The sequence below is a fragment of the Triticum aestivum genome, chromosome 7D (assembly GCF_018294505.1).
Source record: "Triticum aestivum cultivar Chinese Spring chromosome 7D, IWGSC CS RefSeq v2.1, whole genome shotgun sequence".
In the NCBI taxonomy this organism is placed as follows: Eukaryota; Viridiplantae; Streptophyta; class Magnoliopsida; order Poales; family Poaceae; genus Triticum; species Triticum aestivum.
In genome coordinates this window covers 119,787,244-119,857,943 of record NC_057814.1, presented here as the reverse complement: position 1 = coordinate 119,857,943, position 70,700 = coordinate 119,787,244, and the positions used below count along the sequence as shown (strand labels likewise).

Below are 70,700 nucleotides of genomic sequence, written 5' to 3'. Positions count from 1 at the left end.
CACCTGGGGCGCCTCCCTCCATCGCATAGGAAAGCGCGCTCGGCGCCCTTCTCGGGCAAGGCTCGGGGGCTCTCTTCTGGAAGGCCTCAGACCTTGCCAACATCATGACGGAGGCGCTCGAGCACCATCTGGAGGCGTGCTTCGCGGCACGTTTTCCTCAGGAGGACGCAGGGCGAGGAGTGCCCACCGCTTAGGAGTTCATCACCAAGACCACTCGGGAACTGCAGGACGCAAGGGCCATGCACGGCGGCCGCCGCTCACCAGGCGCAGCTCCCCATCCAGGCGAGGATGCCGGGCTGCGCGTTTGCATCGACATCCCAGGGCTCAGCAGGGCTGCGTCTCAGGATCCCTTCTGGTCTTCGCGCGTGGGACGCTGCGAGGGCCCACCGCACAGCTACGTTCGCATGCCTTTTGGCCTATCGAGCGTGGCGTCCGCCTATCAGCGCAACTTGCGGCGCGCCCTGGCAACTCAGGAGGCCAGGCACCACGTCGTCCTGATGGAGATGGAGACAGTCCTCAAGGAACCACCTGGACCCCCAGAGCCTCCCGAGGCTCAGGACCCCGGTGGCTCGTGAGGAGCGACCCCTTCGCCGCGTACCTTCAGCTGCCCCAACATCTCTTCCTCGACAGAACCAGGTGACATTTTCCAAGTTTATTTAGCTGGGAGCGCCCCCGGGCTGCATCATTCCCAGGCCACGTGGGTCCATCCCTGTGGCATGTATCCCTTTCATGTCTTTAGCTTACCTTGCTGGGGGCGCCCCTCGGGCTGCATCATCCCAAGCCGCTCGGGCCTGACCCAGTGGCATGTATCTTCCCTGCATTTACTTGAGCCAGTATGCTTTCCATGCTTAATCTACCTATGACTATCACCTGCTTGATTCTCACCCGCCACGAGGGCTACTCACGCTGGCACGACGCTTGTGCTCGGGTCCGTCCCTGCAACGTCGACAAACCTAGGCGGTCGAGCTCTGACTCGCGGCACGCCCTGCGCACGTCACCTCACCAGGCCCTCAATTCCTTCATCTCTTCGCGGAGCAACCAGCGGCGGACCGGCAACCATAATGGCAAACGGTGTCTCTCCTTATGCTAGCTCGCAGGAATCTCCTAAAGATGCTGGCAGGCGGAACCGCGAGCTCCCTCTTCTCCCATGCAATCCACTTGCGCGTTAAAAGGGGGGCTCCTGAGCATCGCGACTTAGGAGCTCCTACTGGCTCTCCAGCCCTCACCCCTGGCCTTGACCACGGCAAGCGACCTGGCATACCAGCGGCGGCTGAGCTTGCTCGAGGGCCGGGGCCTGAGGACGTAGAGCACGAAGGAGAGCGTGGAGAAGGGGGGGCTTGCATGGACCTGGCTTAGCTGTGCTTCGGATGCCTATGCATGAATCTGGCACATCATGAGGAATCGACCCCGGATCGTCAAGATAAGTCCCGAGCCCGGGTTGGCTAAACCGCTAAGGATTATGAACCATACTAACCGCAGCCCTGCTGCAGCAACATTACCCCCCTTTCTTACCTCTCGACGGCTGCTTGAGCGCTAAAGGGGACCTCCTGAGCATCGCGCCTCAGGAACTCCTACTGGACCTCGGGCCGCTCACCTCCTGGCCTTGACCACGGCACGCGACCTGGCATACCAGCGACGGCTGCAGCCTGCCTGGGGACCGGGACCTGTCAGCGTAGAGCACCATGTCGTCGCGAGGTCGGAAAGGAAGACCGAGCTGAAGCAGGACTCTCGCTCGCGCAAGTTAATAATAAGGACAATATTGACAAGAGACATTACAAACCCTTTACACACCCCCACGGGGCACTTCTTGATTCCTCGCAGGGAACAAAAGGCAAGAACTTAGGGAATCCTATCTACACGCGCCCCTGAGGATGACGCCATCGTCAACAGTGGGCCACCGGAGGCCGGTGCCAACCTCATCCAGATCGGCGGCGGCGGCCAGACGCTGCAGCCAGGGGTGGGCGTTCGGTTCCCCCGAACCGTTCGGTTCGGTTCTTCGGTACTTTTTGATTTTCGGTTCTCAGAAAATATGGACCGGTCGGTCTCTGCTAATTAACATAACCGAGACTTCGGTCCCTGGATCATTCGGGTCGGTCCTCGGTTCTGCACCGAACAGACCTACTACTGGAAAAGCAAAGATGGGGCGGTGGGCTGGTGGGCGAGAATATACAATATTATATATAGCTACTAATGCTAGCTGGGTTGGCCTGTATTGGCAAACTAACGTGAGAGAGACACGCATAGGTGAACAACTTCCTCTCACAACAAAATCTTCAGATAGCCACAAACTGCACCAACAAACAACATGCAGGCTTACAAGCGATCAAACTGCAAATTTTCACATCAGACGATCAGCTGGGTTGGCCTGTACTGCAAATTTTACATGGGCACAATTAGGTAGCATGAGAATCCTTTGTCCCGAAAGACATCTAGTACAACATAAAGCATCAGATTCCCTCTTTTCAAAAAAAAAGGAACAATACACATCAGGACTAGGATCAAATAATCAACTTGGATCTGGATGGAATCAAGAATATGGCCGAATAGAATCAAATCAACAACTTACGTTGCAGTCTTGCAGGCTGGATTCGATGCAGAATTCACACAGCCGCTTGATGTGGCTTGCAGCAGCCAAATTTCTCCTTTCTGTGCGGAAATTGACCTGATGTCGTGGCCCGAGGTCAGGGATTTGGGCGGGCGGCGCAGCGATTCATCCGGATGCAGTGATTCGCGACTCTTATAGGGTGCTCGGGCCTCGGGGAGACAAGAAATCAAGCCGCCATGGAAGGTACAGATACGCACACCAGACTTGCGTTCTTGGGGAGGGCAAGAATCAATTTGTGCCATGATTTTGGGAGGAGGCGATGCCACAGTTCTGCGGATGCGGCGTGCGGGACTGTGGTCTGCGGGAGTTGGGAAGAGAGGAATTAGGGGAGTTAGGCATCATCGGTGCTTCGGTTAGTTCAGTGGATCGAGGGTAGAGACCGAAATCACCGAACTTAATTCGGTTTCTTAAAAATGCTACCCGAGCTTAGTACCGAAGGTTTCGGTTTCTGTCACTTCGGCTTCGGTCCAGGTTAAATCGGTTCGGTAAATCGGTTTTCGGGTTATATGCCCACCCCTAGCTGCAGCCCTGCTCCGGACTCGGCGAGAGCTTGGGGGCACGTAGATGTCGTCGCTCGTCTCCGGGGTCTCGTAGAGCTCAGGAGAATCGCTGGACTCCCAAGTGTTGCTGCGGCTTCCAGAAGAGCCGCTGGCGACGTGGGCAGCAGACCCGGCCCCGGCTGCGGCACCAGCCTGATGACTCCACCTGGGGCAACACTCTAGACGGTGGCCTTTTGCGTCGAAGACCTTGAAGAACAGCGTGGAGGCGTCGTCGTACGCGAAATGGATCGCAAGGGCGCCCTCCGCGCGACACACTCTGGGGACCTCACTCTAGCCTCGGGTCATGAAGATCTTCCCCGAGGAGACGGCCTCAACCTCCGCTCCAGTCGTCGGCGTGTCGCAGTTGGCGTGCTACAGCCAAAGCTCAAGGGGCCCCCTCGGTGGCATCTCAGCTGAGAAGAAGGAAGGGAAGCGGATCCAGGTGCTCGGGGGCATTGCCGCCCACAGCACGAGCTCGCGCGAGGAGTCCGTGGCGTGGACCCCAGGGGCGGCGACGCATGCCACCGCGGCACGGCGACCATGGCCACGGCGCGCGCGCTGACGCTCGTCGCCTTTCCCTCCTGAGCCCTCGGCTTGGGCGTACAGGGCTAACGGATACCCAGGAGGAGGCCGCTCGCACCAAGGCCTCGTCACCACCTGCATCATCGTCGCGTTGCGGCGGTGGACCGGCCTGTTCTTCGGTGGGGGCGGCACCGGCCCGTCGAGGGGAGTCTTTCCTTTCTCCGCAGCGGAAAACCTTCGGATGGGCGCCATTGGTGTCACTGTCGGTGATGGAGCAGAGGAGGAGAAGCAAGCGGATGGGAAGAGATGGGCGACGGGGCCTCTGCCCCTCCCCATTTATAGCGGGAGAAGGCCAACCAGCGCCCCCAGGATCACAGGTAATGATGGTTTTTCCCTGTATGTCGCAGAGACTTGTCAAGTCGGGCAGTTGCCGAGGAAGCATGGGGAAGCGGAGACGCCCACGTCCAATCAACCGCCACGCGTCGACCAAGGCCGCAGGCTATTGGGGCCCGCGGCGCTCCGCACTTGACCTTTGGCTTCGCCTCAAAGCCAAGCCCGAGCGCGCCTTGGGGCCGGGGGCTACTGTCGGCGTTTTGGGAACGGGGGTCCCCAGACTTGCCTGCCTGCAGCCCACGGCGTGGTGATACATCTCCAACGTATCTATAATTTATGAAGTATTCATGCTATTATATTATCTGTTTTGGATGTTTATGGGCTTTATTAAACACTTTTATATTATTTTTGGGACTAACCTATTAACTGGAGGCCCAGCCCAAACTGTTGTTTTCTTGCCTATTTCAGTGTTTCGAAGAAAAGGAATATCAAACGAAGTCCAAACGGAATGAAACCTTCGGGAGAGTTATTTTTGGAACGGAAGCAATCCAGGAGACTTGGAGTAGACGTCAGGGAAGCTTCGAGGAAGCCACGAGGCAGGGAGGCGCGCCCTACCCCCTGGGCGCGCCCCCCACCCTCGTGGGCCCCTCGTGGCTCCCCTGACCGACTTATTTTGCCTATATATATCCATATACCCTAAAAACATCGGGGAGCAAAATAGATCGGGAGTTCTGCCGCCGCAAGCCTCTGTAGCCACCAAAAACCAATCGGGACCCTGTTCCGACACCCTACCGGAGGGGGATCCCTCACCGGTGGCCATCTTCATCATCCCGGCGCTCTCCATGACGAGGAGGGAGTAGTTCACCCTCGGGGCAGAGGGTATGTACCAGTAGCTATGTGTTTGATCTCAATCTCTCTCTCTCTCTCTCTCTCGTGTTCTTGATTTGGCACGATCTTGATGTATCGCGAGCTTTGCTATTATAGTTGGATCTTCTGATGTTTCTCCCCCTCTACTCTCTTGTAATGGATTGAGTTTTCCCTTTGAAGTTATCTTATCGGATTGAGTCTTTAAGTATTTGAGAACACTTGATGTATGTCTTGCATGTGCTTATCTGTGGTGACAATGGGATATTCACGTGATCCACTTGATGTATGTTTTGGTGATCAACTTGCGGGTTCCGGTTGTGAACTTATGCATAGGGGTTGGCACACGTTTTCGTTTTGACTCTCCGGTAGAAACTTTGGGGCACTCTTTGAAGTTCTTTGTGTTGGTTGAATAGATGAATCTAAGATTGTGTGATGCCTATCGTATAATCATGCCCATGGATACTTGAGGTGACATTAGGGTTTTTGTTGATTTGTGTCTTAAGGTGTTATTCTAGTACGAACTCTAGGAAAGATTGAACGGAAAGAATAGCTTCGTGTTATTTTACTACGAACTCTTGAATAGATCGATCCGAAAGAATAACTTTGAGGTGGTTTCGTACCCTACCGTAATCTCTTCATTTGTTCACCGCTATTAGTGACTTTGGAGTGACTCTTTGTTGCATGTTGAGGGATAGTTATATGATCCAATTATGTTATTATTGTTGAGAGAACTTGCACTAGTGAAAGTATGAACCCTAGGCCTTATTTCCTAGCATTGCAATACCGTTTGTGCTCACTTTTATCATTAGTTACCTTGCTGTTTTTATATTTTCAGATTACAAAAACCTATATCTACCATCCATATTGCACTTGTATCACCATCTCTTCACCGAACTAGTGCACCTATACAATTTACCATTGTATTGGGTGTGTTGGGGACACAAGAGACTCTTTGTTATTTGGTTGCAGGGTTGCTTGAGAGACCATCTTCATCCTATGCCTCCCACGGATTGATAAACCTTAGATCATCCACTTGAGGGAAATTTGCTACTGTCCTACAAACCTCTGCACTTGGAGGCCCAACAACGTCTATAAGAAGAAGGTTGTGTAGTAGACATAACGTGGCTCTGCGAGCGGGCCCGTACGGCCCATCTTCACCAACAAGCACTCAAGACCCTCGCGAGGGGCCAAGCCTCGCGAGGCGGACGACACAAGACCTCCTCGGGAGCATCCTCACTAGGTTGGCTCGCGAGGGGCGGAGAGGTCAAGGCAAGGCAAACCTCGCGAGGTCCTCGTGACGTGAGCCGTGACGATCAAGATCAGGCGGGCGCCAGCGCGCACAATGTCCTTGTTTCCTCTTTGTTGCTAAGGAGGCAAGCGCAGGCGCGGAGTACCGAGACGTCAAGCAAAGGTTTCCATATCAGTGCAACGAGACCAAGACCAGCAGGACGGCAAGACGGAGGTCACCATGAAGCCCGAGGCGGCGTCATCACCAGAGCCTTTTGCAGGCGAAGGCTGCTTTTGCCAGGATAAGCTGTACTAGTTGTCCCCTTTCAAATTGGCCGTTGTTGGCTCCCTTCCCGCTCAATATTTGGGGAGAGGACCAGGGCCTATATAAATAGGACTAGCCACCACCGTAGGAGGTGACTGATTGAGAGGCAACTCGTCTCGAACTCATTCGGTTCATCCTCACACCCATCAAGCACAAGAACACCTCAAGAGGCTGTTCTTCCCCTTGTACTGTTCATCCTCAGCCCAAGAGGCAATCCACCACCACCACACTGGAGTAGGGTATTACACCACATCGGTGGCCCGAACCAGTATAAATTTTGTGTCCCTTGTGTTGCGAGTTCGTCGAGTTAGCCCTTGAGATCTTAGCGAAGCTAGGACGTGGATCTGTAGGGAGAGATCTTCGCGCGCACCCCAGTGTTCGAACCTTGAGGGTTTTGCCGGAACCCGTGATCCGACAGACGAGCATGCAGCCGCTGGGTGCTGACACAGAGCACGTAGCAAGCTGCCTGGCGATGGCGAGCATGCAGAGCTACATGCGTGACGTCCCGCGCTGCGTACCGCTCCTCCTATGCCTCTGTGGAAAGCTGGCTCGGTTGGCATGGCCTCTTTGACTTTCCGTCCACGCACGCAAGGCCGCAGCACGCCAGCACGGCCGTGGCGGCTCCAGCCGGTGTGGTTGCGCCGCCGTCTCCAGTCCCGACCAGCGCCGGAGAGGTGCTTCGCCGGGGCCTCGCCATGGAGAAGAGCGCGGAGTGCACATGAGATGTTCGAGGAAATGCCAGAGAAAGAGAGAAGAAGGAGGAAGAAGATTGATGCTGACAGGTGGGCCCAGCCTGTCAGAAAGGCGTTTAGAAGAGGCGAATCGGGCATTTTTCGGACATGATAGTTTTTAGTCAAAGATTAGTGAAAAAATGATAGTTTTCGGCACATATTTGTAAAGTGGTAGTTTGTAGGCACGGCTCCACGAAATGTGGTAGTTTTTTGTTAAATACTCCAACCAAACACACTCTACATACTTTCTCAACTATAGCCAAGATACTTATTTTGGAGCGAAGGGAATACAATTTACTTTTGCACTTGTACAGACCCGAATTTTATGTTTTGAAGTCATAAAACGAGCTTCCCGCAAAAAACAAAAGGCATACAACGAGAGCCGCGTGCGTTGCGGCTCATGCCTCGTGATTTTCGTCGAGGTTCAGTTCCTTCGCCCCCGTGTACCGGCGTACGCGGAGATGTTCGGCGAGCTGCCGTCACCCGCCGAACAGGGAGTACTACGCCCGATCACCAGTGCACCCGCGCGCCCACCCACGCGCTTCCCGAGGCGTTGCGGCCCGGCATGCATGCACCATGCTCCGGCCGCCGGTGCTTCCCACATGGCCGGACACACCCGAGGACACGTACGCCTGCACATGGTCGACCGGAGCGCTCGAGGATTTCACGAGTTCACGGCACGCCCCACTCATCGTTCAGGCTCGCCGGTCGGTCACTGCACGAACACCGGTTAATCCTGCGATGCGACGCATGCCCATTGTCCAAAGTAATTATAGTAGTACGTACGATCGATGCAGATGCACCCGCACCTGCATGCCGTCCTGAACACACGTAGGAGTACTCACGTACGTCCTGGCTAGCAGCAGCGCACGCGCCGGTACACCGACCGATCGCTGCACCCATTGGTCTCTGGCCTGCACGCATGCTCCTATGCATGTACCACATATAGGTAACTCGTACGCACAGTACCAGCAAGTTCACGTTGTCAGTGTCGGCGTCGCCCGCTGGCAGTAGTGAGTACTCACTCCATCCGAAATTACTTGTCCATAAATGAATGAAAATGCATGTATCTAGAATTAAAATACATTTAGATATATTCATTTTAACACAAGTATTTCCAGACGAAGGAAATATTTACTTGCTACTGCTGGGGGGTCTGGCTGGGGCATGCGGCAGCGGCACCTTTTTTCAGGCAAGCCCGCGTCACCACGGCTAGTACAGTACGTACGTCCCTACTCCGGTGGTGCATGCGGCGGCAGTAGCTGTACACATGTTTTCGTTTAGTGCCAAAGCCACGCCGGTAAAGTCTACAGGGTCGACGGAATCAAGTGCTAAGAGCAACTCCAACGGGTCGATCAAAACGGACGGCGTTTTTGTCCGTTTTTTGTTTGTTTGGATCGGTCCGGTGGACACAAACGTCCGGCGCTGTGTTTGGGTCGGCGCGAGCGCCCAACGCTGGTCCGATTCATTTTGTCGGCGCGCCAAAAAAAAGTTTAAAATCATTTTAAAAATAAACACATGCATTTAATTAAACATAAAAGCCGGCCACGAAGGTTGGCGAAAGTCCACATTACATTAACTAACATAAAAGAACTAAAAACTACACGACGCGCTGCCCTAGGCGTCCTCGTTGTCGTCAGCGTCAGCGTCGGGGTCGGTGAGGTCGATCAACGTCGGCGCAGGGCCGGCCCAGGGGAACGCCATGTTCCAGAGGGCGGCGATGTCGGGCTGCGCTGCCGCTGCCTGGGCCTGGCGCGCTCGAGCATCTGCAGGCGCTCGCCCTCCCGGCGCTCCTCGGCCAGCCAAACGCGGCGCCAGTGGTCAAGGTAGGCCGCCTCCTGCTTCTTCGTCGCCCCGAGCCAGATCGGCGGAGCGCTGACCCACTCGCGCACTACTTCGGTCAAGGAGTAGCGCTCGAAGGGAGCCGGCTCCTCCGGCTCGGCTTTGGGCGGGGATGGCGGGGTCACGGCGGCACGACGCAGTCACCCGCCGCGGAGAGGGCCATGGCAGCCTGGAAAGCCGCCTCCCTCCACCGCGCCTCCTCCTCCCTCTCCTTAATGGCCGCCTGGTAGGCGGCCTCGCACTAGTAGAAATAGGACCTAATGTGAGACACATTAGTCCCGGTTTGATTTTGGCCCAGTACTAATGGTACCATTAGTGCCGGTTCGAACGGCTATGCATTAATGCCGGTTCGTGTTGAACTTTTAGTGCCGGTTCCTGCCACGAACCGGTACTAAAGGGGTGGTGGCAGGCAGGCGTCAGGCCGGGGCCCCACGATCACCTTTAATACCGGTTCGTGGCACAAACCGGTACTAAAGGGCTAACCTTTAGTACCGGTTCGTGCCATGAACCGGGACTAAAGGGGTCTGACCTATAGTCCCGGTTGGAGACACAAACCGGGACCATAAGGCAATTTTCAAACTCTCCCGGGCGCGCGTATCGCCATTTCAGTTTTGAAAAAATCAAAAGAAAATGATAAAAACTTCAAAAAATAAAATCCTTCGAGAGGTAGTTATATTACTACATCTATAGTTAGGAAAATTTGAAAACTTCAATTTGGACATGTTTTGCAAAAAGTGTAGGGAAAATGTAAAACGGCTATAACTTTTGCATACGATGTCAGAAAAAAAACATATAATATATCAAAAAATTCAGCACAAAAATCCGCATATGATTTTGACAGCCTACGACCTGTTTGCAATTTTTTAGAATCCTCAAATTCCAAAAGAAAAAAAGATATGCTCAAATTTCAGTTTTTTTGGTTAAATCTGGTCAAACTATGGTCAAACTACTTATTCAATAAGTATTAATTTTACTACATAATTATTCAAGAATATTAGTGTTACTAAATAATTATTTCAATTTTTTGAATTTTGGTCAAATCTGGTCAACCTATGGTCAAACTTATTCAAAAAATATTAGTGTTACTAAATAATTACTGTTTTTTAGAATAATAGTTTCAAACTCAAACGGTGAAACGTGTGACCTAATGCTCAAGCTAAACTGCTGAGGGTTAATAGGATTGTCAGCTTACATTTGTCAGGAAAACAACAAGTGCAGACTTGGAAAGTAGAGGGAATAAAACTCCGAAGTTAAGCGTGCTCAGGCTGGGGGAGTGAGAGGATGGGTGACAGGCCGGGAAGTTAGACGATTTGGAATGAGTGATCCACACTTGAGTAGTTAAGAGGGGGTGATTAGAGACTAAATCATCAAATAATTTAGAAAATTGAAAATAAAAAAAAATCAATTTTTTTCCAAAATTTTCAGAAAAAAATTTCAAAAAAAAAATTCTTTAGTACCGGTTGGTAACACCAACCGGTACTAAAGGTCCTCCATACCACAGCGCGAGCTCACGCCACGTGGTGGGCCTTTAGTGGCGGTTCATGCCGAACTGGTACTAAAGGGGGGGGCTTTAGTCTCCACTCTTTAGTGCCGGTTGCAGAACCGGCACTAAAGGCCCTTACGAACTGGTGATAAAGCTTCGTTTTCTACTAGTGTCGGCCTACTAGTCCTTGTCGCGGACGACGAGCGGGGGCGGCGGCAGGCTGCGGTCGTCGCCGCGGACGCCGCGTCGCCTCGCCTCGCCTCCTCGTGCTCAAAGGCGAACCATCGAGCCCAGTTGGGCGAGTCGACGGCGTAGTACGGTTCGGCGCGCTGCTCCGGCGTCAGCAACGCCCGCCGGCGCCGCACCTCCTCCGCATGGGCCCTCGCCGTCCGCGGGGCCGCCGGCACTGGGATTCTCTCCGGATCCAAATGCCAGTCTTGCGGCAGCGTCGCGTCGGGGTACGGCAGAGGCATGCGGTGCTGCCAGTGCCACTCGGCCTGGTGCACCGGCACATTGATGCGCTGCCTATGCCGGGGAGCGCGCGGCGGCGCGGGGAGGGCGGGGAGGGAGGGGGAATGGCGGGCGGGGGCCTTGCCCTTGCCGCTGCTGCCGATGCCGGATAAGAAGCCCATGCTGGCGGTGGCTAGGGTTGTCGCCGGCGTGGGGGGCAGGGGTGGCCAGATGGGGACGGGGGCGAGTGGCAGTGGATGAGGACGGCCCCGCCGCACGCCCGGCTTAAAAAAGGACGACCGCCCGCTGACGCGTGGGCCCAAGGTGGGTGGTCGTCATAAATAATATTGACCATCGTAGTTGGACGGCCGCCAGGTGAGGACGCGGCGGACGGCAAGAAGACGCGCGGCGCGTCCGCGCCGACGCAATGCAGGCGCAAATTTGGGCCGGAAATGGATCGGCGCGGACGCGAGGCGGACGCGATTTGGTTTTGGGTCGGCGTGTTGGGCCTCCATTTTTGTCCGCGCCAACCAAAACGGACGCGGGCGGAATGGGTCGCCCCATTGGAGTTAGCTCTAAGTTTTCTCGTCGGTCGTTAATTTCATGATACAGATGATACACATGATACGACTTCACGCTTCACAACGACGGGAACGCAGCCAGGCAGCTCCTCTGTTACTTGATCAGTGCTATGACAATCGACTAGACCGTCCTTAAACTTTTTGCGACAGGTGAGAACTCTGAATAAGGTCTTTAATGGGAGGATATTAGCAGTGATGGAAGAGCTATCATTGGTTGACCGAAAAATTCCAAGTCGACTGATAGCCACTGTCTTGACTAATACAGTTTTCAATTGCATAATCATGATTGTACTATCATTTTGGGCTTTTTCTTCTGATAAAAATGCCCGCTCAAGAAAAAAAAAAGCAGTCATGCCAAACTTTTGTGAAGCTTGAAACTAACAAATCATCTGGAACTGAACTTGCCAACGGAGACTCAGGCACTGAATCGCGACCAAACTAAAGAAAATGGAGAGAAGTACACATTATTCAAAATGCATGCCAACTTAATTTGCATTCTAATTTTAAAAACAAATGAACGCCCTCGATTACAGATAATGACAGTAATTATATAAGACTAAACAGGGTGATTGACCTGAACAATTAAGGTAAAGATACCACCTAGATCGACAATTGCAACCGACTACAGGCAGAGGTCCAAGCTTACAACGCCCTCCTTCTGCCCCATCATTTCGGACCTACCGATCTCCGCTGGCGAGCCGCCGGTGAGGCATGACGGCAGCGTCGTCACCACGCTCATCACCGCATTGTTCCCATCCTTACCGGCCACGTCTCCGGTCCCAGCAGCCGCCCCCGCCGTCGCTTCATCGTGCCGGCCGCCGGCACCAAAAGCACCGGTCCCGACTGGCGTCGGCCTCCACACCATCCCCGGCACGGGCATGCCGCCGTACGCCGCGGACCGCGCCACGCCGCCGTACATCCCCGGCCACACCGGGTACTGCGGCGGCGGCGGCATCGGAGCGGCCTGGTGGTGGCCGTAGCCGCCGAACAGGGCGCCGTAGACGTGCGCGCCGGCCGGGAGGTAGGCGGCGGCGAGGGAGGCCTCGAGGTGCGCCCGGCGCGCGTGCTGCCGCTCCCGCTTGTGCGCGTTCTGGTGCCCCCCGAGCGCCTGCGACGTCGGGAAGTTGCGGCAGCAGTAGTGGCACTCGAACTTGCGGGTCTCCCCCTCCCCGGCCTCCGACTTGGGGGGCCGCTGGTCGCCGGCAGCGGCGGCGTCGTTGGAGAAGTCGCAGCCGAAGAGGCGGATGGTGGCGTCGGCCGGAGGCAGAGCGGCGGGGCGGACGACGAGCGGGAGCTGCGGGAACGAGTCGGCGCCCCCGAGCATGGTGCCATGCGGCGCGGCCATGGCGGATGCCTGGCTACCTAGCTAGCTTCCTCAATAGTGATCGACGTTGAGCTTGTGATGACTTTGTGTGCAGGAAGCCGGCAAGGGTGTGGCGTGGTTTTATGGTGAGACGACGAGCTAGACAGACGGCCGGGCGGAGGGGACAGGCCCCGCCGGGGGACCGAAGTACGTAGGAGCCGGGGCGCGATCTCGTCACCCTCCAAGTACACAAAACCGATCGGCAGTGTACCGCAGCTGCCCGCCTGGCCCTGTGCACGTACATGCATGCATCAATTAGGGGCCCTGTGCGAAACAAAAATGGGGCCCTATCTCGTTAAAAAAAATGAACTAACGAGCAAAAAAACTTGCCGGGAAAACTAACGAGCAATATAGTGTGTATATATATCTCACAGGAAAAATTTATAATGCAAATAATATAATGTCAATGTTTTACAATTAGATGAATCGTCTAATTCACCTAGTTTTGGGTCATGTCCGGTTGAACTACTATACTGTGATCTTTCGTAAAGGAGGTAAGAGCCAATCTTTAATAAAGTAACGATCCCTGCCGAAAGTTAATTAGGAAATTAAGAATTAGAATTTAGAGTAGGAACGGGAGGATTCGCTAAGCACCTGGAGGCTGGAGTTGGTCAGCCGGTCACAGCAGGGGCGAACGCACGTACAGCTCTCTGGGGCGAATGCCCCCACTTGATTTTTGGCCCACTTAATACTATGTCCAGAGTACAAAGGATTGCCCCACTGAGCCCATGACATTTGCCCCCACTTCTTCCATTTTTCTTGTTATTTTCAAAGCCTAAGCAGCCCGTCAGCCAGTGCTACAGAGCCCACATAGAGGCCCGCACGACGGCCTATATGGTATGCGTACGAGCGAGGCCTTGAAACGCACGCAGGCACGAGCCACAAGCCACGAGCCTAGACGGAGGAGATGGGGTACCCCTAAAGAAAAAGACGGAGATGGGGTCCTAGACTGCTAGACGTGCCCTGCCACCGCCCTGACCACGCGAGATGTGAAGCTACCTCGCCAGACTGCCCCATCGCTCCGGCAACAATCTGCGCCTCGCACGTCGGCTGGTCCTTGCCGTTCTTTGGTTCTTGGATTCAGAAGATCGGTACAAGCACTACGTGTTTTTATCGATCGAGGTAAACCCTAGGGTCAATTCATCAATCATATTCTTTATTTGCTTTCTGTTCTTGTTTCTTTTCCAATTTCCACATACAAAGTTAAGGAGTTTCATAAAATTTCCACTATGTGATACCACACGAACTGTCAATTAGTTTGACTCAGGGACGAAGCTATAAAATAGATCCTATGGGGCAACTCCAAATTAGTCATGTCATCTTTCCAGATTAAAATGATTAGTGCAAACTTAGTGAGAATTTCCAAAAATCGCTGGTGTCCAGCGGCATTGCTTGAGCTCCGTGTTCGTGGGTTGATCGAGTCTAGCTTGACGTAGTAATTTATTAAAAATGGGTTAGTATGTGAGAGTAGAAAGAAATGGACGATCGTATTTTTCAGCAGTAGCCTTATTTGCTTGTACAAAATGAATTATTTGACAAAATCATTAATGAGGTGATAGCTCAAAACTTTCATGGAATGATTGAGCATATATGTCTGATTGTGGGGTAAGTGTTTGCAAATGATAGCCATAAGTTCCTACACATCTCCATGCAAAAAAAATAAAAATTTTTGCCCCCTCTCAACTTTCATCCTGGATCCGTCCCTGGGTCACAGATTGATCCGACGAGACGACAGAGTCTGAAAATTAGGAGAGGAAGCTACGAAGGCAACGACAGCGGCCACAATCCGATCGCTCTGATGAGGCAAAGGCGACGACCGACGAGACGATCTCGTCTCCTTTTTTTCATCTCCTGACTCCTGTAGCGGCGCCGACGGGACAATTGTTGGCCTGTTGGTTTCCCGATTGAGGCGATCCCGATTGACTGGTATAGCGATCTTTTTTTAGACCCACGATCCCATTTGCATCGCTAGAGAGCAGTTTCCTTTTTTCTTTGGGAAAGATCGATCGAGTCAAGCGACGAGCGGACGAGGTCCAGCGCTCGATGGCCTCGACTCAGGCCCAGCTCCGGCGCCTAGCGGGCTAGTGCCGCAGCTGCTACGCATTTTTTTTCCAGAATTACCAGGCCTATATAAAAAAAATTGGGGCCCCCCAAAATTATGGGCCCTGTGCGGGCTGCACATTTGGCACCACTATGAGCCCGGCCCTGCATGCATGGCCAATAAGACTATTATTATATGCTCCATCACCAGTGCTACCACTACGTTGCTAGTAGGTTGTAGTATAGTGGTAGTACGTGCATGCATACGTGATGAGCGCGCATTAGGTGTATGTTCGTGCGATCCGCTGCCAAAAGTCACACTCAACCTGTGTTGAAATTTCAAGCTCGGCGTAAAATAAGAGAGATTTCTGAGTGACAGTTAAGACCGTGCTACGTGCTCCATGACCTTGCCAACTTGCATGCATGCACTGTGGTCATGGATGGGCTCAGGATGAGCACCAAGGGCGGGCAGGCGCGGGTGGTCCTTCCTTCCGGCCGTGGACGGCGGTAGCCGGTAGGGGGGAGACGAGACGCGGCGGTGCTTTGCCTGCTGCTACGCTAGCACTTTGCAGCCGCATATGATTACCGGGCCGGCCCCTGGACCCTGCATGCATGCTAAAGTCTCCACCTTTTAACTCTGCATGGGCCGATCGCTCACTGAATTCCGAACGACCATCAATCTAGGTTTTCCATTCCGCCCGTCCTTTGGGTGTGGGATCTGCGCGTTCTCAATGCACTGCTTTGCAGAATTGCGGTGGTTGCATGCTATGGATAGCTTGTCTTTCTCGAACGCTTTTGCTGCATGCTGCCATTCCATTCCATGACTTTTCTCGGACTTGGGACGCCACCGCTTGATTACCCGGGGAACCGGCCGGGTCCTCCTCTCAGTGATATACTCCATGCCTATCCTCCGGCGAGAGGCTTTATTTTGTGCTGTGCCACTGCCCACTGAGGTCCCATCCCATCCCGTTTCTGCTCTGCAGCAGGGCCAAGCGCTAATCAAGCAGCCCCAGACACAGGCACACACAGTGTAGCGTGGCAAACAGATGATAATTGATGGATAAATCGATCGCGCACCATGCCATGCTGGCATGTGCTGCCGTCTCCCAGCCGGCTCGCATTCAGCTTCCGGTTTGGCTTAGTTGGAGGGACTAACTGCATCGATCAGGATGCATGCCTCTGGACTCTGGAGCCTTAAACTTTGTCAGGTCGTTCTGAAAATAAGCTGCTATATTCGTACGTTGTCCAGCTATGATAGCGGCTCTGACATACATACGGCCGGCCGGCTCGTCGTCATTGCACACCACTCTGTCAGTGTCAGGCCGAGTACGTACTGACTGACTGACGCGGCAACGTTGAATTCGGACCAACAACCCAACCGATCTACTGCTCTCGGGAAAAGCTACGTACTCCCATCCGAGGACGGCCGGCCGGCCTGTGCGGGTCACGATCATCATCACTTGCCTGTGACTTCTGAGCAGTGAGCGCTACATACATACCACCGCGCTCTACCCTACACGTACCAGCCACACACGCACGCACGCACGCACACACAAGGTCCAACGTGTAGTTTGTTTTCGGGTCATCTGCGCCATATGGTTCAAGCCTTCAAGGTACTTGCTAGCTAAGTAGCTATGCATGCATGGTTCACTAAACCTAGGTTGTCAAGAGCTTCATTAGCTACTGAAGGGGCCGTACCCGATGTTTTTGGGTCATCCGACGACACTTAGGTCCACTAAACCTAAGGTGTCGTCGGATGTTACTGAAGGGGCTCGAGTTAGCTATTTGTTGGGTGTGTGTACCATCGATGATGGATTCATTTGCCAGACCAATCAATTAGTTTGCTTTAATTTGGGAGCGACTTCACATCTGTATACCGTACATCACACCCTAAGTAACACGTATGATCATAATCGATCTTCATATCTAATATAGCCCTATGAATTACTCCGTCTGTCTCATAATATAATAATGTTTTTGACACTATACTAGTGTCAAAAACATTCTTATATTATATTATTGAATGGAGGGAGTATCTCTTTAGTGCTCGTAGTTTTTTTTTTTTGCGGGTTTTAGTGCTCATAGTTAGCTGTCATTCCTTCATGACAGTCGTCCAACCTAATCCAACGTGGCCCTATTAATTGATCCGCCATTCGCTCATCTTCTCTTCTTCATGGCCATGAAGCTGTCGCGACCAGCTCCAACGTACGTGCCGTGCCGTCCAGAGACACTACACCCTTCGTGGATCGCGGTACCGTACCGTGGGCGCGCGCTTCTCGCTCAACTACCGCTGTCCGGTAACATGCATGCATGCGATTCTCGTCCACGAACAAAAGCAATTATCATGGTCCCGTGGTACATGGACACCAAAACATAATTAAGATGGCATGTCTTGGCAATGAGCAATTAAAAACACACTTTACGTCATTAGGGATCTCCAACGTGGACCCTTTCGGCCGTTCGGTCTGAACATGTTGTGTCATTCAACGCGGGTCAGTATCAGTCTGATTGGCGGTCCGGGCGCACTTTTTCCTGCAAACCGGAGACAAAATGAGGGGCGGCTTTGCGGGCGTTCGGATCGCTGCCATGCCCACGCCTGACCATCCTGGCCCACCCAAATCCCCTCCCTTGCCCGTCCGCGCTTCCTGTTCGAAACAGTCAGTGCCGCATTCATTTTCGGCCAGAGCGGACGTGACCTCTCACTGGCGCCGGCATTGAAGCGGTGTACCGGCCGAGAGAGCGTCGCCCGCGCCGCTTCCCTGTGCACACGACTGCTCAGCATTCAAACGCCGACACACAGCCGTTCGTCTGTCCGTCCGTCTGCCGCCCTACATTAATGACACGTGGTTGCTGAGTAATCTACTCCGGTGCCACCCCTCCGTCCGTCTGCCGCCCACCATTGTCACCCGCTATATAAACTCCAGCCCCGGTCACAGCCACAGTCATCCTCCTCGGATCTTTTTCTCCTCTCGCACCACTCCCACCATGGTCTCCCTGTGTTCCAAAGCTCTCTGGGACAGACTATCACCGGGGCGGAAGAAGGAGATGACCGACATTGCTGCCGACAGGCAGATGAAGGCCGATGATGTCCCAATAGAGGAAGTGGCCGAGGATGAGCCGGCGCCACCCTCCTCGGTGCATTGCAGCATGATCATCGACGAGGCCCGTGCCCACTATATGGACATGGTGCGGGTGGAGCGATTCCGGGAGGTGCAGGCCAACGCGGCCTACAACCTCCAGCTCCTCCAGGAGCACCAGCAGACAGAGGAGGTCGTCGCCGGCAGGGCAATCGCGTGGGACATGGACGTGGCGGAGTAGGCGGTGCTGCTTGAGTCCTACCACTCCGCCCGCAAGATCTGCCTCGATCGCTGGCCAGCATCATGCGGAACTGGAAGTCGCCTACAAGGAGTTCGACGAGGCGGCGAACGAGGTGTGGGACAAGAGCGACGAGGAGGACCGTGACCCGACCGTGCCCCGCCGCCACGAACACGAAGCCAGCACGTCCGCGGGCGCTGCGGTGATTAGTTGAAGCATGTCCGAAACTATACCTTCGGAGTCGAACGAGCTCCGCTTTTAGTTGAAGTATATCCGAAATGTAATGAATTCCGTCCGGTTTATATGAAATCCGCCATGTTTGCCTAAATTTCTTTTCGTTTATATGAAGATCCGCCGTGTTTGCATGAATTTCGTCCGTTTAGTTTGAACAGTGGTTGAAATGTATGCGGGCAAGGTTAGATGGCGACCACCGGTATCAGTGTCCGTGAACTGGTCCTGTCCGCACCCTTATGTGTGGAGGAGACCAGAGTTTTACACAGATGTGCAGCCAGAGTTTTCCCCATGGTCGGGCGCGGCCAGTGGAGTTAGTTGTCGAGGCGGTGTGCATCCTAGGCGGCAACGATGGCCTCCTTCTATGATGGGTGTGCCTGTGCTTCGATGAGGCGTGTTGGCGTGAAGTTGAAGCTGCATTTTGTGGGGCATGGCAAGTGACCACGATGATACACCATGGCCGCGCCTTGGCTTGGTGTATCTCTGAGACTTGCGGTGGATGAAGTCGGAGATGAAGTTGGAACTGTCGACACACTGCCTTGTGGCACTTCCGCCTCACGATGGGTGGCGGTGCATTGGGTTCGATGGTTTGGAGTCAGCGAGGCAGGGGGCTCTTCAGTTGACGACGACGACACTGAGCATCGAGAGCTAAAGCTCGCTTTTTTTGGAAATATAAAGCTCGCGCTTTGTGTCAAGTTTTGCTTGTTTGGGCCTTTGTTGAGTTCGGCTTTGTTTGGGCCTTTGTGTCAAGGCTTTTTGGTTGTTGTTGTTGAGTCTGGCGTTGTTTTTTAGAATAAGTTTGGCATTGTTATGGCTAAGTTTGTAACGGCTTTCGTTCGATCTTTTTTAGTTAACTAGTTAACTCTCCTCTGCTTAATCGAGCAATGCTAAATCTACCAAGGGAACCACTAGGCATCAGACTACTGATGCCTAGCATTTTAGCAGACCAGTGGAGAGGCGTTGGATTGGATCCCATGCACCCGTTGGATAAGCAAGGCACCTTCCCCCGTTTAATGATCCCAAAACTGAAACTAGTTAATGCTGATTAGCTGTGATTCCGCGGCTGGATTTCAGCAGGTTGATTGCTAGTCCTTTTAACATAGGTCTCTAGTATAATATGTAGGTTGCTTCCATATAAGTTGATGCTTCCTATGCATAAATCGGTGCTTTTTTGAGGATTGCTTCAAAATCTGCAGTATGTGAAACGGTGCAATGTGGCAAACCGGGTGCATCTGATGCATTCATGTTCTATTAATAGTGGAAGCATATCAATTCATTTTTCTTCTACCGGCTAGCAAATTTGCTTCCATAACAATTGTATATTATTTCAGTTTGTCCAACATGACAATTTATTTTGCATCGTCTAAGCTCAATGCAGACACATTGCTTCCAAAATTACAAATACATGCTTCCATCAAACATCTTTTTTACCATTGTTACAGACTCTTTCAAACAAATTTAATTGGAACTTGTTCTCAGAATCTGGTATCTACATCGGAATAAATAGGAATTTGCTTCCACAGAATTTGGAATTTGCATTCAAAGAAATGAGTATTTGCATCCATAGAATTTGGAATTTGAAACATATTTTCTACCATTGTTACAGACTCTTACAAACAAATTAAATTGGAACTTGTTCTCCAAATAATCTGGTATCTGCATCCGAATAAATAGAAATTTGCTTCCAAAGAAATGAGTATTTGCATCCATAGGATTTGGAATCTTAACCGAAAGAACTCAGAATTTGCCTTCTTGCAACAAAATTGATGCCTTGCTTGGAGAGATATATACTTTTCTTCCAGATCATCATGATATTATTTTCATAGACTAGAAGAATTGCTTCCATACAACCATTACAAAGAAAAAGAAAAACTATAACATATAAAATAACAAGGGGAGTGCTTCCATGGTGATGATCATCTGTCTCCGCTAAATATAAAATTTGCTTCTATGATGGTCAGTAAGCTCCACACCATCTACCGCGGCCAGTGACATGCACTGCAATCAAAAGTGCGAGGACCTAGTCCCCTGCACTGTTGCCATGCAGACATATGTGATGCTTCTTCCAAACTTCTTATGTGCTTCCTGCAACTGGAGTACATAAACATGCGACGGAGTTAGCAAACTCTGATTAACAAATCCAAGAGACGGAGAAGAAAGAACTCAAGAACTACAATGCTTCAAATAATGGATATATTCCTTGCATGGGCGAGCGACACACTAACCTTCAACTCCGGTCAGGGGCTCTTCAAAGATTGGAACACCAATCCACTGCTTGTTGTTCGGCCTTCTGGTGCTACTCCAACATGGGACGTAACCCGTCGAAGTAGCAATCACAGAGGGGAAGTTGGGCTTGGCCATCTAATGCCATGAAGGCGCACCTGCGCACCTGCAATGTTGCTCGGGGGCGCATCGACTGAGACGGAGAGGAAGAAGGGAGGAGCAGTTGAATGGATCTGGGCAGTGAGGTGGAGAGGAGTGGAGGAACATACCTGACCAGGATGGGCGGCGCAATCGTAGAGAAGGCCATTAGTGTGGTCGATGGCAAGCTAGGGAGGTTCATGCGAGGGGGTCTTGGGATGGATGGATGGGTGAGTGATTAGCGGGAGGGATTATGCGGTAGATGCGGGGTGGTTAGTAACTAGGCGTCTTTTTTTTTTGAAAATGACCAAAGAGATAAGAAGTATTGGCCATGGGATTCAGCTAGAATAGACGGTGGTCAATCGGTCTGACGCGGTGCTTCTGATCAGACTATAGATTAGAAGTGTTTCCCATCTACCAAGGGGCTCTTATCGTACCTTACGTATCGGTGATTTGGCAGTCTTTGATTGGGCTTTAGTGAGGGCTCGGGCCCACCCTGAAAATCAGTGGAGAGATGTTTAGTTACCTTTAAGGCTTAAGTAAGTCTAGCATTTTTGCTGCTTAATCTCTCCACGGACCTTTCTCGCAAAAAAAAAAGGAAAAATCTCTCCACGGACCTTTTCAACACAGCAAACACATACGTACTCTCCCTCAAAAAAAAAAACACATACGTACTCTCCGCATGCACGCACGTACCGGTACCGCGCCGGTCGGCCGTGAGCAATGGACGTACGCGTGCGCGGGACAGGCCGGAGCGCTGGCTGGCCCAGCACAGAGATCCGATCAAAGCAAAGTACGTGTGTACGTGTACGTGCGCACGCACGTTGGGGGTCACGTACCTGCCTACATATGCACGCACTGAAAGCCGGGTTACAACTCACGATGTAGTAGCAGAAATTAATCATCGTGCATTTGCGATTTTGCGTGTGCTGCCGGTCCTAGCAAAATAACCGTAGCGTGCGTGTAATGATGCGCTGCATCGACACGTTCGTACGCGCCTGATGTCTTTTTTGCGTACGCGCGCGACGTGCACCTCGCTGCATGTCGTATTTTTTGCCGATCGATCTCGATACCTCTGACTCTATGCACTGCTATGTACGTACTGGTACTGCATATATATATATGGGCGATCGGTCGAGTTTATGGCTCATGAAACACCAACACTGCACGCACTTCGTACGCCGTATATACAGTGTTTTACCTGTAAAGTACGCACGCTGGTCGTTTCCTCTCTCGGTAAAACGATGAAGTTAACTGTGCCAAAAGTGTGGGAGAAGCGATCGATCAAACGGCGGCTCTGAAGTTTACGGTATGGCATGTACACCTTCTATAGTGATGTTTTTCTAGTACTCCAACGAAGCTCTGATGAACAGATCTGACACAAACGGACAACTACTTTGCGACATGATAGTTGGTTGACAATATGTGCATGTATATGCATTAGTTGGACATGTACGCAGTCTTGTCTTGTGGCCCGGCACGACTGAGTTGGTGTGTGTCCTGATAATTACGTGTGATTCTGATCACGGCCGATAATGCATGTTACTACCTTGACTCTGGCCTCGACCACACCATCGCCGTCCGAGCGCGTACTTGAAGGTCCAAATGAAGGGGTGGCTACACACACATCGGTTCCACTGTTAATTAATCTCATCCGGACACGTGCAGCCTTTTAAGCTTAACGCGTGCCACTAAGGCAGAGGTGGGTGGCATCAATCCATCGTAATCACAAAGTCTAGGAGTGACAGTGAAGGTGCTTGCTCTATGGTATGCGCATGTACCTCGAAAATTCATATCTGCACCCGAGCTCATCTGCACCCACCCTGACAACAGAAATCAAAACAAATACTAGAAAATTTTAAAAAAATTCTAATTTTTTTGTGTGGTAGACAATTTGATGCATGTGGTCCGATCCAATTTTAACATCGTTTGAACGTCTGAGGAGCTCTCAGCAAAAAAGATAAATTAGGGGTCTGTAAAAATGTTTACTGTTCATGTACTGTTTTGGCCTGATTTGTCTTTTTTGCCGAGAGCTTCTCAGGTGTCCAAATGACTTCAAATTTGGAGCGGACCTCACGCAACAAATTTTCTACCGCGCAAAAAAATGGATTTTTTTGATTTTTTTTTTTCAATTTTTTATGATTTTTTTTCTAATCGGGTGTAGATGAGCCTGGGCACAAAAATCCTTCTTCGTGTTTGCTATTCATAAGTTGTCTGAAAATAGCCGGGCCGTCAGTCGATTTTGCTGGGAGAAGAAGGCCACACGACATGGACACGGAGCTTGTGGCGTCCCAGGCGAAGCCGAGCCAAGAGCGAGCAGTAGACAAGGACGCTGTCGTGACGATACTTGCCCATATTCATACGAAGAACAAATGAATAATACAAAAAGATAACTGGCAAATTGTGGATAAACCAGGTAGTCGCTCCTCCTCCTCCAAAAAAGAAAGCTAGGGTTCCTGCCTTTCGCCGGCGCCGCCGCAGGTCCGCCTCGTCTCCGGTGGCCCTAGGGCCATGGAGGCGCGGTGGATCCTATCAAGGGATGGCGGGAGGGCTCCGTTTTTAGTGTTTTTTTTCTGTCTTGTTAAGGTTTGTGTCCTGCTCAGGAAGACGGGACGGCGGCGACTCCCTGAAGATGGAATAAAAATCTCGCCGCCTAGCCCCCGTCGTTGGTGGGCGTGTGAAGGTGTGTCTCCGGCGGATCTATCTTTGATGGATTTGCTCGGATCTCGTCGTTCTTCGTCTACGTTCGTGTGTCTTTGGGTTGAATCCTTCCAACCTAAGTTATTCTTCATCGGCGGCGGTTGCTGTTCTGGTGCGCTGGTCCTATGGGACCTTAGCACGACGACTTCCCGACTGTCTACTACAACAAGTTATGTCCGACTCCGGCGATGGAGGGGTGATGACGGCGGCGTGCCTTCGGCTCGCTTCAGTGCTTGTAGTCGTCGCTAGGTGGTCTACGGATATGGATGTAATTTTTATTTGTGGTGTTCGTTGTACTGCCATGATTGAAGATAAATAGATTGAAAGTTTTTCCGAAAAAAAGACAAATTATGAGTGATTTGTGTCTCAGATCATCCTTAAATATGAATCGCCGATGTTCATCGAAGAACAAATGAACAACACAGCGAGGTAGGTGACACCTCTCTCTTTTTTTTTGAAAAATGGTCAACCACTATGACAGTTGGGAGGAAAGGGGAGGAAATGTGATCACGCCACAAGCCAGCGTAAGAGCATCTCCAGCCGCGTCCCCAACAGGCCCCCCCAGGCCACTTTTTCGGCGCCGGCGCCAAAAAAATGCCCCAGTCGCGCTCCCAGGACAACGAAAAGCACCGGTTCGGCCCTTTTTTCCGCCCGGCGGCCGCAGGCCGAACCCGTCGCACTGGGGGGCGATCGGGAGCTCCGACGCAAGGGAAAAGCGTGGCTGGCCCACACCGTCAGGTGAAAATTCAAGATTTTCTTCCCCGACACGCCTTCACCCCCCGCGCCCTCGGCCGCCAGTAGCTGCGGGTGCACGCCCACCGGGCGCAAGGTGTTCGGCGATTTGCCTGCCTTGGCGATGGACTCGGATGACGAGGAAGCGCTCGCCGCGCTGCTGGAGGAGGAAGCCGAGGCCGACGTCCAGGAAGAAGAGCATCTGATGGTGCTCGCCGCCCTCGCCCAGCTGCTGGCGAGCAATGAAAAGCCGCGGCGAGGTGGCTCGGCGCCGGGGCGGGTGAAAGCAAAAAACCGCCATCGTCTCGAAGGCTACTGCATGCTCTACTCCGACTACTTCGCCGATGCTCCACTTCACGGCGACAAAACATTTCGGCGCCGTTATCGAATGAGCCGAAAGCTCTTCCTCAGAATTGTGAATTCCATCTGGGAGTTCGACAACTACTTCAAGTGCAAGATGGATTGCACCGGCAAACTTGGATTCACCTCGATCCAGAAGTGCACGACAGCGATGAGGATGCTTGCATACGGAGCTCCCGGTGATTCACTCGACGACTATGGGCGCATGGCCGAGTCCACCAGCATAGAGTGTTTCTACAAGTTCTGTCGGACAGTGGTGGCAGTGTTTGGACCGCAATACTTGAGAACACCCAATGCGGAAGACACTGCTCGGATTCTAGCACAGAATGCAGCAAGAGGATTTCCTGGGATGCTTGGAAGCATCGACTGCATGCATTGGAAATGGAAAAATTGCCCATTTGCTTGGCAGGGGATGTACAAAGGCGCCAAAGGCGGTTGCAGTGTGGTACTTGAGGCGGTGGCCACACAGAACCTCTGGATTTGGCACTCCTTCTTTGGTACTCCAGGAACTCACAATGACATCAACGTGCTGCAGTGCTCTCCTGTCTTTGCCAAGCTTGTTGAAGGTCATTCTCCTCCGGTGAACTTCGAGATCAATGGGCGGCACTACAACAAGGGGTACTATCTAGCTGATGGCATCTATCCGAGATGGTCGACATTTGTGAAGACGATCTCAAACCCCGTGCCAGGAGGCAAGAATGCCTGGTTTGCGAAGATTCAGGAGGCTTGCAGGAAGGATGTCGAGCGGGCATTTGGTGTGCTCCAATCTTGATTTGATGTTGTCCGGTACCCCGCTCAGACCTGGTCGAAAGATCAAATGTGGTATTATGACTTGCTGTGTCATCTTGCACAACATGATCATCGAGAGCGAGCAAGAAGACCCAGTGTTTGACACTGAACCATACTACAGGCAGGGTCCTCTAGCCAAAGTTGATCATCAGCTACCGGCAACCTGGACTGCCTATCTCAGTATGCGTCAGGAGATCCGAGACCCATAGGTGCATCATCAACTGCAGCAAGATCTGATAGAGCATCTATGGAGGCTCAAGGACGACGCCGGGCGCGACGTGTGATGAAATATGAGTTTTTATTTGTTGAACTATATAATTTGTATTGAACTATTTGTTGTTGTACTATTTTGTTGAAGTATTTAATTTTTCTGTGATGAAATATGTGATAAAAAAATTATGTTGATAATTGAACGCCGAGCCACGGCGAATCACGCCGAATATGGGCCTATTCTCGCCCATATGGGCCCTTTATTCGCCGAAATGGGGCTGAAAAGTGGGCCAATATCGGCGCCTGGGGGCGACGACTGGGCGCAAAACCGCCTCCAGCGCTGATTGTATCGCTGGCTCGCCCCCAGAGGGCGATTTTTATGCATCCTTGGAGGGCCAACGGCTGGAGATGCTCTAACCCCGATGAGAAGAAGTTTTTGCCGGTGAGACCGTACCAAATTGTGAGCTCCTCAATAATTGAGTGGATTGTATCCACATGTGAGAGGCACACATCATTAAAGACCATTTGATTTCTCGCCTCCCACATTTTCCAGAGCACAGTCTAGAAGGATGAAATGATTGATGGTTGAAGGCCAAAAAAATGAGACAATGAGAAGGCCCGCAATTTACTGATTTGGGTAGCTCAGATCCTCCTTAAATTTTGGTAGAACGATGGTACTGCTACTCCATTGTGCGAAGAGATTTTGTAGGTGTGCGGCCCGAGCGGCCAAAGACTAAACCCAACCAACCGACCGAGCGGCCAAATCGAATCGGGTCCGATGACACGCGGAAGCGTGGTCGGTCGGTGTTCCGTCGCGGGGTCGCGCACGTGACGGAAACGAAGAGACGGTCGGACACGACGCGCCAAGGGGCACGAACGCACACGCCACCGACGTCGTACGTGGCCCCATAATAAGCGCGCGGGCAACCCCCCGCCGCCAATCCCCAGCCCTAACCGGCGGGAGCAACCGACCATGGCCAGCGACGGCGCGTTCCGCCGCTTCTACCCCGACGACGACGACTACGACTCCGACGGCGGCATGTACGCGTATCGCCACCACTCTGACGACGGCCGGGATGACGCCGGGAGGGGCGAGGAGGAGCCGGAGGCGCCGCAGCGGCCGGCGGCCAGGAGGACGAAGGCCGCCGACCGCAGGGCGCCGCGCGGGCCGCTGCGGTCGGTCAGGCGGCGCTCGGGGCTGCCGCCGGGATGCGGCGACGGCGCCGGGCCGTGGGGCGGAAAGCAGCGGAGGAAGCTCCTGGCGTGGCGGCTGCGGTGGAAGGTTCAGCGGCGGCAGGTGAGGGAGAAGGCGCGGTGGTCCGGCGTCAAGGCGCCGCCGGGGCTGCTCGATCCCATCTTCCTGGACCTCGAGATTCATCTCGGTGATGATTAACCAGTGGCCTAGCATACGAGTAGTATTTCGTGGTTAGTTCTTCTGTCTGGGGAACGTCTCCGCTGGCACTAAATAAAATGGCAAGTACATTCAGTCTAACTTGATTCGCAAATGGTGGAAACGCTGTTAAACCGAGCCATTTGCTTACGGTCGTTGCTTTGGTTAATTTAATTATTATCCATGCGAGAAGTTATGTTCCAAAGTTCATTTAGTATAGTGGGTTATGAACTTGACTCGATTTTTCATTAACCTACAAAGATGTTTCTGATCTGTCATTCAGAAGTTAAACAATCAGGCATCATCTCCTATTAGCATAAGCGCGGCGATAAAAATCACTTGATTGAAATTTGGTGAGCATCCCAGTGACCAAACTGACCCATCGTTCAGCAAAGACCATCTTCCTCGTTATTCAAGCTTATTGAAGCAAAATAGGAGCCTTGCTCACATTGAGTGCAAGGTTCCCTAAAAAAGAACAATGACAGAGTTGCCTTTGTTGTACTTAAAAGGAACCAAGAGTGTTGGCTGAATTTGGCGGAGTCCTTGCTCGGCCCTTTTCCACCAATGGTTGTACACATGATACATGCATTCTAATACGAAATTACATTCTGAACTCGTGACCAATAATTTCAGATAGCATTTTATCCAAACGGCAAAAAGAGCCAAGGAATCCAACACAATTTGGTCTTAAAAGTGACATGAGTAGCAATTAGCAAAGCTACACATTATACTTTATGGTAGAACAGGTTTGAGCCTGAAACTCAGCAAAACTATCAGACCACTGCAACATGGAGAAGGAGGGAGTCCGTATATGCCGTGTACATGGCATGTGCACCAAACAAACTGACTGATTGCAAGCAGCAGCTAATCAAGATTTCTCCTCGGCGCCTGACAAATGGGCCTTCTCGATCTGGCGGGTGATCTGTGAAATTGCGTAGTGAGAGGCACTTGATGCAGCATAATAGGATGTCACAGTGAGCTGAGCAAACGTTGGGAGCGCGTAAGCTGTGAAAACAAAGTAGCAGATCATCTGGCGTTAGCTAATAATAATAAAGTTATTCCAAGCCCATAGAGCCAACCACTTGCATAAACAGATGCCGATTCTAGGCACACCGTAAATGTTTAATACGACAATTCAATACAGAAAGGAATAAAATGAAGCCATGTTTTACTGTGGCAAGACAGGATGTCGCACAAATTAACTTCACCCGACTACGGGCTATTGCGTATGGCCGGTGAGTCTTCAGGAGTACTTTCCATTATCAATTATTATATAACAGGCACAGGATATGAAAGGGAATTACCCTGGCAAAGAGCTTACTACCACCACCCACACACACCCCACCCCCACGCCTGGTGTCCAGAACACCTAACGTAACCATGCTGTGCTATCTAGCTAATGCTGGATAGATGCCTGGCAACATGCAGTTAAGCATACAAAAAAAGACGACATCCAATAATTCGCTGAGGCTAATATTACAAATAACTTCTACTAGATGACCTTCAGAGATTTCAAACAAACCAGGATTTATTATAGGCTCTAATCTACCGAAGTACAGATGACCCACTTTTCGTTTGAGATCAGGTCTACTTAACCGAGAAATATGCTGATAGAACTGGGAAGATAAGCTCGGCTGTCAATTCTTACATGCTTAGGATAACAGAAATTGGTAAGGTACATATGGTGCCTCAAGAACGCTAAAATGAACCATACCCTATGCCAAGTTCCCACCCTAATCAAATATTCTTTATATTGCACCTAAAATATATAGTTTTCTGCCGTTACATTCCTTCCCTAACAGTGGATAGTGGATACTGGATACACTGATACTTATGTATGAATAACAACTTCGCTACATTATTTGCATGTAAGGGGCTGTCTGGATTGCAACCGCGGTTGCCCCACCAAAAAATTGGCGTTGACTACCAAGGTGGGCTCCTGTTTGGTTGGAAGCAAAATCATCACAGCCACAACAAAATATTGGCTACCAGTGCAGATCTGGCGTCCGCTCTCGGGCGAAACTGCGGCGGCGGAATCCCTCGCCAAAATATTGGTGTGGCTCGTTTTGTTAAGGCTGGCGTTGGCGGAAACCAAACAGGCCCTAAATGCTAGACTGGAAACTAGAGCAATACATACACAAGGTTTGTAGAGTTGAATAAAATGAATACCAAATTGTATTCCAAAGACTTACCCCCAAATAAAGCACTGGCACCAGAGAATAAGACCAAAGGAGGGACCTGCACAAATAAAATACCACCTCCGTTAATTGAACCTGTAACAACAATGTGAATTTAACAGTTACAGTAACTGCTAAGAGTGCCAAATATCAAGCAGATCAATGCAAGTCTATTATCAGTGTCGTTGAAACACATGACAGAAAAGCTCCATCGCAAGTACTTATTAAATATCACAATCTCGGTAGTCTAATATATGGTAGCAAACCAGAACTTATGTAGGTTGAACTTCCTAATACCGAAAGTGCAGAGATCCCATGTTTATACTCCTTAATTCAACACCTTTTCATTTCGAACTTGTCCAGCAACTCAAACATTCAAACAGGTGCCTTGGGAGATGGCCTTTTTTTGCTTCTCGTTAATACCATTTGTCAAGGATCCTATTAAATAAAGTAAATACCCTGCTCTTGCTCTTAAATGCTACACACAGCAATTTTCAAAATTATATCATGCTAGAAAGAAAGGTTTAGTGACTTAATTTATTTTGTTTTCCCTATCTGTACAGGGCCTACCCCAACTTGCTTGGGACAATAGGCAACTTCTTGTTGTTGTTGTTTCCTATCTGTATAGTATGGCAAAAGCCCCCCCCCCCCCCCCCCCCCCCCCCCCCCGCCGCGGTTAAATTAGCATTCATCTAATAGACTCCAGATAGCATCCTTGAGTTTCCTGTGAATTTTTCTTTTTATAGGAACTGGTGTCAATTTGTGCCTTTCACTCATCCGCCTGATTAACTAAGTACGGATAACCTCCTTCACTGCACACATCTCCTAGCATTACAAAAACAAAATACATCTTCAGATATGTAAGAAAAGATAACTACGCCTATGTTGTCTCAAACATAGCCGGTCCCAAGCCGGGGTAAAGGAGGAGGGCTGTGATAGGCTTGGCGAGCCAACGTCAAAACTCAGCCACTCTTATGGAGATGAAACCCAGAAGAGCATCGCTGTAGATATGTAAGAAAAGACGCATTGATCTTGTAGTAACTGTAATTCTAACAATCAAAACGACTGAGCTGAATGAAAGGAACAATTGCATACTAGCATCACATGAACCCAAATCAAGACTTACCCCAACGAGTAAGTGCAGCCACTTGGGGCCCTTCACATGCTTCTGGACGAACGGGATCCCTGTTACAAAACCAAAACATTCAGTTTCTCATCGACGCTAACAAGTAAAACAATGGGCTGGGATCAAACACAACGAACCTGTATTGAACCCGTGCACCGCACTGAGCATCGCGCCGGCGCCGGAACCAGTCTGCAGCAACAGGACAGGCAGGAAGCAAGCACACAAGTTAGCGACGAATCTCCCCAATTGCGGATCTCGGGCAGGCGCCCGTAGAAATTAAGCAGCAAAAAGGGGGGGGGGGGGGGGGGGGGGGGGGGGGCGAAATCGCGTTACCACGGCGGTGGCGTCGTGCAGGACGGAGGTGATGGCCCAGTCGCGCCCTCCCTGCGTCCAAGAGAAAAGCATAAACATCCGGTGAGAACGAACCGGGGGGCAGACGGAGGAGGAGGAATCGGGGGAGGAAGGGAGGGGGGTTGGGGAGTACGTACGGAGCTGGTGGCGGGGTTGAGGAGGGAGAGGCAGCGGGGGCAGCGGGCGGAGCCGAGGCCGGGGTTGATGGTGGGGTCGCGGTGGAGGTGCGCGCCGCTGCGGAGCTTCTCCTCGTACACCTCCCGCGTCCCCATGTTCGCCGGCGGCTGAGCTAGGCCTGGCTTGGGGAAGGGGGAGACCAGGACGGTTTTGGGTTCCGGGGAAGAGCGTGCTGGACTGTGGAGGCTCTTCTCCTTCCGTGATGACACGGGCTGGAGGCGTCAGCTTTACTGAGCTAAGCACGAGCACGGCCCAAATAGATATCCCAGTTTTCTTTTTTAGACCGGAAATCACTAATTAATGAACGAGTACTCCTCCTAAAAATCACTCACACACTCCAAGATGCGACAAGTGGCGCACTAAAAAGTGAGCTGTCCCTTTTCGTAGATTCATTTTTTTTAATGTTTTATCTCTTAAACTGTGCATTCAAATCTCGGACCGTTTTTATTATTGGATTCCTCACGTCGAGATTTTCAAAACTAAATCTCATGTTGATAAGTTTAGACAAACTTTTTTTCACGAAAAAAACAGGATGAAAAATCCGAACCGGAAGCATTTTTCCCCTTTCCGAGCAAAAACAAAATCGTGCCTCTCACGGAATCAAAACCGTACCTCTCGTGGAAAGAAAAAAGAAAACTCATTTATTTTCCTTTCCAAGAGGCGGGGTCGTGCCTCTCGCAGAACAAAAAAAACATGATTTTTTTTCATTTTTGAGAGGCACGGCCATGCCTCTCGTGGATTCAAAACCATGTCTCTCGCAAAAAGAAAAAAAATGCATTTTTTCGTTTCCGAGAGCCAAGTTCGTGCCTCTCATGAAAGCAAAACTATGCCTCTCGTGAAAGGGGAAAAACATGTTTTTTTTTTCGTTTCAGAGAGGCACGGCCATGCCTCTCGTGAAAGCAAAACAGTGTCTCCCGTGAAAGCAAAATCATGCCCCTCACGGAAGAAAAAACAAAACAGCTTTTTTCTCACAATTTTTTTTGAAACTTTTTTCGTCCAAAAGCTAAGAAAGACCGGTGAAAAACCAAAAAATAAGGGAAAAGGAGGAAACGCCCGGAGCGCGACACGTGGCGGCGGCTTAGAACGCGCCAAGTGGCACGCTCTCGCCCCACCCCCCCCCCCTCCCAGTGATCGTTGAAGGCTCCCGAATGAGCGATCGTTAACTAGTTGCTCTCTTACGCGTACATATAGGAGGTCCCGCTCCATATAGGAGGTCCCAATGCTCACGAGCGTCCCACTACCAGCGCTTACACGTAACAGGCGATCCTAACAGATTGGCCCATTCAGTGGGCCGATAGCGACCTCTCCTGTGCGGACTGCTAAAATCCCCCAAAAATGCGTCAAAGACCTAGTGTACCTTAGCACTTGAGCTTTTGAGTGTAAGAAATCCGTAGGTTGTGCGAACATTTAAGAACAAACTGCAGCCGCCAATACAAAAAAAACAGCTTTTTATGACAATTTCTTGGAAAATGGTTAATAATTTTCTTTGAAAATTGCAAATATTATCTGTAATCATGAACAGGTATCAAATTCGAACAAAAATTTAAAACGTGAACATTTTTCAAAATGTGAACAAATGTCAAATTCCACACAATTTTTCTCAACTGCGAAAAAATTAAAAAAAGTGAATTTGAAATAGACACTGAAAATTTTCTAAGTACACAATGAACATTATGCAAATACACAGCGAACTTTTTTGAAAAATATAGTGAATTCCTTTTCAAATGCACACTGAACAATTGTTCTAAACATGATGAACATTTGTTCATACACAGTTAACATTGGTTTCAATGGTGACATTTATTTCAAAACACTGAATTTTTTTTAAACGTGAACAAAATCTGAAAACGTAACATTTTCTGAAAACATGAACAAAATTTGGATTTAGAACATTTTCCAAAAAAATAAGAGATGAAATTATGATTGGTCTGGAAAACAATTTGAATTTATGAAGGAAAAATTGAACAAATGAGATGAAAAACGAAAATAAAACGAAATATATGACAAAAATAGAAAAAAATACCAGTAAAAGATAACAAAACAGGAAAAAACTGGTTCAGGTGGTTCGCTAAACCGATTGCCCACTTTGAAGTGGGCCGGCCCGTGTCGCGTCTGTTGCTCGCGACGCTTCAGACAGATTGGTGCTCACGAGAAAGCGAGCAAACTCACATTACTCTTTTTTAAGTTGTAATTTAAAAAAAAACTGAACTTGGAAAGGCCTTCACAATTAAAAAATGTTCTTAGAATTCAAAAAATGGAATATTGAAATATTTTAAAGAATATGAAAATTGTTTCTGAATTTCTGAAAATGTACATGAATTTGGAAATCGTTACTTATTTACTATATATAAATTATCCTAATTTCAACAAAAATCCAAATTAAATAAATTGTTCCTGGATTTCACAAAATATTCATAAATTTGGAAATTGTTTCTGAATTCCATAAAATGTCCCTATATTTTAAAAAACACTCATGAATTTGAATGTTGTTCCCACATTTCAATGAATGTTCTGAATTTAAAAAAAATCATGAATTAGAAAAAATCTTCAAAAAATGCTCCCATGTTGCAAAAATCATGCATTTGAAAATTCGCCAAGTCCAATACTCGCGTGTTTGAAAAACAATTCATAAAATAAGAAAATAGAACACAAGAAAGAGGATAGAAAAGATAACTAAACTAAAAAGCTGAAGAAAAAAAATGGTCGATAGAATATTCTAGAACCTTCTCAATATCCATTGTATAAATGCTCAATATAAACAGAATATGGGTCTGTCATATACTGCGCGAGCGTTCTGGGGGTATGCGGTACCTGGCTATTCCGCGACCTGTTTGGAAAATAAGATTCTTTGTAAATGAGGGTACTCGTGCATCCCTGTCAAAATCTTTCCATTTGACCCCGGATTAAATCATGTCGTCATGAGGAGTTGGTTTTGGGAGGAAGGAAAGCGAGCACAATAAGGCGATGTTGTGGCGGCCCACCTCCTTTGTAGCGGCGTCGACGAGATAGTGGTCCCACTCTTAAACGTCATCACTACTCCACGTCTCACAAGTACATCTATATGCCCTTCTTCATCTCCTTTTCGGAGATGTTTTTTGCTTTTGATAGTCAGGGCTTCATTTTTTATGAGCAACTTGTGATGTAAGCAACAGTGACTAATGAACGAGTTGATTCATTGCAGGTGCATCGGCATCCAACGTTGTGCAAGGCTAATGATGACCGGTGAAACCGATCGTCTCTAGTGCTCGCTTTTATTTAGATTAAACTGTTTTACTTTTATGTAATTATAATTATAATTTATATTTTCAACATGCGAACTTAACCTATACACTTTTCTATTATACTTAGCAACTAAATAGATAAAAATGGATGTATGAAAAAATACATCTAGATTGGGAAGATATAACATTTTTATTATGTAATTTTAACATCGGTTGGGAAAAGCAATTTTGGTAAATTTTAAAGATATATCAGAACGACTGTGACGTACTCAGTTATTTTCGAGATACTAAGTGTCTCGTTTTAGTTGAATTATGCTAGATCTTAGAAAATACTCCCTCCGTCTCAAAATAAGTGTCTTAACTTTGTACAAACTTTAGTACGAAGTTGTATTAAGGTTGAGGCAATTATTTTGGGACGGAGGAAGTAGAACATACCAAATTGTAAATATTTACCGACTTAATTAGTATCTCTTAATAGATTGCAAATATACATTGTTGTTTGAGTTTATTTAGTTTTCTTAAATATCATGGTTGAGAGCTATAAAGTTGGTCGGGGTTTCTAGAATGCAAGCTTGTCACCTTCTGAGTGCAACTAAACAAAGAGATATTTATCTTCATACCAAATCGAAAACTCTAAATATCGACTAAGTGGGTTGTCTTGGAACTACCGCTTTTCATGTTTACTACTTTTTCCGCCACCAAATATGTCTTCCATATTATTGGTTCATCTATCTACTCCCATCCCAAAACTTTGCACTTTACTGTGAATTAGCATTATTTAGCTCAACCCGCATTAAACCCATCTAACTTTTTCCTTGCATTTCTCTTCTTCTATAAAGCTATGGTACGTAATTTGTGTATTCTCGAAAAAAACTTTTTCCTTGGTTTGATAAAAAAAAGTTTGCTTTGTACTTTAACATTCTTATATAATGGGACAGAGGGGGTAGTTGGTAAAACATTATCATTTGCAACAGTTATGCATTGATGCATCATTTCTCTTCTTCGTTTGGTCAGCACTCTGCATAAAAATGTGTAATTAAAAAAAACTTGCACACCAAACATTATATCACTCAAAATCAATCGTAGTCAAGATATATTCAGTAACATTCTGATTTGGAATATTGTATTTAGATGCACGTCCTTTATGCATTTGTTGGCTCGACTACAATAGATTCGACTATATACCTTCAAACATACAAGCTGAACCACGATTTTGTTTGTGACCGGTCAGCTCACGTCTTTTGGACACATGTGACGATGAATAAGCCTTTTATATGGGTCCACTTTGTCAACTCGAAGAATTTTATAGACATATAAGCCACTCCTCTTTGATCAAAGTTTTTGGGCTCACAAGCGGACAGTACTGCGAGCATATAAGCCACTCCTCTTTGTTCCATGCAAGTTGATACATATGTACACTTACATTTACCCAGTAAGATGGAAAAAAAAGATTGATGATCTTATACATCCTAAATACGTATATTTATACAGGACGAAATGAGGAGTGAAATTCAAAACGTAAATGAGGAGTGAAAACCATAATGCAAATAAATAAAACGCTATTTACAACATTAAATAATCACATTTTGTTTTTCTACACAACTGGCAGGTTGAGCTGTTTTACTTCATCACTTTTGTACATCAGTAATAGACATGGAAGTCTTTTTAGAAATTTTGCTAAGTGTATTTTCGAAATTATTTGAAATAAAGAGCAAGCTAACTAAATCACTCGTTGTGCAGAGTAGATCCATGGGGAGATCTGATATGGCCTCAACCTTTGGTCAGGCGAATACTTGGCGATGGTGGCTACGCCACCTCCCCCGTCCGGCGAGGCCTTGGCCTTTGCCGCCTTTGCCGTGTGTGAGGTTTTGCCCGCACTACGGCCCCGCGGCGGCCCCGTCCGCCAACAGTCCTGTCGATCTCGGAGTCCAGATCGATCTGGTATGCCTAGGGTTCGAGTCCGTCGGTGGTATGATTCCTATTTCCGCACGCAAGGCTTCCCCACCCGATCAGGCTCCATATCTTGCTGGAGCTACGTGGAAAGAACACCGTGCCATCAAACAAAGCTTCCCCCCTGATCGAAACAAGCCGCCAGATCCAATTCTCGGGAGTAGTCCACCTCCTACCGGGGTGTCGTTGAAGCCGCTGTCATTAGCGATCTTGGCGGGTGCAGTGGAGGTGAAACCAACGGACGGTGGGGGCGATGATGGGGCTCCCATAGCGGACGCTGCCCGCCCGAAGCCGGCCAATGGTGGATCCAAGACTGCCCTTGCAGAGAGCTCCGCAGCCGCGAATGCCATCACAGGAGGCGGACAGAGCATGGTCCGGCTGGTAATTGGTGGACCGAGGCCGGCGGCGGATCGGCCGGTGATCACAGGACCTGAAGACTTCGTGAAAGGAGAAGACCTTGATGAGGAAGTGGTGTTGACAGAGCTGTACCTAGAGGAAGTAGGTGTCACAGAGGAACCTGAACGACCATGCAAGATGATCATGCTTGTACATGCTGAACTGCAAGTCCGCAAGGGCACACCAAAGAAACAGAAGCTGGTCATGGAGGAGAGGTACACACAGGAGATGTTGCAGGGAGGTGCGGCTGGAGTGGATAGTATCATGGAGGCAACCAGCCCAGGGGCCGCTGGTCAACTGACGGAGCCAAGTGTGGTGCTCCGTCAGGAGCAATGAATTGCATGAGTTGGAACTGTCGGGGGGCGGCCAATAAACCGACAGTTCGCGACTTAGTTGGCATGGTGAAGGCAACACAGACAAAAATTTTGTTTTTATGTGAGACTAGACAGAGTTCAGAAAAAATAAAAAGATTACGTACTCGGGTAGGCCTTAGAGGTTTTTCTGGTGTCAGCAGTAATGGGTTGAGTGGTGGCCTTGCTCTTTTCTGGTGTGATAGTCTGCATGTTGAAGTTCAATCATCGAATGACAGATATATTGATGCATATGTGCGGCTGTCTGAGCATGATCCTTTGTGGCGGTTGACATGTGTGTATGGGGAACCATGCACCGAAAATCGACATCTGATGTGGACTCTCATGACAAGCCTTAAACAACAATCTGATCTCCCTTGGTGTGTTATGGGTGATTTTAATGAGGCCATGTGGTCCTTTGAGCATTTTTCGGTGACACCTCGCAGTGAGAGCCAGATGCTTGCATTCAGAGACACACTAGAGGTATGTGAACTGGTGGATCTTGGATTCTCTGGCTTACCGTTCACTTATGACAATAAGCAGAGAGGCAGAAAGAATGTGAGGGTACGTCTGGACCGGGTGGTTGCGGATAACCGGTGGCGGGATATATTTGGGGAGGCACGAGTGGTACATAAAGTGTCACCATGCTCAGATCATTGCCCGCTTATGCTACAGTGTGTTAAAGAGGAGACTAATCATGTACGTACTAATTTTAGAAGGTATGAAACCTTCTGGGAGAGGGATGAGAGCCTCCCTGAACGTGTGGCAGAAGCATGGAGGAGTGCAAGACAGAAATTTAGCCTTGGAGATATTCGTTCAGGCCTTGCTAAGCTCATGACTGAGCTACACGCGTGGAGTAAAAAGAAATTTGGTAATATTACAAATGAACTTGAAAAATCTAGAACCAGGCTGGAGGAGCTAATGAGCATGAATGCAGATCGGAATGAGATACGGAAAGAGTCCGACCATATGCAGGAATTGTTGTACCGAGAGGAGATGCTATGGATGCAACGAAGTCGTATTGACTGGCTTCGTGAGGGAGACCGTAACACAAACTTTTTTCATAGGCGAGCAGTATGGAGAGCAAGGAAAAATAAAGTGAAAAGGCTAGTTGATGATAGCGGTGGCAGCCACGGGGAGCATGAGGTAATGGCTAACATGGTTAGTTCATATTTTCAAAACCTCTTCACCCGTGATGACTCACTTGTACAACAGCATCTCCTGGACTTGTATGATGAGAGAGTTACTTCGGAGATGAATGACCGTTTGTGTGCTGAATTCAGTGAGAAAGAAATATCTGACAGTTTATTCCAGATGGGGCCCTTGAAGGCGCCAGGCAAGGACGGCTTCCCAGCGAGGTTTTTTCAGAAAAATTGGCTAGTTATGAAGGGCGAAATTATCAGGGTTGTTCAGGAATTTTTCCGGACAGGGGTTATGCCAGATGGTGTGAATGAAACGGTAATCCTCCTTATTCCTAAGGTTGATGAACCTGTTCGAATGACTGACTTTCGGCCAATAAGTCTATGTAATGTCATTTACAAAATTGTTGCTAAGTGCTTGGTGAACAGACTCAGGCCACTTCTTGATGAGATTATATCACCTTCCCAGAGTGCATTTGTGCCAGGTAGACTGATCACAGATAATGCACTACTTGCCTTCGAATGTCTGCATTTTATTCAGCATGAGAAAAATCCAGAAAATAGCTATTGTGCGTACAAGCTAGACCTGTCAAAGGCCTATGACAGGGTCGACTGGGGGTTCTTGAAGCAAGCGATGGAGAGGATGGGTTTCTCTCACCGGTGGGTGCAATGGATTATGACATGTGTCACCACGGTGAGCTATTCTGTTAAATTTAATGGAGCCCTTCTGGATTCGTTTGCACCGACGCGAGGGCTTCGGCAAGGTGACCCCTTATCCCCCTTTTTGTTCCTCTTTGTGGCTGATGGATTATCTGCTCTATTGAGACAGGGAGTGCAAGATCATGCCTTCCAACTCAGTGAAAATATGTAGTAGGGCGCCGGGAATATCACATCTCCTGTTTGCAGATGACACACTCTTATTCTTTAAAGCTAGCGTTGAGCAAGCTCAGTATGTAAAGGGTGTCCTTCAGAGTTACGCGGGAGCCACGGGCCAGCTCATAAATCCGCAAAAGTGCTCTATTCAGTTTGGTGACAACTGCCCTTTGGTGATACAAACAGCAGTTAGACAAGTACTGCAGGTACACAATGTTGAGTTTGAAGGGAAATACCTCGGTTTACCTACCCCCGGATGGGCGCATGCATAAAGGTAGATTCCAAATGCTGCAGGCAAGCTTAACTAAGCGAATTATGGCCTGGGGGGATACGCTCTCACAGGCAGGGAAGGAAACACTGATCAAATATGTCCTGCAAGCTATCCCCACTTACATAATGGGAGTGTTCAAACTACCTTATTCTGTGTGCGATGATCTCACCCGTTTGGTCAGAAACTTTTGGTGGGGGTCTAAAGAAGGCAAGAGGAAGACACACTGGCGAGCATGGGAGAAATTGATTGAACCAAAAGGAAAGGGGGGCCTTGGCTTCAGGGACTTCCGCATCTTCAACCAAGCATTGCTAGCTCGGCAAGCTTGGCGCCTTATAACAAGGCCGAACTCCTTGTGCTCCCAGGTTCTCAAAGCAAAATATTACCCTAGTGGGTCCCTTGAGGACACTGTTTTTTCAGGTAACGCGTCACCGACTTGGCATGCTATCCAGCATGGTCTCGAGCTGCTCAAACGCGGGCTCATATGGCGCGTGGGCAATGGAGAGCAAATTCGAATCCGGCGCGACCCGTGGATCCCACGCCCAACTTCCTACAGGCCCATCACGCAACGGCGAACATGCCGGCTCAGGCGGGTATCGGAGCTATTGGATGCTAACGGAAGGTGGCGGGTGGACCTCCTCCAACAACACTTCAGCGCCCCCGACATGGAATGCATCTTGGCGATCAAGGCTAGCCCACGAAGGATGGAGGATGTCCTATCATGGGCGCCGGACACGCGGGGCAAGTTCAGTGTCCGCAGCGCATACAAGACCGCTCTCGAGGAGCGGACCAGCACCACCGCGTGCGCCACGAGCAGGGCACCGGACGGCACTCGTGCCGTCTGGAAGGCTGTGTGGGGGTGCCCTGCTCCCCCTAAGGTACGAGTTTTCGCATGGAGAGTTGCGACGAACTCTCTGGCAACGCTTGAAAATAAACATAAACGTACACTGGAGGTGTCTAATATATGTGCTTTATGTGGTTTGGAATGCGAGGACACATACCACGCTCTATGCCGTTGTCCGTTGGCCCGACAGCTATGGACGGCGATGGCGCGTACATGGAGTATGCCCAAGCTGGAGACCGTCGTCGACACTGGGCCGGAGTGGATCATCCACCTGCTGGACCAATGCAAGAACGAGGAGAGACTACCTGTGGTGATGACACTTTGGCGGAGCTGGTATGTACGTAATGAAGTATACCACCACAAACCTGCACCACCACTTGAGGCTTCTACCAGATTCCTGTCCGGCTACATCAATACGCTGTTGTACATTCAGCAAAACCCATCTGATGATGTTGCCAAGGGGAAGGGAGTGATTACCTATGGTGGCCGCACGTCCGGCAAAGAACGACATAAAATACCAAGCACTTGCTCACGTCCTGTTGAGCACTGGAGCAAGCCTCCATTTGGCTGGGTAAAACTAAACGTGGATGGTGCATGGAAGGAACAGGAGGGGACAGGAGGTGCTGGGATGATACTTCGTGATCATACAGGTGCCGTCATTTTCGCTTCTTGCCGGTTCATCCCACGCTGTACGAACGCCCTCGAGGCAGAGATGGCGGCGCTCATGGAGGGAGTGACTCTGGCTATGGAACGGAGCCCGGACAGGTTGATAGTGGAGACGGACTGCTCGACGGCGGCTCACATGGTCAGGGACACCGAAACCAACAGGGCTCCAGTGGCGGCCATGGTTGAGGACATCAAGCAGATCCTAGCTGTCCGGCCACATGAAATAGCGGTGATTAAACGAGAGCGGAATAAAGCTAGCCACGCTCTCGCACAAATGGGCCGTTTACTGCCCAAAACTGCTGTTTGGCTTCGTTGTGCCCCCGATGAGGTTGACATCTTATGTCAACAGGATTGTAATGACTCTGGTTAAGTAATGAAAGTTTCGTTATGCGCAAAAAAAGAAAAGAAAAAAAAAGAGCAAGCTAACTATAGGACTTTAACTCGCATAGAATCCAGCTTTAACTCCAACGATTCTTACAAGATAAGAAAAACCTGTGTCCCGTAGCACAACTCTTCAAAACTGTACTCCCTCCGTTCCAAAATACAAATCTTTTTAGACATTTCAAATGAACTACAACATACGGATGTATATAGACATATTTTAGAGTGTAGATTCACTCATTTTGTTCCGTATGTAGCCACTTGTTGGAATCTCTAAAAAGACTTATATTTGAAAACGGAGGGAGTACGTAAAAATGTTTTGTCCAGGACACAAAAGGTATTTAGAAATTCATTGCTTCGCTCAAAGAAATTGAAGACAGATCACCTGATTATTCATGATTCAGAAGATCAGCTAATATAGTACTCCCTCCTTACTGATCTAAACGCTCTTATATTTCTTTGTAGAGGGAGTACCATGCAATAACAGACCATAACAATGCACAGGCTGCAGAATTCACAGCCCGCTACACATGCATAATTGATGATTGAGAAAAGAACAAACAGGAACAAGCTGAACCAACCAAGCACATGCGCTCTTGCAAGAACCTAGCTCAATGTTTAGCTCGCAATCTACATGATACCACCATACCAGTTCACACAGGCTACTGATTTCACATGGGAGCAAAGAAAAGCAGTTCATAAGGAAATACTGACATCACATGGGAGAAAAGAAAAGCTAACAAAAACTTGTTAAACCTTAAATAGATCAGACAGAGCTGCACTAGAAAACAGAGGTGGTTCCTGTTAAAAGGAGCCAATTGTTGTTACATTAAAGGCTCTTGTGACCCCCCTAATTACAGATAATTAAGAAACCATCTTTAAAAGTTGGGCTGTCTCCAGTTCATATGACCAAGCTGCTGTTGTTGATAGGCCCCCACTTGGGGACCTGGTGCAGCCACACCAACTCCAACATTGGGACCAATGGCAGATGGGACCTGTTGATGCACCATGGGATGTGGACTTACGATTGAGGGAGGCTGCTGCGGATGGTACATGCCAGGGAATTGTGCATGAGAGGATTGAGCTGTAGCACTGAAAGATGCATTCCCAGGGTTTGGCATATAGGCACCAGGTGTTGCTTGACCTGATAAGTTGTAATACGGGGGGCACTGCAAAGTTGGGATCTCTCTATTCTGAATCCAGATATCAGATGTCTCTACCTGTAAAAGATGCCCAAAATATTAAATCAAGTAGGCCATGTATTAAATTTTGTGAGTGAACTCCCTAAATACAAGTAGAATTATGTACTCCATATAAATTCAGACTAAATGTGAACTCCCTAAATACAAGTAGAATTATGTACTCCAGGAGTATGTAACAAGCAGAAAATAATTATGTACTCCAGGAGTATGTAACAAGTAGAAAATAATTTTAATCAATATAATTTTCAGACTCCACATCCATGATTTGTACCTGTGGGGTTGGCGCATAAATGTTGTTATCCTTGTACTTCATCCTATTGACGTCATCAACACCAACTCCAGCTCCAATAACACCAGGAGAACTAATTGTATAACCAGCTGGATGAGTGTAATTTCCATAACCAGAAGGGTTACCAGCTGGGACTGGTTTATATTGTGAAACTCCATACTTCACTTGGCCTGCAGTTAAATGTGAACCCCCACCGGCCATCTGAAGATAATTATTTCCATTTGCCGGATAAGGGACATTTGCTGAATAATTTGGCATAGCCATGGGTGGGACATATACTGGAGAATAGAGAGGATGTCGATATGGCATGAAATTCGGATAATGCTGCACGTGCATTGGAGGGTACATCTGCGCTGCTTGTTGTTGCTGGGACATATGTTGCTGTTGTGTAGACATTGCAATAGGGCTGCTGCTCGCAAGCTGTGAACTTAGGGCCTGCAAAAGCACAACAGATGAAAGATACCATGAGATAATAGTACTTGCAATCAAGACATAAGTTGCCACAGGTTAGTGAAGTTGAAGAAATTTCGTTTCAGGAAAAAGTAAAGGTGGCAAAATCTCAGGCTCGCAATCTTGTCTGTCCGCCCAAGACAAAATTAAGTACTCCCTCCGTCTGAAAATACTTGTCATCAAAATGGATAAAAAGAGATGTATCTAAAACTAAAATACGTCTAGATACATCCCCTTTTATCCATTTTGATGACAAGTATTTCCGGACGGAGGGAGTACAAAACCAAGCTAAGCTTCTCACTTCTATCTCAAGTCAGGTATACAGGAGTTTTGCTTGGATAGATCCGAATGAAGGCAGTAACTCTAAGGGTGCAAGAAAAACTCCACCACATGACAAACACTAGCAACAATATAGAATAGCAACACGCTCGTGTAAGAACCTTGGTTGCTTGGCTTGCTTGGCCCATGATAGGGGAGAAAATCAGTGGGTTAGTTATGTTTTCTTCCCTTCCCTGAAGCACAGCCACCAAACATATGCTCCATCCGTACACAAATATAAGATGGTCTAACATTTTTCTGAATCAGATGTATATATGTACGTTTTAGTGTGTTTATTCACTCATTTCAGTCCGTAGGTAGGGAATACCTAACAAGAACACGAGGGAGAGACAAGGGTGAGGCGGGTTGGCTATCCCGCCCCCAATGTTCCAGATCTGCTGGTGCTACTTCGCTCTTCCTGCAGCATGAGGCGCCTTTGCCTTGCTGGGCCTCATCTTTGCACCTAGGCCTTTTGAGCTTTTACGTCAGTGTTTTTGCAATTCGGCTCCTAAGTGAGAGCTTTTTGAGCCTTTGAATGTGCTGCTCCTAACACAGCACGCCAAAGTACAGGATGCTAGCTCAAGTAGTTAACTCAGTCTAGCTTATAACAGTCTAAAGAACTATACGAGATCATTAGATGAGAGAGCAGATCAGAGTGGAATAGTTAATGTGGATTTATTTAGCCAGCCCAGCCCTAATCAGCACGATGGCAAGTCAAAACTTCACGAGGAAGAAATAGGGGTTGAACTGCTAGGTGTTGGGCTTTTCTCTGACGGAGCCTGCATCCCGGCCTTGGGTAACAAGTAATTGTCCTTGAAAGCTAGTGCAGGAAAAGGTGCATTGGAAAATCTCGGTTAGTTAACCCCAATTGATAGCAAGGTGAGTCTCTACCTCAGATGCAGAAGGGAGAACTTGTGAATGAACATTGGATTCTGGCATTCTGAATACTTGCACAGCATTATCTGCTCCTGGATTCACCGAAGTGTACCCCTGCTTACAGAGAGGGAGGGGGTGTCAGTACATAGTAGGTATGGCATTTGTTTCAGATTTTATCCACACCCAAGATAAACTAAACACAATGGAACATCTACCTGAGAAGATGAAGCCAACACTTGTTGGTGCACATTAGGCTCAACCAGCCCGTATAACTGTGCCTCATTATTAGGATGCATATTAGGATCCTCATGACCATATGCCTGAAAAAAATTGACACAATTATCATTTTAATTCAACGACTTGTCTTAATAATGCAGCCAAATTTCCTGTCCCTCAGAAAAAAATGGCAGATGAAAAGTAAGTTCAATCATCTCAGCATCAGTGAAACAAAAAAAAAACATTCAAGGACACTTCCCAATGGACTTACAGAAAAGGCAGTCAAACCAGAGGTGCTTTGAATATTATGGTCATCTGCTGCACCAAGTGGAGTATCACTCTGAACTAAGCCCAGTCCGTCATCATCATCAACTTCTTGACCATTCATCTGTACACTATCCTCAGATGGTGGTAAAGAACTCTCTGCCGCCGATGTGGATATAGTAGTGAGTTGTGATCCAACTTGCTCATCCACCTCGTCATGTTCAGTATCAAACTCATCCTCTTGGACAACCAGTTGAACAGATTCTTGTACACTACACACACAAGAAGCATAATCGGAATCAGCCTACAATTATCAATTCCAAAAGAACTAGAGCATTACTATCATTACCGTGCAAAAAGTTGCAAAACCATCCTGAGGTGAGATCATTTAAGAATATTAAGCCCTAAAGTTATTAGGTCTATCAGAAGAAGCTGGTTCTATCAGCTATATAGGCTTCCTACCACTACGCTATAACTTTTTAATGAAAATTCAATGATCAAGTGCTTCTCAGGGGACACAGAGACGGTACTTATTTTTAAGTAAATTTCATTGATATTGTCAAGTATCATCAATTCTTATAATTGGCAAAGGTTCACCTAACTGTTCTGGTTGTTCCGGTTCTGGAGAAGTTGAAGTCGGTAATTGGTCTGAATCAAACCCAGGAGAGAAACTGCCGAATCTTATTCTTGTCTGCTCGTGCTCAGGCGAATCAAACCCAGGAGTGAAACTGCCGAATCTTAATCTTGTCTGCTCATACTCTGGCACACGGAGATGTTCTGGGATAATCACATGCTCCATCTCATGCACGTTAGCATGAGAACTTTTGTCACACAAACTGTTCACATCCAGCACATTAGCATTTTCAGCTTTGCTATCTAAAGGAGATGTTGCATTTGTCCCACTGTTATCAGCATCGTTGGTGCAAGACTTATTTGTCGATTTTGGCTTCCATTCCTTAGCTGGTTGTATGACTGCAGAAAGAAAGAAAACAAGTCATCGATTTTGTCACCTCTAGTAGGAGACAAAAGGAGTAAAGCATCCCTTAGCATTTCATTTTTAAGCTTGTAAACCTAAAGAACGTTTGTGACAAAAAGACAAATTAAGAAACATATCACATAGCTTCCTTAAAAAAATCCTACAAATAAATTTAATATTTATTCCAAAAGGTAAAACCTAGATATGAGGTACACCACAAACTTTTACTATTTATTCACGTAAATTTGCACAAATTTTAATTGTTACTCCCTCTGTCCCAAAATATAAGAACGTTTTTAACACTACACTAGTGTCAAAATGAGAAAAGTACTATTTATTCTTATATTATGGGACGGAGGGAGTACTTGTTACTGAGCTTATACACATAACTTGTTGGTGAAATGAGAAAAGTATACTCCATGCCTTACTAATGGTGTTTCTTACTTGCACACAGGTGCTAAGGAAGCAAACAAGATGATGGCGCAAACCATGTTAAGTTTATCTTTAGTTACTTTGTTAAGTGTGTCTTCTCTCCTAACCAGCCCATCTCAGTACTAGACTCATAGAACAAGAGAAAGAAGCTCATATGATGGAGCAAAGCATAAAAGAAGAAATGCTTTTATCTCTTAACATGTAAAACTCCATTCTTAAAAGAACAAAACTTGTTCTATATTACGTATTTCAGAAAACAACAGAGCACAAAATTTTGGACATGACACTGCCAAACAAATGTACAAAACATTATATCACCAAGAATATTACCTTTTTGGTTGCTAGCAGGACCCTGGTGATACCTGCTGTTGTTTTGGTTACCAAAAGGTCTACCAACAGATCTGCCACGAGTTACTGTGTCTACTACAGGTCTATGATTGGGTTGAGTGTTTCTAGGCATAAATGATGGGCGGCGAACAGAAGGCCCAGCTGAGGCAAAATTCCCCCTTTGAATATTTGCATGATAAGAATCATTTGGCCCATGGAACTGTGAACCTGGACGACCAGAATACTGTCTCGGAGCATTAGCCACTCCAGCTTCACGTCGATTGGCTCGGACAAATCCTCCTGCCGCTTTGTAATTGGATGAAGCATGATGTAGATCAGAATTAGGATACTGGTGTTCATTCTGAGAATTCTTCAGATATGGCCTTGCATGCCTCTGAGCAGTACCCTGAGCATCCCTCTTCATCTGATGCATGTCAGAGTTGTAGCTACTCTTTGCACTTTGATGCGTGATCTGACCTTCTGAGGTTGTAGGTGGTGGGCGATTTCGATCAGATTGAACTACAACTCCACTAGAGAGAGAAAATCCAGTAAGCAAAGTAGTAGTTTTACTTGTAAGAATCAAGAATGAAAAACAGGTAACGGGTAACGATTGTAAATTTATTGTGTGTGCACCAGCTAGTGTTGTTGGGGGCGGGGGGGAGGGGTATTGATTCAGCTAAGTATTGTGTTTCGGTTTTGTCTCTAAGTTAATGGTAGATTAATTGATGTGCACACGTATAACAAAAAAACAACTGCAGCATTCATGACTATAACCATGCAAGTGTCATGATATAAAGACTCCGCACCAACTGGTGAACAAACAAGTACAGTGCACTAATGAATATATGAGCTGTGATCTGAATGCTCAAAACTAGAATGTAAGCAGACACGCAGAAATGCCCACGGAGACTTGTCGGTGCTCATGTCTCTAAGCACCAATATATGCTACTGTAATACAGGAAATAAGAGTAATTTCAAAAGAAATATAAGACAATTATACCTCCTATCAGACGATTGCATATATGCTGAAACTTTGTGTTGCTCTGCTCCATTTTCCACCGCACCGTGTCTGTTATCCCTCACTACCCGAAATTCTCGACTTGGTCCTGCATCAAGCCATATGTGTCACCAATTAGGGAAAACTTAGTGTATAGAACAAATGCAATCATCATACCAACTAAAATACCAAAGTACAAATGAACCAAAATATACATATGAAATTTGGTGGCCATTCAATGATAACGGTATTTCTAATGTTGAAGGGAAGAAACAAATGCAATAGAAGCCTTCGTAGCAATCAGAAAAATACAATACTTCTCCTATGAACCAAATGGGGCCTCAAAAGAAGGGTTGCGGAAAAAAAAGAGTTCAATCAAAAGTTAAATAAACAATGAATTTTGTTATGACACCATTATCAAAGTAAACAAAGATTGTACAAGTACCAAATGACCAAAATGCAAGGTACACCCAGAAGAAAACTCAGATAAGTACTACAGCAGTCAATATAACTACATCGGTACACAAAGAGACAGTAGAGAGCAATCTTGAAAATGTAAATTTCACTTGCGGTGACAGAAAGATGCAGTTAAGTAACAAATCCCAATTCAGGAAGGTGTCAAAAAAAAAAACCAATTCAGGAACAACTATGTAAGAGCAGTTGCCCTTTTACACCGCAAAAAGGATTGGAAAAATTTGTTCGCGGCAAATTAAACGCATCTCTTATTTACGCATGTTATGAAGAAACATATAAATGATGAGTTTCAACTATGGTACCATATGTCTGACCATGATTGTACGCTCTTCTTTGATCGATCTCAACCCTTTGAGTGTGTGGCTTTGTCTGTTGTGTGCCATGCTCACCTTGTGCCGTGGTCTCAGAAGGGTTCTTCTGACCAGCACTCTGAGAAATCAACAAAGACGTTTCAGCAAAAGAAAAATAGCAGCAGTAATGCATGTATTTTGAACATAAACAAGAGTTTCCAATATTACAGTGGATGAAGCAGAATGCATAAAAAATTCTGAAGTAGTGGTCAATGTTTCCGTGTGGTCAAAATAACAAAGATAGGTTGTCAAGTAGCGAACAAAAATTTGAAGTGTTAAGGCTACAAAAATAGAAGAATGATTCAAAGGGCAAAGGTGTAGGCCTAAAGAATGCATGATGTTAATGAAGTCCTCTATAGGTTTTTCAAGTTTCAACCATCAGTCACAAACATTCAAGAAGGGAAGAGAGAAGCAGAGCAACAGCAACAGGTACGAGTTATATACGTATGGAACTATGGACAGGGCCTTAATGTTCTCCTCTTATGCTTCGGGCTAGAGTCTCACAACGCAGCTTCTATTTTTGTTGGCACCTTAGGCAATTACACTACATTGGCGAACTTAACCCCTTATGTGGAGCATTAGCCTTTCACTACATTGGCGAATTTAGGTGTAAACATATTAAGGCGTAGAAACCATAAACATCAAATTCAAATGTTACAAAGAAGGCAAATATACCTCTCTTTTCTTGTCCCTTTTCCGTTTCACTTCATGAAATGGATCTGCAAGTCCAAACATTAGAAGAGTAACTACCACAAATAGAATAGGTTCCATGAAGTAACATGACATGTATTGATGTATACAAATTGACTATAAGTATATAAGTAGATGACACATGTCAGTAATACCCCCGTTGCTTAAATGTGCAACAAGATATGCAATTTACTATGGTTGTTGGCTTACAAATATCTCGTATTCAAGTTAGAGCAAACTAGTAGCTGGCAATTTACTATGGTTGTTGGCTTACAGACATGTCTGCTACTATTATCAAGCAAACAATCCAACAGACATCACTAGGTGCTACCATTAGCCTTGTTTTGGGGTCACATATCATAAAATTACATACTCCCCCCATTCACAAATATAAGATGTTTTGGATACTTCAATATGGACTACATATGGGCTGAAATGAGTGAACAAGCACACTAAAACGTGTCTATATACATCTGATTCACAAAAAAGTTAGAACATCTTATATTTGTGAACGCAGGGAAGTATTAAATAGTTAACTTATCCTCGTTTCAGTTGTACATCTAATAGTCATCAGGAAGCACAAATCTCTCGTCACTGCTCCAATCGGATAAACAAGTCCACACAAACCTGCCGAAATACACCTAGGGAACTCAAACAAACCAGCTGAACAGACGTGAAGTCACCGGCGGCAGCACTGAAACCGCGACAGATCGAACGAGCTCCAAAACCCTAGCCGGCGAATCCCAACCCCCGCGCCCCGCAAACCACGCTAGCAGCGGCGGGACCTACCCAATGCGGTGCGAACGCGCGGACGCCCCAAACCCTAGCTCCCAGCGCGTGGGGCGAGATCGAGACGCGCAGATCGGAGAGGGGGGGAGGGGGGGCGGACCTTGGTTGAGGAGCCTCTGCGCCGTCTCGTTGGGGTCCATGTTGGACTCGCGGAGGGCGTCGTAGATGTCGTCCTCGGAGTGGCCGCCGACGACCTCCTTGATGGACTTGATGGTGGAGTCGATCGCCGGGTTGGGGGAGCGCACCGCCTTGCTGTCGGAGGAGGCGCGGGGCCCGCCGCCGCCGACGCCGCCAGCCATGCCCGCCGGGGGAGGGAGGGGGTGGAGTGGATCGCCGAACGCTACGCCGGGGGCGCTGGGGGTGGTGCCTTGGATCGCCGCCGGAATCGCATCAAACGACGCGCAGCCCTGGGTTTGGGTCTGGGTTTTGGTCGGGGCGGGGGTGGGGGGGGGGGGTGGTTGGGGGCCGGCTGGGCTGGCTGGGGTGCGTGCGTGGTTCAAAAGGAAACGCTGGCGAACGCGATATATTTGTGGGATAAAAAAATGGGAGGAAACAGAAGGCGTTGGGGGTCTGCGCGAGGGGTGGGCTCCGCGCACGAGTTTTACGGCGGTGGCGGCGACCGGCGGGCGGGCGCATGGACCGATGACGTACAGTGTCTACTGTCTACTCCGCCCCTACGCGTGAATGAAAAGGCAAAATTTCAAACTAGGCTGACACATGGCTAAATTTGAAATGGTTTTGCGGTGATGGTATCTGGCAAGCGTTCGCTGGGAACGAGATCCCAGTGAACGCCCCCGAGCCACGCAAACGCGGACATCATATGTCGCCATCGGAAGCACATCGTCTACTGAGCCGCCTAGATTGACCATGCTAACCAGGGACATCCCCTCGTCGCAACAGAAGGCAAGGCCCCGCCGCCACCTTCGGTCGGATGAGCTTCGCTCGTCGGCTTTCTCTGACGATGGCAAAGAGAACAAAGGAGGAGGAGGTGGACAGGGGCACGACGGCTAGGGTTTTTACCCGCGCGCCGCCCCCCTAAGCCTAAGGATTCCGCAACACATTTTTCTTCCACGGTTCATTTTATTTTCCGGCTACTCAAAATTTGCTCGACGGTTCATTCTATTTGTCTCACCTTCGTCGTCTATTATATTCATCTATTATATCTTTTGATAAATATGTTTTTATTGACTAGAAAATATCGCATCGAAGCGATACAAATAAAACGAGTTCACACCTACCAAGATACACACAATCCATACAACAAATATCAAAGTCTCACAAAGGAAAGACCTCCTAGTAAGGGCATCTTCAAAGCGGACCCGCAAACCGCCCGCATCCGTTTGGACCGTGTTGTTCAAACCGCGGAAGCCATCCAATGGGGGACTGTTTTGGTCCGTGGGGTAGTCCGGACGCGATTTCTACCACAAACAGGAGACAAAAGTGGAGGAGCTTTGCGAGAGTCTGGGCACGCGAAACGTAGGAATCCGACCCCCCCCCCCCCCCAAAACCCTTCCCGGACCCCGCGACTCCATCCTCCCCATTTTTGCCATTATTCCACCACCACGCCACACCCCTACCAGAACTCTACGTCTCCGGCACCTCCAACGCTCTAGCAGGGCTCCACCCCGCTTCTCCACCGTCTCCATTCAACCCTTGTCCTCCACCCGCCCCGCCAGGTACCATCTGCTACTGACATTCTCACCATGCCCGACAACTGTTCGATGAATAGCCGATAACTATTCTCACCATTCCCGGCAACTGTTCGATGAATTGCCGGAGCTAAAAACAATTGTCCCTTCTTCTTTCTAGCAATTGATTCCGATTTGGACTACATATACGAGCAGTATGTTGAGTCGTTTGATGGCTCGTCAAACGAGGAGGAGTACTCCGATGAGACGATGGTGATGCAGGCGGCCCTCGACGACGTGGAGCGTGCGCAGGAGAATGGTCTCAATTTCAAGGGCTCAGTCAAGGGTCATCGAGTGCTCAACCGCAACTGGGCACGCGACCATTTGACACCAATGGTTGTATACTTTGCCCCCGATGTACTATTCGCTGACCATTTTCGCCGGCATTTTCAGATGCGCGAGACTGTCTTCGATCATTTGTACCATGGCGTCCGATCATACATTGACTACTTCATCCTGAAGAAGGACGATGTGGGATCAATTGGCTTCTCTGGTTACCATAAGTGCACGACTGCACTCCAGATGCTTGCATATGGGACGATGATGATTCGTGGGACGAGTATCTACGGATGTCTGAGAGCACATGCGGAGATGACATGGTCAGGTTTGCAACTACCTTGGTCGAGGTGTTCGGACCTCAGTACCTGAGCGAACCAACTGTGGCAGACACATAGAGGCTCTTGGCAATCTCAGAAGCAAGAGGGTGGCCATGTTTGCTTGGATCTGTTGACTGCATGCATTGGAAATAGAATAATTGCCCGAAGGCATTACAAGGGCAATATCTGGGTTATATTAAGAAGTCCATCATCATTCTTGAAGCAGTTGCATCACGGGATCTTTGGGTTTGACACACTTTCTTTGGCATGCCTGGGTCTCACACTGACATCAATGTGTTGCAGCTATCATAGTTATTTGCGAGGCTAACTGAAGGAAAAGCTTCTCATTGCCACCATACCGTCAATGAACATGAGTACAACATGGGCTACTATCTAGTTGACGGTATCTATCCTCCATGGGCTACCTTTGTCAGCACCATCTCAAACCCTGTTGCCCAAAAATAGGCACTTTGCCCAAAGACAAGAAGTAGCTAGAAAGATGCCGAGAGGGCATTTGGAGTTCTGCAGGCCCGTTTTGCAGTTGTTCATGGACATGCTAAAGAATGGGATCCGGAAACCTTGTGGGAGGTGATGACATGTTGCGTGATCATGCACAACACAGTCGTCGAGGATGACGCGACGATGTTGCCGCAGCTCTGGGATTTGAGAACATGGGTTATCTTATTCAACTTCCGGACCAGAATCCGACCAAATTTAAAGAGTTTATTCGAATGCATAAACAAATTCGGCATTGACCAACTCATGAGCAACTGAAGGAAGAACCGGTTGAGCATCAGTGTGCGATCAAAGGGGACAAAAATGTTGGGATGTAATATTTAAACTCTTTTAAATTTGAATTAGTGTTGCATGCGGCTATTTGATCGTACGGACTTGAAAAAGAAGAAGAGGAAGACCAAATGTATGCGACTAGCGTTGGATGTCGTCCTGTCGCATCCGTGTCCGCGAACTGGTCCCCATTGTCCGCGGATGGATGCGAAAATTTTGCGAAATGCTGTTAAAGATGCCCTAACCGGGCTTTAGCTGAATCCGGACTACTCAAATACACATGTTTTTATTTCTGTGAGGAAATATCAGGAGGTAATCCACATCTAGTTCAATGTAATAAGAAAACAAACACAAATATTGACTGTCACACGTGTGACACAAAGCACTTCGACTCTGACGTTTCTTACAACTAAAATTGCCATTCAAAAAGAAAAACAAACCCCAAAAAATTGAAACTTGTCATCTGAAAAGAAGTTGCTATTTTCGTGTCACTAAACTTGCCATCATAAACGTTCGGAGTTAACCGTGTGTTCGGGCCACATTGTTTTAGACCCTGATACTCCATCCATACAAAGTTGTATAAAGTTAAGACATTTATTTTGGGACGGAGGGAGTAAGTGATAAGTGCATGCAGTATCGGTACATATCGTATATGGCATCCCGAATCTTTGCATGCCACATCACAATTTTGCAAACCCCGTCCTCTGTTACTGAACCCAGCATGTGAGCAACACATGCAGACGTGGCCTTCTTCAGCTCTCTGCACTGCATTTCCATCTCCTCGAGCAACGCAGCTAGCTCGAACGTTCCCTCTGGACATCGATCAGCCTGTACAGATCCCCTCTACCCTGCGTTTCCAGAGGGAGGCTCTCCCTGCAAAGATTTTTCCTCTGACGCCTGAGCCCAAATAGAACACAAGCCCAAGTACAAAATCAACTACAAAAAGATGAGTCTCATACCTGACAGCTTCAATCAAACATAGGTCAATCTCGCCGATGACGGTCGCGTCCTCGTGCCCTGCCGCCGCAAGAACCTCGCCAAACTAGGACAAAAGAAGTGGATGCCAACACGGTTAGCTTCAACCTTTGGCCGGAGTCCAAATTATCAAAATGGAGCAGTCAGCAGAACTCTGCTTCAGTGATGCGTGCGTAGTCTTACTGGTCCGATGAGGCTTGAGTTGCCCCAGACCACGAAGTCCGACTGTGAGTTGGGGTCTCGTGCAGGTGAGCAGGTCGCCACGAACAGCTGAAACCAAGACAGTTTAGAGTACATGGATTTCAGCACAGTGAGGAACAACTTCAGGTTACATTTAGTATAGTAATCAGTTGAAGGTCACCTGATTGTCGACAGCCCTGACCGAGTGAAGTTAGCAGATCCATGGGGTAAAAAAAAGAGAATGAGCTAACTACTAGTATCTGGTAAAGGACTGACGGAAAAAAGTGACAGAACAGTTGGAGAAGAGAGATAACTGAACCTGGACTTCTGCATAAGGTCCCAGAGGAGCTGCCCGGTGCTCATGTTGAACGCAGAAGGGTAGCATATCAAGTGTGCACCTGCATGTTTGAGAAGGGACTGGATTTTTAATGGACACGACAGACGCTTGCGTCGATTGGCATCAAGGACTGAACTTGTAAGGCATACCTCTTGATCGATACAGCATTGCAAGTTCTGGGAAGCGGATATCATGACAAATCCCAATACCAATCCGTCCAACGTCTGTAATAAGACTACAACGATTTGTTATGATCATGCAAATAGATGACAAGAGAAAATTAAACTGTGCATAAACTTCAGAAAAACGTGTGTGCACACTGAAATATGACGCTCAAGTGCATTCTATTGACAGGCGCGATGCAACTAGTTTTATAAAGCCAAAATATACAGTAATTTTGATCCAGAATTTTCAGCACAAACGGTGTGCACACCTGTGTCAACCACAGTGGGTTCTTGCCCAGCAGTGAAGGTATCGGATTCCCTGAAAGTGATGTCTCTGGGGATGTCGATTCCAAACAGATGCAGCTGGAAAATCTCCCTGGAAGCGAGTCACTGCAGGTGACATGCGAAAGTTTTGATGCAGAAGACGGCATAAGCCTGGCTTCTTTACCTTCCTGTGCTTGGCCTTGATCTCCCCGTCGGGCCCGACCACGCAGCAGGTGTTGAACAGCTGCCCCGAAGCCGGAACCATCTCGGGTATGGATCCGCCGACGATGGTGATCTTCCTGGCAGCGGCCACCTCCGACAGCATCGAGACCGACGGCGAGCGGCCGCCGTCGATGTCCTCGGCGTAGCTCCGCATGGTCTGCATCGCGTAGGGGCAGCTCCATATTTCCTGGAGCAGAGCAACGTCGTCAGAGAAGCGAGCTTCGTGAGCTTCCGTCAGTTCCTGGCTGCTTCGAGGTGAATCTCAGTTCCGTGGCAAGAAAGTAGCAGAGGAGGAGGGACTTGCCGGCAGGACGACGAGCTCGGCGCCGGCGGCCGCGGCGGCCTCGATGCGGGCGCGCGCGCGGGCGATGTTGCCGTGCTTGTCCGCGGTGACCGGCAGCTGGCACAGCGCGATCTTGTACTGTGCTGCCTGTGGCATGGCAAGAGAGCTGAAACAAGCAAGCGCTGTGTCGTGGAAGGAGGAGACGGTGAATCGATACTGAGCAACCGAGACAGAAATTGCAGGAGTGAAGCTTTTTAGAAGAGAGCACAAGATTGTTGGAGTGAAGTGGGAATGAAAAGTTGGAATAGAACGGTGAGAAGCTGGTTGGTGGATGTTGAAAGTGTACCCTGTTGGTTGGCCTTGGCCTGGAGAGGAGGGAGTGGGCGTGGCGAGATTGAAGACCCGATGCTGCGAGTGAAGAGAGAGAGAGAGAGAGAGAGAGAGAGGGGAGGGGTGGATGTTGAAGTGTTGAGAGTTGACTTCGTACTGTGTGATTAGAGCAACTCCAACAGTTTATTTCATCCGTAAAAAAGAAGCTGCCGGCAAATTGGAGAAAAGAAAACATTTCCAACCGTTCCGGTAAACCATTCAAACTAGGCCCTTTCTTCCCACAGGTTCATGGAAAGATGACATTCCCGTATACAGTATTTTTTTTACGATTTTTGTCGGGCTAGAAACCACCTGAATTTCACTGCGCGCCTTGTCGGAACCTCGTCGGAAAGCCTCCCAGCACCACGCCCACCATGCTAACGTGTCGCCGCTCGGCGCCACCCTTGCGCCGGCGCCCGCACCGCCCCTCGCCGGTGGCTATCACGTGCCTACGCCGGCGGTCGTCATGCGTGTCACTGACTGGCGGGTCCTAAACCATTACCTTTTTGTTTAATTAAAATAAAATAGAAATGAATTTAGAGGGAGGGGTTTATGGGAATTGACAAAAGTAGCTCTCGGACAAACCTAAATACCATCAGCAAGGTCCTTCATAGCTGCTTCTTGCATTGTTGCCATGGTGATCGGATATGGTCTTCAGAAACGCCGCCCATTGAGGATATATACAATCGTCATGGTAGTACCCCCATGTTGTAGTGGTGCCCGTTGACGGTGTGGTTGCTCGACGGCGCTTCCCCGTTACGAAGTCTTCTGAACAACGAAGTTCGCTGATGCACATTGATGTCGTTGTGAGAACTAGACATGCCTAAGAAAGCATGCCAGATCCACAAGTCCCTTTTACGTAAGTGCTTCTAGTATGATGGTGGCCTCTTTGGTTTGACCTTAATACATCGCGCACGAACCTTTGGATAGTTTTTCCATTGCCAATGCATACAATCAACTGAACCAAACATACCTGAAAAAATCTTGCCGCTCCAATAGCAATCAACTTTTTTGTATCCTGCACATTTGATTCTATCAGATACTCTGCTCCAAACACCCGCTCCACGGCGGGAGCAAATCTCACAACGGTCTTTAGACATGTGCTCTCCCTCATCTGGACCATCTCACCAACGACATTAGCGGAGGTACCTAATGCAAGCATTCTCAAAGCAACCGTGCATTTTTGGTTAGTAGAGAACGAGTGTTGTCCGCAACAATCCACGTTGAGCCTGAAGTAGGGATCATGTGCCTCCACTCCCTCCTCCACGCGCAAGACCAAGGGTTTGCGCATACGGAAGCGTCGACGAAACCATGTATCAAAGAATGTTGGTTCGTGCTTAAAGTAGTCCTTGTAGAGCAGCCATGCTCCAACAACCCTATCTCAGTTCAAAACTCCTACCCCTTTGATCTGACCCTTGAACTTGAGAATAGGCTCCAACTCCTTGTCCATCTCCTTATGGATTCTCATGATCATCATCCTCTCGACATCTTCGTACGAATCTGATGAATTGAAGAACTACTTCTGAATTAATTCATCGAGCTCCTCGTTTCCATACTCCTCATCCGATGAACCCTCTGTATCTATCATTTTGCCTACAAAAAAATCACAAAAAACTGCTCAGACAAATTGTCGAACACATAAAGGGTAAGGTGTAGTTGAGAATAGCCGAACATACCGCAACAGCGCCCGGGGCGGTGAGTTGGCACGGAGGACTTTTCCAGCGGTGGCGGCGGCTCCAAGGGTCGGGGCGGATGAGAGAGAAGAGAGGAGAGGAAAAGGGATGGTCCAACAAGGTCGGGGGGATTTGGTGGAATTCGTGGTGGGTCCTATCTGTCGAATCCGACATGGCGGATGTGCCTCGAGAGCGTTCGTTTGTTATGTTATGATCCAAATTCATATATGTAAAGTATAAATGCTAACTTCTGAGGAGCTGAGTGGAAGCCCCTCGCCAGGATCAGTATTCACCTAGGTCATCTCTTTTTAAGCCGTCGCACGGGATATGATCATCGTTATAAATCCCCGTTGTTTGTAGCCTCTCTCGATATAGTGAAGTTTAGCTGGGTGGCGTCCATGATTTCCCCCTTTCGTGTTGGAGGTATTTTCCACATTAAAATCTTGTGCCCCGTGTAATTTATTTCATTCTACTTCATTCTTATTGTGTGTCATATCTCTAACACAACCTTCGCATATTCGTCCAAGATATGAATATGGGGTGCCAATTCAAACATATATTGAGGTCCTGTTAGATCATGACCGGTGGATGTATAGGGGGAGGAGCCCTAGATGCTCTATCAGCATGCACAGGGGGACAAATTTTCTTGGGGTTGAGCTTGAACCGAGATAAAGAAATGCCAAATGGGGCCAGAACTAAACTGACGTCTCGTGTGACCGGGTCCAGGCGACGAGCTCACCGTCAAGAAGGTAAGAGCATCTACACCCGTGGATAGTGATACGTCTCCAACGTATCTATAATTTTTGATTGTTCCATGCTATTATATTATTGTTTTGGATGTTTTATATGCATTAATATGCTATTTTGTATGATTTTTGGGACTAACCTATTAACCTAGAGCCCAGTGCCAGTTTATGTGTTTTCCTTGTTTTAGAGTTTCACAGAGAAGGAATACCAAACGGAATAAAACTTTCGTCATGATTTTTCTTGGACCAGAAGACACTCAGGAGACTTGGAGTGCAAGTCAGAGGAGCCTCGAGGCGGCCACAAGGGTGGAGGGCGCGCCCCCCGACTTTGTGGGCCCCTCGAGGGTCTCCTGACCTAATTCTTCCTCCTATATATAGTTATATACTCTTATACCCCAAAAACATCCAGGAGAGCCACGAAACCACTTTTCCACCGCCGCAACCTTCTGTACCCGTGAGATCCCATCTTGGGGCCTTTTCCGGCATCCTGCCGGAGGGGGAATCGATCACGCAGGTGAAAGTGCTAGTTATCGACTAGAGGGGGGGTGAATAGGCGATTTTTATGAAAGTCTTCAAAACACGGGGGCTTTGAAGACAAACAGTAGAAATAAACCTATTGATATGCAGCGGAAGGTAGACTACACTAGACAGGCCATAGTCAAGTAAGCAATGAAGTGAAAGCACGAAGACTATTAGCAGCTAGGTAGTATGGATCAGGATGGAAGATATTATGAAGCCAAACAACAACAGTTTCCACTCGGTGAAGACAATCAGATCAGACAGGCATGCATTGACTTCACGAAGACAAATTGTATGTAAAGAGAAGAAAAGGATAGAACCAGTTGCTTGGTGAGGACAAGGATTTGTTGGACCAGTTCCAGTTGCTGTGACAACTGTACGTCTGGTTAGGAAGGATGAGATTCAACTCAGAAGACTGCGTCTTCACCTTATTCCCATTGAGCCAAGGACACTTAGTCCTCGCCCAATCACTCTGGTAAGTCTTCAAGGTAGACTTCCAAACCTTCACAGACTTCGTTCACCGGCAATCCACAATGACTCTTGGATGCTCAGAACGCGACGCCTAACTGGCTGGAGGATTCACAGTCTTCAAGTGTAACAAGTCTTCAGATCACGCAGACAGAAAGACTTCAGTGATGCCTAACACTCTTTGGCTCTGGGTGTTTTGGGCTTTGTCCTCGCAAGGATCTCCCTCTCAAATGCTTCGGAGGTGGGTTGCTCTCAAACGACAAAAGCCATGCACTAACTCTGAACAGCCACCAATTTATGGTGTAGGGGGTGGGCTATTTATAGCCAGGAGGCAACCCGGCCTGATTTGTCCGAAATGACCCTGGGTCACTAAGGAACTGACACGTGTCCAACGGTCAGATTTCAAACACATGCGGCAGCTTGACTTGGGCTACAAGTAAAGCTGACTCATCCAGCTCTGGATAAGATTTGCTCGCATTTTCTTCGCTCGAAGACATAGGATTTGGTTGAGCATCACATCAGTCACTCTGACTTTGTTCACTTGGACCCCACTTAACAGTACGGTGGTTCCTATGACTCAACAAGGAAGAAAAGGAAACTACGAAACAACTATGTCTTCGCACTCCATAGTCTTCACGTGAATGTCTTCTCAAGTCATAATCTTTGTTGTGAATATCTTCAGACCAACATTGTCTTCAATGTCTTCACACATTTTTGGGGTCATCTCTGGTAGGTAAACCGAATCAATGAGGGACTACTACGTGTGTTATCCTGCAATTCTCACAAACACATTAGTCCCTCAACCAAGTTTGTCGTCAATACTCCAAAACCAACTAGGGGTGGCACTAGATGCACTTACAATCTCCCCCTTTTTGGTGATTGATGACAAACTGGTTGAAGTTTTCAACGGGGATAAAAGTGTGTGAAAGTTTAAGGATTAAGGCATTGTCTTCATAAGCAGCAAAAGGCTCCCCCTGAAGATGTGCATATAAGTAGTTTGCTTTTGAATGCAAATGCACATGGCAGGTTTTATCCTTTTCAACTTATGAAGACAATTCATCATGCATATAAGATATAATGAATATAATGACATGCATAATGAAAAATGGACATCTGCGGAATGACTTCATGCGGGATTTATCATCGCATCACAGAGTAGCAGAAAAAGTAGCAGACGACCATCGAGTTTAAGTGTTACAACCCAAAGAACCAAATGTATCAAAAGACGAGAGTTGTAAACACTTGGCAAAAAAATAGTGCAACCACCCATAAGGACCCGCTTGAAGACTATCAACTCATATGCTTCTTCCCCTTTTGTCAGTAATGACCAAAAAGGTTTGAAGACATAGAGCATCTACTCGTTCCCATCAGGAGTAGATGAAGGTGCAGGGTCGACGCTGGAGTTCGGTGGTGCAGAAGGGCCTGGTGCAGTGTCGAGATGTAGTGCTGCCATGGTTGGTGAAGTGGCGTCGTCTTCTTCATCGACGACTCGAGCAACAACAGTTGCAACCGAAGATGAACGCTCAGAATCTTCAATGGATGGAGTGCAGCGCCAGCTTGCATTGCGTGGAGGTCTAGAATCATATTTGAAGCCCTCAGAGAAGCCATCTTCGCGAAGATCTTCTTCAGGGCATAGTAGTGTGAGACTCTTCCAAGACCACCGACAGGCTTCATGGGCAACGAACGAGTTCTTGGTGGCCAAGTTTCTGATGTGATTGACGTCCACCAAGATACTCTACATCTGACGCTTTAGCCAGTCATGGTGCTTGTCCTGCTTCTGATGTAAGGCCACAAGCTCTCGGTCATTGAGTACACAAGAACGCTTCCGAGGCCTTTGGGTGATTGTACTAGCCGTGGCTTGAGTGTTGGCACGATGTGGCTCACGCATATTGCCAGCCAGTGGATAAGCGGTAGTTGCAGCATTTGGAACATGTATTCCTTCTATTGGTTGCGTGAAGCTTTGACGATCAACGTTATGAAGATATAGAGGCTCCTTGGTAGGATCAGGGTAGATGGCTTCAACGGACAGATCAACCTCAGGCAGAAAAACAATGTGATTGTGCGCTGAGGGCTGATAATCAACAGTGGAATGAAGCTTAATCAGGCGCATCACCCAGGGAGCATAGAACTTCAGGCCAAACAAATCAATTCCAGAAGCAACTAACTGTCTGATGAAGAAATCCTGGGAATTGAATCTGATGCCATTGACAATATAGAATACCAAAGTCTTCATGGTTCCTTCAAGTTTGGCTTCAGATGAATATCCCTTGACTGGCCATAGAGTACGCCTCAGAATATGATAAACTGTGTGGGGCAGGTACTCAAGGTCTTTGACGAAGAATTCATTGGGATAGTCAGCATCTGGAGGCAATGGCTTCATCATACTGAGCATCTGACTCATATTGGGTTCAGGCCTCTGAAAGATACTATGCAGTTCATTATTGTGAAGCTGACAACCAGGCTCATACAATTCACCTGGAGTGGGCAGGGGAGTAAGCTCAATGATATCTTGAGCTTTGGCTTCATGGTGCACGTCACCTGTCATCCACTCAAGGATCCATGTCTTCGGATCCCTGTTGTAGCCACGAATGTGAAGTGTGGCATAGAATTGCAGTAGAAGCTATGCATTCCAGTGCTCTTTATCAGTTACAAACTACAGAAGGCCAGTATCTCTAAAGCAGTCCATGAAGGAAATATGCCCTAGAGGCAATAATAAAGTTATTATTTATTTCCTTACATCATGATAAATGTTTATTATTCATGCTAGAATTGTATTAACCGGAAACTTAGTACATGTGTGAATACATAGACAAACAGAGTGTCACTAGTATGCCTCTACTTGACTAGCTCGTTAAATCAAAGATGGTTAAGTTTCCTAACCATAGACATGAGTTGTCATTTGATTAACGGGATCACATCATTAGAGAATGATGTGATTGACTTGTCCCATTCCGTTAGCTCAGCACTTGATCGTTTAGTATATTGCTATTGCTTTCTTCATGACTTATACATGTTCCTATGACTACGAGATTATGCAACTCCCGAATACCGGAGGAACACTTTGTGTGCTACCAAACGTCACAACGTAACTGGGTGATTATAAAGGTGCTCTACAGGTGTCTCCGATGGTACTTGTTGAGTTGGCATAGATCGAGATTAGGATTTGTCACTCCGATTGTCGGAGAGGTATCTCGGGCCCTCTCGGTAATACACATCACTATAAAGCCTTGCAAGCAATGCAACTAATGAGTTAGTTGCGGGATGATGTATTACGGAACGAGTAAAGAGACTTGCCGGTAACGAGATTGAACTAGGTATTGAGATACCGGCGATCGAATCTCGGGCAAGTAACATACCGATGACAAAGGGAACAACTTATGTTGTTATACGGTTTGACCGATAAAGATCTTCGTAGAATATGTGGGAGCCAATATGAGCATCCAGGTTCCGCTATTGGTTATTGACCGGAAACATGTCTCGGTCATGTCTACATAGTTCTCGAACCCGTAGGGTCCGCACGCTTAACGTTCGGTGACGATCGGTATTATGAGTTTATGTGTTTTGATGTACCGAAGGTAGTTCGGAGTCCTGGATGAGATCGGGGACATGACGAGGAGTCTCGAAATGGTCGAGACGTAAAACGATATATTGGACGACTATATTCGGACATCGGAAAGGTTCCGAGTGATCCGGGTATTTTTCGGAGTACCGGGGGAGTTACGGGAATACAGGAGTACATATGGGCCTTAGCGGGCTTTAGGGGAAAAAGAGGAGAAGCCACGAGGGCTGGCCGCGCGCCCCCAGGGGCCTAGTCCGAATTGGACTAGGGGAGGGGCTGCGCCCCCTCTTTCCTTCTCCTTCCCCTCTCCTTCCTTCCCCCTCCTAGTAGGACTAGGAAAGGAGGAATCCTACTCCTACTAGGAGGAGGATTCCTCCTCCCCTTGGCGCGCCTAGAGAGGCCGGCCGGCCTCCCCTCCCTCCTTTATATACGTGGGGAGGGGGCACCCTTGAACACAGAAGTTGATTGTTCCAAGCCGTGTGCGGTGCCCCCCTCCACCATAATCCACCTCGATCATATCGTAGCGGTGCTTAGGCGAAGCCCTGCGTCGGTAGCAACATCATCACCGTCATCACACCGTCGTGCTGACGGAACTCTCCCGTGAAGCTCTGCTGGATCGGAGTTCGTGGGACGTCATCGAGCTGAACGTGTGCTGAACTCGGAGGTGCCGTGTGTTCGGTACTTGGATCGGTCGGATCGTGAAGACGTATGACTACATCAACCGCGTTCTCATAACGCTTCCGCTTATGGTCTACGAGGGTACGTGGACAACACTCTCCCCTCTCGTTGCTATGCATCACCATGATCTTGCGTGTGCGTAGGAATTTTTTTGAAATTACTACGTTCCCCAACAGTGGTATCCGAGCCAAGTTTATGCGTAGATGTTATATGCACGAGTAGAACACAAGTGAGTTGTGGGCGATACTAGTCATACTGCTTACCAGCATGTCATACTTTGATTCGGCGGTATTGTTGGATGAAGCGGCCCAGACCGACATTACGCGTACGCTTACGCGAGACTGGTTCTACCGACGTGCTTCGCACACAGGTGGCTGGCGGGTGTCAGTTTCTCCAACTTTAGTTGAATCGAGTGTGGCTACGCCCGGTCCTTGTGAAGGTTAAAAGATCACTAACTTGATGAAATATCGTTGTGGTTTTGATGCGTAGGTAAGAACGGTTCTTGCTCAGCCCATAGCAGCCACGTAAAACTTGCAACAACAAAGTAGAGGACGTCTAACTTGTTTTTGCAGGGCATGTTGTGATGTGATATGGTCAAGACATGATGCTAAATTTTATTGTGTGAGATGATCATGTTTTGTAACAAAGTTATTGGCAACTGGCAGGAGCTATATGGTTGTCGCTTTATTGTATGAAATGCAATAGCCATGTAATTGCTTTACTTTATCACTAAGCGGTAGCGATAGTCGTAGAAGCAATAGTTGGCGAGACGACAACGATGCTACGATGGAGATCAAGGTGTCGCGCCTGTGACGATGGTGATCATGACGGTGCTTTGGAGATGGAGATCAAAGGCACAAGATGATGATGGCCATATCATATCACTTATATTGATTGCATGTGATGTTTATCTTTTATGCATCTTATTTTGCTTAGATCAACGGTAGCATTATAAGATGATCTCTCACTAAATTTCAAGGTACAAGTGTTCTCCCTGAGTATGCACCGTTGCGACAGTTCTTCGTGCTGAGACACCACGTGATGATCGGGTGTGATAAGCTCTACGTTCACATACAACGGGTGCAAGCCAGTTTTGCACACGCAGAATACTCGGGTTAAACTTGACGAGCCTAGCATATGCAGATATGGCCTCGGAACACTGGAGACCGAAAGGTCGAGCGTGAATCATATAGAAGATATGATCAACATAGTGATGTTCACCATTGAAAACTACTCCATCTCACGTGATGATCAGACATGGTTTAGTTGATATGGATCACGTGATCACTTAGATGATTAGAGGGATGTCTATTTAAGTGGGAGTTCTTAAGTAATATGATTAATTGAACTTTAATTTATCATGAACTTAGTCCTGGTAGTATTAGCATATCTATGTTGTAGATCAATAGCTCGCGTTTAGCTCCCCCGTTTTATTTTTGATATGTTCCTAGAGAAAACTAAGTTGAAAGATGTTAGTAGCAATGATGCGGATTGGATCCGTGATCTGAGGATTATCCTCATTGCTGCACAGAAGAATTATGTCCTTGATGCACCGCTAGGTGATAGACCAATTGCAGGAGCAGATGCAAACGTTATGAACGTTTGGCAAGCTCGATATGATGACTACTTGATAGTTTAGTGCACCATGCTTTACGGCTTAGAACCGGGACTTCAAAAATGTTTTGAACGCCAAGAAGCATATAAGATGTTCCGAGAGTTGAAATTGGTATTTCATACTCATGCTTGTGTCGAGAGGTATGAGACCTTTGACAGTACTTTGCCTACAAGATGGAGGAGAATAGCTCAACCAGTGAGCATGTGCTCAGATTGTCTGGGTACTACAATTGCTTGAATCAAGTGGGAGTTAATCTTCCAGATAAGATAGTAATTGACAAAGTTCTCTAGTCACTATCTTTAAGTTACTAGAACTTCGTGATGAACTATAATATGCAAGGGATAATTCCCGAGCTCTTCGCGATGCTGAAATCGACGAAGGTAGAAATCAAGAAAGAGCATCAAGTGTTGATGGTTAACAAGACCACCGGTTTCAAGTAAAGGGGCAAAGGGAAGAAAGGGGAACTTCAAGAAGAACGACAAGCAAGTTGCTGCTCAAATGAAAAAGCCCAAGTCTGGACCTAAGCCTGAAACTGAGTGCTTCTACTGCAAAGGGACTGGCCACTGGAAGCGGAACTGCCCCAAGTATTTGGCGGATAAGAAGGATGGCAAAGTGAACAAAGGTATATTTGATATACATGTTATTGATGTGTACTTTACTAATGTTTATAGCAACCCCTCAGTATTTGATACGAGTTCAGTTGCTAAGATTAGTAACTCGAAACGGGAGTTGCAGAATGAACAGAGACTAGTTAAGGGTGAAGTGACGATGTGTGTTGGAAGTGGTTCCAAAGATTGATAAGATCATCATCGCACACTCCCTATACTTTCAGGATTAGTGTTGAACCTAAATAAATGTTATTTGGTGTTTGTGTTAAGCATGAATATGATTTGATCATGTTTATTGCAATACGGTTATTCATTTAAAGTTAGAGAATAATTGTTGTTCTGTTTACATGAATAAAACCTTCTATGGTCATACACCCAATGAAAATGGTTTGTTGGATCTCGATCGTAGTGATACACATATTCATAATATTGAAGCCAAAAAGATGCAAAGTTAATAATGATAGTGCAACTTATTTGTGGCACTGTTGTTTAGGTCATATTGGTGTAAAGCGCATGAAGAAACTCCATGCTGATGTGATTTTGGAATCACTTGATTATGAATCACTTGATGCTTGCGAACCATACCTCATGGGCAAGATGACTAAGACTCCGTTCTACGGAACAATGGAGCGAGCAACTGACTTATTGGAAATAATACATACTGATGTATGCGGTCCGATGAGTGTTGAGGCTTGCGGCAGGTATCGTTATTTCCTGACCTTCACAGATGATTTGAGCAGATATGGGTATATCTACTTGATGAAACATAAAGTCTGAAAGATTTGAAAAGTTCAAAGAATTTCAGAGTGAAGTGGAGAATCATCGTAACAAGAAAATAAAAGTTTCTACGATATGATCGCAGAGGTAAAATATTTGAGTTACGAGTTTGGCCTTCAGGTAAAACAATGTGAAATAGTTTCACTACTCACGCCACCTGGAACACCATAGTGTAATGGTGTGTCCGAACGTCATAACTGTACTCTATTAGATATGGTGCGATCTATGATGTCTCTTACCGATTTACCACTATCGTTTTGGGATTATGCATTAGAGACAGCTGCATTCACGTTAAATAGGGCACCATCTAAATCCGTTGAGATGACATCATATGAACTATGGTTTAGCAATAAACCTAAGCTGTCATTTCTTAAAGTTTGGAGTTGCGATGCTTAGGTGAAAAAGTTTCAACCAGATAAGCTCGAACCCAAATCGGAGAAATGCGTGTTCATAGGATACCCAAAGGAGACTGTTGGGTACACCTTCTAATCACAGATCCGAAGGAAAAATATTTGTTGCTAAGAATGGATCCTTTCTAGAGAAGGAGTTTCTCTCGAAAGAAGTGAGTAGGAGGAAAGTAGAACTTGATGAGGTAATTGTACCTTCTCCCGAATTGGAAAATAGTTCATCACAGAAATCAGTTCCAGTGATGCCTACACCAATTGGCGAGGAAGATTAATGATGATGGTCATGAAACTTCAGATCAAGTTACTACCGAACCTCGTAGGTCAACCAGAGTACGGTCCGCACCAGAGTGGTACGGTAATCCTGTTCTGGAGGTCATGTTACTTGACCATGATGAACCTACGAACTACGAGGAAGCGATGATGAGCCCAGATTCTGCAAAATGGTTTAAGGCCATGAAATCTGAGATGGGATCCATGTATGAGAACAAAGTATGGACTTTGGTTGACTTGCCCGATGATTGGCAAGCCATTGAGAATAAATGGATCTTCAAGAGGAAGACGAACGCTGATAGTAGTGTTACTATCTACAAAGCTAGACTTGTTGGAAAAGGTTTTACAAAGTTCAAGGTGTTGACTACGATGAGATTTTCTCACTCCTAGCGATGCTTAAGTCTGTCCGAATCATGTTAGCAAATTGCCACATTTTATGAAATCTGGCAAATGGATATCAAAACTACATTCCTTAATGGATTTCTTCAAGAAGAGTTGTATATGATGCAACTAGAAGGTTTTGTCGATCCTAAAGGTGCTAACAAAATGTGCAAGCTCCAGCGATCCATCTATGGATTGGTGCAAGCATCTCGGAGTTGGAATATACGCTTTGATAAGTTGATCAAAGCATATAGTTTTATACAGACTTATGGTGAAGCCTGTATTTACAAGAAAGTGAGTGGGAGCACTACAACATTTCTGATAAGTATTTGTGAAGGACATATTGTTGATCGAAAATAATGTAGAATTTTCTGGAAAGCATAAAGGAGTATTTGAAAGGAGTTTTTCAAAGAAAGACCTCGGTGAAGCTGCTTACATATTGAGCATCAAGATCTATAGAGATAGATCAACACGCTTGATAAGTTTTTTCAATGTACATACCTTGACAAGATTTTGAAGTAGTTCAAAATGGAACAGTCAAAGAAAGAGTTCTTGCCTGTGTGGCAAGGTGTGAAATTGAGTAATACTCAAAGCCCGACCACGACAGAAGATAGAAAGAGAATGAAAATCATTCCCTATGCCTCAGCCATAGGTTCTATAAAGTATGCCATGCTGTGTACCAGATCTATTGTATACCCTACACTGAGTTTGGCAAGGGAGTACAATAGTGATCTAGGAGTAGATCACTGGACAGTGGTCAAAATTATCCTTAGTGGAATAAGGATATGTTTCTCGATTATGGAGGTGACAAAAGGTTCGTCGTAAAGGGTTACGTCGATGCAAGTTTTGACACTGATCCAGATGACTCTAAGTCTCAATCTGGATGCATAGTGAAAGTGGGAGCAATTAGCTAGAGTAGCTCCGTGTAGAGCATTGTAGACATAGAAAATACATACGACTCTGAATGTGGCAGACCCATTGACTAAACTTCTCTCACAAGCAAAACATGATCACACCTTATTACTCTTGAGTGTTAATCACATTAATGATGTGAACTAGATTATTGACTCTAGTAAACCCTTTGAGTGTTGGTCACATAACGATGTGAACTATGGATGTTAATCACATAATGATGTGAATTATTGGTGTTAAATCACATGGCGATGTGAACTAGATTATTGACTCTAGTAAACCCTTTGAGTGTTGGTCACATAACGATGTGAACTATGGATGTTAATCACATAATGATGTGAATTATTGGTGTTAAATCACATGGCGATGTGAACTAGATTATTGACTCTAGTGCAAGTGGAAGACTGTAGGAAATATGCCCTAGAGGCAATAATAAAGTTATTATTTATTTCCTTACATCATGATAAATATTTATTATTCATGCTCGAATTGTATTAACCGGAAACTTAGTACATGTGTGAATACATAGACAAACAGAGTGTCACTAGTATGCCTCTACTTGACTAGCTCGTTAAATCAAAGATGGTTAAGTTTCCTAGCCATAGACATGAGTTGTCATTTGATTAACGGGATCACATCATTAGAGAATGATGTGATTGACTTGACCCATTCCGTTAGCTTAGCACTTGATCGTTTAGTTTATTGCTATTGCTTTCTTCATGACTTATACATGTTCCTATGACTATGAGATTATGCAACTCCCGAATACCGGAGGAACACTTTGTGTGCTACCAAACATCACAACGTAACTGGGTGATTATAAAGGTGCTCTACAGGTGTCTCCGATGGTACTTGTTGAGTTGGCATAAATCGAGATTAGGATTTGCCACTTCGATTGCCGGAGAGGTATCTCTGGGCCCTCTCGGTAATACACATCAATATAAAGCCTTGCAAGCAATGCAACTAATGAGTTAGTTGCGGGATGATGTATTACGGAACGAGTAAAGAGACTTGCCGGTAACGAGATTGAACTAGGTATTGAGATACCGACGATCGAATCTCGGGCAAGTAACATACCGATGACAAAGGGAACAACGTATGTTGTTATACGGTTTGACCGATAAATATCTTCGTAGAATATGTGGGAGCCAATATGAGCATCCAGGTTCCGCTATTGGTTATTGACCGGAAACATGTCTCGGTCATGTCTACATAGTTCTCGAACCCGTAGGGTCCGCACGCTTAACGTTCGGTGACGATCGATATTATGAGTTTATGTGTTTTGATATACCGAAGGTAGTTCGGAGTCCCGGATGAGATCGGGGACATTACGAGGAGTCTCGAAATGGTCGAGACGTAAAGATTGATATATTGGATGACTATATTCGGACATCGAAAAGGTTTCGAGTGATCCGGGTATTTTTCGGAGTACCGGGAGAGTTACGGGAATACGGGAGTACATATGGGCCTTAGTGGGCTTTAGGGAAAAAATAGGAGAAGCCACGAGGGCCGGCTGCGCGCCCCCCATGGGCCTAGTCCGAATTGGACTAGGGGAGGGGCTGCGCCCCCTCTTTCCTTCTCCTCCCCCTCTCCTTCCTTCCCCCTCCTAGTAGGACTAGGAAAGGAGGAATCCTACTCCTACTAGGAGGAGGATTCCTCCTCCCCTTGGCGCGCCTAGAGAGGCCGGCCGGCCTCCCCTCCCTCCTTTATATACATGGGGAGGGGGGCACCCTAGAACACATAAGTTGATTGTTCCAAGCTTTGTGCGGTGCCCCCCCTCCACCATAATCCACCTCGATCATATCGTAGCGGTGCTTAGGCGAAGCCCTGCGTCGGTAGCAACATCATCACCGTCATCACACCGTCGTGCTGACGGAACTCTCCCGTGAAGCTCTGCTGGATCGGAGTTCGTGGGACGTCATCGAGCTGAACGTGTGCTGAAATCGGAGGTGCTGTGCGTTCGGTACTTGGATCGGTCAGATCGTGAAGACGTACGACTACATCAACCGCGTTCTCATAACGCTTCCGCTTACGGTCTACGAGGGTACGTGGACAACACTCTCCCCTCTCGTTGCTATGCATCACCATGATCTTGCGTGTGCGTAGGATTTTTTTTGAAATTACTACGTTCCCCAACAGTCCAGTGCTTCTTCAAGACAGGGCAGCCCAGCAATAGCTTCACAATCAAGACGCATGTGAGGAAAGATTCGCTCTTGATTGTATAGAATGCAGGAGTAATTGCTGCGGTGCTGATAGATCCAGAATCGATCGGAAGAGATCTTTGGCTTCGAGTATGGATTCTTGGCACTGTCAAAGAAAGTATTGTGTGCCTTGAAGCTATTCACGTTGAACGATCCTGGTGATGTGGCAGCACCTGGAAGCCTTGGCAGCCTGGGTGTTGGCTTCTGAACTTGTGGCCTCTGCTCAACATGGTAGTCGTACTGTGGTCTAGGAGCAGTGTGAGGGACCATTATAGGCCATTTTACAGTGACCAGCTGTCCATGATCAAAGGCCTGTTCAATGGTGTGAGGCCTTGGAGGTGGAACAGTGGCTTCAGCATTCACAGTGGCTTCAGGTACCACATTAGCTTCAGGCTCCACATTGTCTTCGGCCATGACAACGTCATTGGCGTCAGTAGCGTTGTTTGTGGCAGCCTCA

General features: G+C 47.6%; 4 protein-coding genes and 1 long non-coding RNA gene across 8 annotated transcripts; all 5 read right to left on the bottom strand.

Moving 5' to 3' along the window:
* Positions 1-11,969: 11,969 nt before the first annotated feature.
* LOC123167698 (zinc finger protein 8) lies at positions 11,970-12,990 on the bottom strand. The gene has a single exon (XM_044585553.1). It carries the CDS (start codon positions 12,848-12,850, stop codon positions 12,128-12,130), a length of 723 nt encoding a protein of 240 aa, XP_044441488.1. The 5' UTR covers positions 12,851-12,990; the 3' UTR covers positions 11,970-12,127.
* Positions 12,991-20,181: 7,191 nt separating this feature from the next.
* Positions 20,182-21,055, bottom strand: LOC123163951 (uncharacterized). Its single transcript, XR_006482107.1, has 3 exons — positions 20,947-21,055; positions 20,680-20,843; positions 20,182-20,545 (listed from the first exon to the last, which is right to left on the bottom strand). It is a non-coding gene; the product is annotated as an uncharacterized lncRNA (long non-coding RNA).
* Positions 21,056-27,580: 6,525 nt separating this feature from the next.
* Positions 27,581-31,064, bottom strand: LOC123165234 (uncharacterized). The gene is made up of 6 exons (XM_044582870.1): positions 30,788-31,064; positions 30,633-30,683; positions 30,437-30,488; positions 30,300-30,358; positions 29,189-29,234; positions 27,581-28,001 (listed from the first exon to the last, which is right to left on the bottom strand). The coding sequence occupies exons 1-6, from the start codon at positions 30,920-30,922 to the stop codon at positions 27,865-27,867; spliced, it is 480 nt and encodes a 159-aa protein (XP_044438805.1). The 5' UTR covers positions 30,923-31,064; the 3' UTR covers positions 27,581-27,864.
* Positions 31,065-41,652: 10,588 nt separating this feature from the next.
* Positions 41,653-50,030, bottom strand: LOC123165233 (uncharacterized). Of its 4 annotated transcripts, none has more exons than XM_044582866.1 (11): positions 49,666-50,030; positions 48,762-48,805; positions 48,039-48,165; positions 47,266-47,371; positions 46,269-46,795; positions 45,133-45,502; positions 44,538-44,802; positions 44,266-44,370; positions 44,066-44,167; positions 42,389-42,841; positions 41,653-42,135 (listed from the first exon to the last, which is right to left on the bottom strand). In XM_044582866.1, the coding sequence occupies exons 1-11, from the start codon at positions 49,862-49,864 to the stop codon at positions 41,794-41,796; spliced, it is 2,640 nt and encodes an 879-aa protein (XP_044438801.1). In that variant the 5' UTR covers positions 49,865-50,030; the 3' UTR covers positions 41,653-41,793. The 4 variants fall into 4 exon arrangements, with proteins under 4 accessions (XP_044438801.1, XP_044438802.1, XP_044438803.1 ...); XM_044582867.1 differs by having other exon boundaries at positions 44,066-44,164; XM_044582868.1 differs by having other exon boundaries at positions 48,051-48,165; positions 49,666-50,014.
* A 3,069-nt stretch (positions 50,031-53,099) lies between these two features.
* LOC123166998 (omega-amidase, chloroplastic) lies at positions 53,100-55,459 on the bottom strand. The gene is made up of 8 exons (XM_044584836.1): positions 54,740-55,459; positions 54,561-54,654; positions 54,277-54,351; positions 54,110-54,188; positions 53,972-53,987; positions 53,794-53,880; positions 53,595-53,677; positions 53,100-53,508 (listed from the first exon to the last, which is right to left on the bottom strand). Exons 1-8 carry the CDS (start codon positions 54,938-54,940, stop codon positions 53,430-53,432), a joined length of 714 nt encoding a protein of 237 aa, XP_044440771.1. The 5' UTR covers positions 54,941-55,459; the 3' UTR covers positions 53,100-53,429.
* Positions 55,460-70,700: the final 15,241 nt, after the last annotated feature.

What these genes read in the sequence shown, in the direction of transcription:
- LOC123167698 (XM_044585553.1), bottom strand. Translation starts at nt 12,850, where the DNA reads ATGGCCGCGCCGCATGGCACCATGCTCGGGGGCGCCGACTCGTTCCCG.
- LOC123165234 (XM_044582870.1), bottom strand. Translation starts at nt 30,922, where the DNA reads ATGGGGACGCGGGAGGTGTACGAGGAGAAGCTCCGCAGCGGCGCGCAC. An exon ending in TCAACCCCGCCACCAGCTCC is followed by an intron (nt 30,684 to 30,787) that starts GTACGTACTCCC and finishes TCTTGGACGCAG; the next exon opens with GGAGGGCGCGACTGGGCCAT. An exon ending in TGCACGACGCCACCGCCGTG is followed by an intron (nt 30,489 to 30,632) that starts GTAACGCGATTT and finishes CTGTTGCTGCAG; the next exon opens with ACTGGTTCCGGCGCCGGCGC.
- LOC123165233 (XM_044582866.1), bottom strand. Translation starts at nt 49,864, where the DNA reads ATGGCTGGCGGCGTCGGCGGCGGCGGGCCCCGCGCCTCCTCCGACAGC. An exon ending in GCAGAGGCTCCTCAACCAAG is followed by an intron (nt 48,806 to 49,665) that starts GTCCGCCCCCCC and finishes TTGGACTTGCAG; the next exon opens with ATCCATTTCATGAAGTGAAA. An exon ending in ATGCAATCGTCTGATAGGAG is followed by an intron (nt 46,796 to 47,265) that starts GTATAATTGTCT and finishes TTCTCTCTCTAG; the next exon opens with TGGAGTTGTAGTTCAATCTG.
- LOC123166998 (XM_044584836.1), bottom strand. Translation starts at nt 54,940, where the DNA reads ATGCAGACCATGCGGAGCTACGCCGAGGACATCGACGGCGGCCGCTCG. An exon ending in TCAAGGCCAAGCACAGGAAG is followed by an intron (nt 54,655 to 54,739) that starts GTAAAGAAGCCA and finishes GAGATTTTCCAG; the next exon opens with CTGCATCTGTTTGGAATCGA. An exon ending in TGTTTGATTGAAGCTGTCAG is followed by an intron (nt 53,509 to 53,594) that starts GTATGAGACTCA and finishes AAATCTTTGCAG; the next exon opens with GGAGAGCCTCCCTCTGGAAA.